Raw genomic sequence first — 72,089 nt, 5'->3', positions numbered from 1 at the left:
GGAGAAAAGAGAAGTTTGTTTTTTTTTTTTTAATGTGAAGATAGAATCCCATCACTTTTCTTGCATTGGCTTTATTAAAGGCCCCAATGCATGATACACTCTTCTTCAGAAGGTGCATGAGCAATTGAGAAAATTGTTTCTACTCTTTTTCAAATTAAAAAGGGGAAAACTACACTTAAGGACCCAGACAAAATTAATATCCAAATAATGCGCCTAATCCACCAATGATGGACAAACCCAATACCCAATATTGTATGTGAACAGTGGTGTTTGGTCAATTCTTTTAAGTGTTTAGTAAATAACTAAAGTTTTTAATTAACATTTTAAAATTTTGAGATCCTAAAAAGCCAATTTCTTTTGGATTGGACTATCTTGTAATCAAGACTTGCCTCACTTATGATTGGAAGAGTTAAACGACAATCAAACTAATTTAGATCAAATTGAAAAAGATTATAAAGCTAAGCAGGCAAATTTTTCTCATCAAATATTTAATGTGGTTGCATTTTCAAAACTTAAATTCAATACATTTAAGTAAATTAATACAACTCCTTACCTAGAAAGTTGTAAGTCCAATAAAGTTTCATAAGCTTAGGTAAACCAATGCAACATGGGTTGGTTAGAGTAAGGAAAGCAGGCAGGTCTCTGGTTCTTCACTTCAATCATAGGAAGCTAAAAGTGAGCGGACTAAATCTGGATACCATAAGCACATGCAACAAGATGAAGGCAAAAATTATTGGAAGCATTATATTTTGCAAATTATTAATTCATATTTTTTTTTTCAAACTTTTTTGAATTATAAAGTTTATCAAAGTTTAACAATAAAGTAGCCATAAACTTTCACTCTCAATAGATAATATAACTATTCATTTATTTTATCTTAGAACAATTAATTTTATATACAACAACAACAACAAGCCTTATCCCATTAGATGGGGTTGGCTATATGAATTATATGATATTATTGTGCTTTATTCTTTATTAAGTTTTTAGGAATATTATTAATTAAAAGATCTCACTCAACAACATCCAAGAGTATTCTCTTCGGTCTTCCTTTACCCTTCTTGACAAGATTCAAAGTCATTTGTTCCACTCTTCTCACATGTGCCTCCCGTGGTCTTCTTTGTACATGTCCGAACCACCTCAAATGATTTTTTACCATTTTTTTCAATAGGTGCCACATTCACTTTTTTTCATATTCACTCATTTTAAATTTTATCTTTATGTGTATATCCACACATCCATCTCAACATTCTCATCTTTACTCCTCTAACTTTATGCTCTTGCTGTCCTGTCAAAGCCCAACATTCATTACCATACAAAATTGCTGGTTTTATAGCAGTTTGATAAAACTTTCTTTTAAGCATATGAGGTACCTTACAATCACAAATAACTCCTTTAGTTTTTTTCCAATTAAACCACTCCACCTGTATCCTATATGTAATATCTCCATTAATGTCCCCATTTTGTTGAATAATCACTCCTAAATATATAAACTTTTCCACTTGAGGTATGGTCTAATCACCCAATTTCACTTTCAAGTTATTACCCACTAACCCTTTATCAAAATTACAATGTAAATATTCTATTTTACTTCTACTCAAGCGAAAACCTTTTGACTATAATGTCTTCCTCCATAACTCAAGTTTACAATTTATCTCTTCTTTTATCTCTGCGATAAGAACTATATCATCTGCAAAAAGCATGCGTTTAAAAATTTCCTCTTGAATATACTCAGTCAAAACATCTAAGACTAGATCAAACAAATAAGGACTTAAAAATGATCATTGATGCAATTCAATCTTTATAGGAAAATCTTGTTTCACCACCAAGCGTTCTTACACTAGTTGTTACCCCCTCATACATATCTTGTATAGCTCGAATATAAGCAACCCGGACACCTTTCTTTTTCAAAGCCTTCCAAAGTACTTCTCTTGATACACAATCATAAGCTTTTTCCAAATCAATAAAAATTATATGTAAATCTTTGCCTTTACCTCGATACTTTTCCAACCCCCTAGTATATAAATCACTTTTGCAGTTGCTCTCCCTAGCATAAAGCCAAAATTGATTCTCCAAAATCTCAATTTCTAATCTCAACCTATGATCAATCATCACTCTTTCTTATAATTTCATAATATGACTCATAAGTTTAATCCCTCTGTAGTTAACACAATTTTGAATATTTCCTTTATTTTTATAAATAGGAACTAAGATGCTTCTCCTTTAATCGTCCGACATTCTATTGAATTGTAAGATCTCATTAAATAACTTAGTTAACCACTGCACTCCTTTTTTACCCAAACATTTTCACATTTCAATAGGGATACAATTAGGTCCATTGGCTCTACCATTTGTTATTTTCTTAAGAGCTTCTCTCACTTTTCAAGCTTGTATTCTTCGACAAAATGATAACTTTTTGCTCTCTTTCAGAAGTTATTAAATCTTCCAAGCTAATTGACGAACCCACATCATTATTGAAAAGCTTAGAAAAGTATGTCTTCCATCTGTTTTTAATATCATTATGTATAACCAAAATATTTCCCTCTTCATCCTTTATATACCTTACTTATTCCAAATCTCTTGATTTTCTTTCCTTACTTTTAGCAATGTTATATTCCCCATCCTTTATCCCAAAACCATTATAAAAATCTTCAAATACTTTAAAACGAGTTTCACTCACGGCCCTCTTAGTTTCCCTCTTAGCTATACGATACTTTTCCCAATTTTCATTATTATTGCACAAATAGATAACTTTGAAACACTCCTTCTTATACTTGATTTTTTTCCTGTACGCTATTATTTTACCACTAAGACTCCTTATCTCTTGGACCAAAACCTCTTGATTCTCCTAAAACTTCTCTTGCAACCTTTCTTACCTTCACAGCCAAGTCTTCCCATAAAGTATTAACACTTCCTTAAACTCTCAAATTCCTTCGGCTAAGAGACTTCTCTTGAAAATATCTCTCTTTTCACCTTTTAATTGCCACTACCTAATCTTTGAAGTTATTACTTGTCGATGCTTTTGGTTTTTACTCATAATACATACATCAAGAATAAGAACCCTATGTTGTGTCATCACAGCATCCCCAAGCATCATTTTATAATTTTTACAAAATCTTCTATTTGTGTTCTTTACTAAAAAGAAATCAATATGTGACCTTGAAGCTTTGCTTTTATAAGTGATGAGATGCTCATTCTTCTTCTTGAAACATGTATTAGCAATCTTGACATCATACGCCAAAGAGAAATTAGGGATATGTTGTCTTTCATTATTTAGTTCCCCAAAACTCAAACTACCATGCACCCTCGTATAATGACTTGCCTCCCTCCTGACATGTCTATTAAAGTCTCCTCCAATAAAGATCTTTTCATTATGTGTGGTATGTTTTCGATCAACCCCTTTGAGTTTTCCTAAAATAATTTTTCAAAACCGACTTCTATTCCAACTTAAAGTGCATAAATGTTAACAATATTAATAGTCTCCTGTCCGATGATCATTTTTAAGAAAATAATTATGTCCCCAATTCTATTAACTTCTACCACGTTCTTCTTCCACTCCTTATCAACAATGATACCCACCCTATTGCGTGTGTTTACTTTCCCAGTACACCAAAGTTTGAAACTTTCAATATTCTTAGCTTGTTCACCAACCCATTTAGTCTCTTGCAGGCACAAGATATTAATTTTTCTCTAAATCATAACTCTAACCACCTCCATAGATTTACCAGTCACAATCCCAACATTCCAAGTACCAAGTCTACTCTTGCTCATATAGATTAACTTCTTTAATTGTGCTCGTCCATAATAACGCGATAGCCCTTGTTCATTTAACACTACATCCGAGCGTCGATGTAGCGGTCCTGACTCACTTATCACTGCACTCGAATTATGCAGTATGTTACTTATTGTTTTTTCTTTACTTCCTCGTTCAGTTATTTGTTTCAGTTTTGTATTTTTGAAAAATAAATACAACAATATAATGGGACTCATACAGTTGACCGATATAGTCTCCTATCTTTATTGTTTTTTCTTTACTTCCTCATTCAGTTATTTGTTTCAGTTTTGTATTTTTGAAAAATAAATACAATAATATAATGGGACTCATACAGTTGACCGATATAGTAAAATAACATTTATTGTTATGTTTAAGTTTAAAATAAATACTCATATTTTTCTCATACTATTATTTAACCACTTAAGTCGAATCTACAGTTAAAAAAACATCTTTTTGGTTTTCATTATTAGACCTAGAGGCTAGACTTTCTTTTCAGTATTAAAGCCAAAGGCCAAACTTTTTGTCAAGTGCAGACATTCAGCCGTGTTGAATGAAAACAGCGCCTAAAGAAAATGATTACCAATTGGCGATAGACATTATTGTCCCAATTGGCGATAGGCATTATTTTCCTCAAAAGAAAATTAGATACAGAGACAGATTTTGACAGAAAATGATAGCCCCAGCAACAAGCAAAAGCATTTGCTCTGTGTCGTCTCTGATTGATTACTTAGAAACTATATATATCATTATTGTCCATGGCAAATATTATAGCTTAGGACAAATCATTACTATTGTCTTCATAAATTAATTCCACCTCTATTATCTTCCACACGTGTCTCACAACTATATTCTATCATTAATATTAACACCATATTATAATTAAGGGAAAACTACAAGTGAAGTCTCAAAAGATGTAATTAATATATTACGAGTAGTTCTAAAGATGTACTTCATTAATATGTTAGACGTTACCTCAAAAATTTACTTTTAATATAGTTATATGTTTAATTATAAATACATTAATTATTAATTATAAATATATTTTTTGATGAGAGTATATATGGGTATATTTTGGCATTGAGTGAATGAGATCATGAAATAATTAAAAATACTGAAGGGGAATTTATATTTTGACCAATGAAAAGAAACTGGAAAATTAATGACGCTTTCTTGCTTTAATTATTTAACAATATTAAATAAAATATTTTAAAAACAAAAAAGGAGACTTTAAACCAATTTTGGAAAATTAATTAGAAATATTTTTTTTTTTCATCCTCACATTGTTCTATTTATAATTCCTAATCGACAAAAGTTTATAATGGGACCTTCCCATCCAAATATGCCCCAATTCTTCCAACTCTAATTATTTCCAGAGAATTTAGTCAACATTCAACAACTCAATACGGCTCTACTTCCAATAACTAGAAATCAACATATGCTTGAAACAAAATCTTCCATTAGGAAAAACTGTGTGAAGCAAATCAAACTTAAGTAGTTGTTCTTGATTGAGTATCTCAATCTGAAATAATACAGTTTTTTGACAAATTCTAAAGCAGTCTTACACCCAAATCCAACACAAGATGAGGCAATAATAGAACACATACAAGCACATTATCGGCCCCAGGTCTCCTGCCAGCTTTCTTCAGATACCAGTTTTTACATTTGGAATTGGATAATGAAAAGAATGGCAATTACATTTTTCATTTGAAACTCTAATCTTTTGCTCTCTTCATCAAAGCAACTTCAGAAAATCAAAACCCAAAAGGGGGGGGGGGAATCTAATGTTCAGAGTTTGGACATGGAGATGGAGAAGGCTCAATAATCACAGGTGAAGAAGGTTGAGGAAGGTCAGGTCTGGTTATTGCAGAGGAGGTAGAAGAAGCCAGGGAAGGTGATGGTGGAGAAGATGTTGAATTTGAAAGTGCCACCTTGTTGTTGTTATTTGTCTCACTTGTTGATGATGATCTCTGCATCTGTATGGTTATAATTTTATCGGATGTTTTTAGAGGGACACTGGTTGATGATGATGATGATGCTGCTTCTTGCTTCTCTTCACAGTGTTTGTCTTCAATTCTGTGATGCCTAACTCTGGTTGAGTTTATAGCCACTGGAAGAACACACTTGCACAAGAACCCTGAAACAAGCCTTACCAATCAATTCAGTCTGATTTCTTTTTTTTTTTTTTGATTTGATGACTTCTGAATATAATTTAAACAGCTCATCTTTGAAACAATGATTCTAATATTATCAAACCATTTTATATTAATTAATTGATCATGTAGAAAACTCATTTGCTGTAATGGATATTTTTTTTAAATTAGATTCAATCAGGTATAAAAAGCATACATATATGATAGATGTTTAAAATATTTATTGTTTATTTATAATTTAATTATTCTGTACATCTTTTTGCACTCGGCATATATCATAATAGAATCATTTCATATATATGTTTGATTGAAATTGGTTTGGTATAATGCTCTCTAGGAAAAAGAATAAAGTTGCTTGTCTTTTCCATCCTTTTCTCTAAGGATAGCAAAAGGGTTCACCTTTCTTAAACACCAATTATTGTCCAAAGAATCTTTTTGACGCTGCTATTTGCATGGAAAGGAAATTAAAAAAATAAAAAAAGAAAAAAGAAAAAAAAGAAAGAAAGTCCCATCTATTTTCAGGGAAAAACAAAATTTTTTTTGTTATTCCCATTGCTTAATTGTCTTCCATAATTTCTTTTATTCTCCCTCTGTTTTCTCTTTTTCTACTTTGCAACTTCCATGCAATCAGTGCAAACTTTCAAGATAAAATTATACTCTCTCATTTTAAATTATAAAATATTTTTAAATAAAATCTTATATATTAATAAATTTTATTAAAACACTTAATAATCTTATCTTTTCAAAATAAAAATATAAATTTTCAATTAATTTTAGATAAAAAAAGATAATATTAAAATTGATACATTTAATAAAATATTAATCTACCCAATATATTTTAGGAGGGAGAGATTCATTCAAAAGTACTTTATAATTTAAAATTAAGGAAGTATTATCCCGAATCAATTATTTATTTTTAGAAAAAAATTAATTAATTTCTATTTCCCTCAAATCTTTACTGAAAAAAATATCTACGAAATAAAACCCATCCTAGTAAAAAGTTTATTTTAACTGCATTTTGGAACAAGTAATATAAAAACTAGTCCCAACTTCTTAGCTAAATAATAATCATCCTTATTATGAAATAATTAAGCTTTAAACAAAAGCAATCATATTCTTCAACCCAAAAAAAAAAATTAAGCTAAAACTTGTGCAAGAATTCAGCAGCATAATATAATTTATTATTATTTTTTAAACGAATAATATAATTTGTAGATTCTAATTTTTTTTATTAAAAGGTTTGGTACTAACTATTTAAAGTTACATGGAATTGAATCAGCGACCTCATGCTTATATGAGAGTTTATTTGTCATTAAACTACGAGACAAGACCATAAGCAGTTTCTAATTTTTTTCCCTAATTATTAATTTAATCTCTAAATTTGATTGGTATAACTGATTCATTGAAATTTATTGAATTATAGTGTGTCACCCAAGTTTAAGACTGAATAGTAATTTTGAGTCCATTATTTTTGTAACCAGTAGTTTGTATTGAATTTTATGAATTTCAACTTTAGAAGCTCAAACTTAGATCTGTAATGGCGAAGAATCCAATGAAATCATTAGGTATAGAAGCGATTTATTAATATCTTAAGTTACCGATTTTGGCAAGTCGATTGATCCAACTGGGAATAGGTTTGCCGGTGAGTTTCAGGCAAGCATCGTTGCAGAAATGGTTGCAATTCTTGGTGATGAGATTGTACGCATTCCCTCTGTACTCTCCGGCGAGCTCTTCCATCACACTCCTTACCGCTTCCTCTCCCTTCTCCGTCTTTCCGATCAGTATCGTCGTCCGAAACGCGAAACCCTCGCACCGTCTTGGTTCTCCTTCGAATATCCCCGTCGACGAGTACTCGTGAGCTCCAAATGCGTACTCCACACCATGAACTGAACACCAAAATCCAGCACTTCGCTGAGATATTGATTCAAATTTCTTATATATAAAATGTTCATTTGCAATCTGATAGAATCTGAATTTTCTTTGGGCTATTCTCTCACAGAGTACCAATTATTAGAATAATTGAATTTCAGATTGTTATGAAGTGTCAAGATTTGTAATCTTGTGAACTGAGTTCTGCAGGTCCAAGAACCAGAGGAAGAGAGAATTTGGGGAGGAAGACGAACCTTGAACGCCGGAATGGTAGACTCCAAGGCCGAACCAGTAAGCGTAGCCGTTGATCGGCGTCAGATCGTACACATTGAGGTACACCGGCACCGATCCTGATTCGCAGTTCCGGAGACCCTTCCTGCACAGCATTCTGCAACGTCGTTTCTTCAGATAGCTACATCCACTTCATTGCAGAGCCAATTGCAATTAATGTACTAATCCTTAATCGGTAAATATTTTCGCCATAAGAGTCGGCGAAACATTTTCCTTTAGTCTCAGAAAGCAATAGAAGAAAATGAGAAGCTTCTGATACTAGATTCCGCCGGCGGCAAACAGACCGTCGCGCACCGACTCTGTTATGGGTGATGGTGGTGGTGGAGATTATATGATGAACAACAGAACAAGTCTCTGATTTAAAAAAAAAAAAAAAGGATTTTTTTTGCCTTGAAACAAAGAAAGCAACGTTGGCTAATAATTATGGGTGTAGGTGGGGCTTCGGATTGTATTATGAACTCTAATTAGTGAAGTTTTAGTTTTAAAGGGAAGGGAAGGCCATGAATGATGAATGATGATGATTCTGTGAGCTACAGGGTTGTGTGGTCCAGCCATGGCAATGGGATTAATCAACTTTTTTTAGATCACAGAATCAAATTAGGGTTTTTTATTAATCGGAGTATAAAATTCGGATAATAAAGTTTTATTCTGCTAATGATGTATGGGTCTAATATTTCTTTTTCAGATTTTGTGGGTGTACAATGTTGGTATTCTCTTAATAGTTTTTGCAATAATTACCATCAAGTCCTTCTTTAATTTTAAGATACACACACACATTATTTTTTTATGTCAAAATAATAACAAACAAGTTTTAATGGCCGATACAATGTATAGATGAGACCCCATAAACATCATAATTCAGAGTGGTTTCTAAAGGACAAAATAGTTCTTCAAAACATGTTGACATAGGGATAGTGAAACAGAACATGTAACAAAAAAATAAGCACTATGATTACCTTCTATAAGTATGTTTGACTTCAACACTCCAATGACGACCCAAAAGATTTCCAATCGAATTAACAAGATTAAGAGACAATTTGTTTCAAATTAAAGGGAAAAAATGATTTTGATCAAGTTTAACACTTGAGTTGTTGAATAACATTAAGCATGAACGTTTTGTTAGGTAAAAAAAAAAAATTCATTCTTACCTTTTTTTTTTCAAAATAATGGATTTACGATAATTAGATCTTCAACAAAAAAATTTTAAATAAATTGTGAATATTGATTCAAAACTTATAAATTTAGAATTTTTAATTATAAATAAAATATTAAAAAAATATAACTTTGGGTGTTTTCCCTAAAATATTTAAATTCTAACTATCACTCTTAATTTATAACTATAATTCTTACTTGCAATTATTTAAATTAATATTTATAATTTATTTTTAAAAAAATTGTTGAAACTTAATTGTCATAAATTCTTTAGTTTGGGACTTTATTATTATTATCCCTTTTTTTATAAGTTATTACAAATAGCTTTTTTTTCCTAACGTATCCCAAATATGTATAGTTTAAACTCTCTCTCAACAACTTATTCATGCCCTAAATATCTTACCATTTCAACTAGATCAAAGTTTTACTATTCCATTCAAGAATAATCTCTCTATATCCTCGTTTCCAAGCTTGTATAATGGTCTCAAAGCTCCAGATAATTCAACCAGTAAACTAGTTTCAACATTCATACATGCTCTATCTAGTTAATTGCCATTCATTACTAACTACTCGTCTGTTTTTTTTTATATATAAATCATTTCTATCAACCTCATTAATACTAATGCAAAAAAAAAAAAAAGTATATAAAATTTTAAACATGTTCTTATATAACAAATCTAAAAAGTGATATCATATTACTTTTTTTCTCTTATAAAAGATAATTATAAAAATATTTTTTAAATATTACTTAAAAAGACATATCATAATTTATAAATTAGACCAATAAAATCTTTTAAAACATGCCTAGACCGAAAGAAGTGTGTCGCAATTTCCAACTTGGTTTTCTTCAAGTTTTTGCTTGCTTTTGTATGTCAAAAAAAGTTAACCGCGATTCGAATCATGTAAGAGACCCACTTGTGACATTCCAACAATTTTAAAGCATGACTTGAAGATTAACTAATCACAGGTGAGGGATTTTTTTTTTTTTTGGGACAAAATCACCGGTGAGGTTTAATTGGGAGAACGTTGGATGTTTTAGAACCCACTTGAGTAAAATTTGGGACATTGGATAAGCTTAGGTCATGGCTCATTACCTAGGTGTAGAATATAATATTAAAAATTAATAAGAGAATAATGTTGGAAATTTAATATTTATTCAATATTCGTCTCTTATTAATTTTTAATATTCCCGTTTTAATTTGAGAAAACTGGGGATTGATGCTGGAAATGTGTAAGCGACACAACAAAATTTTGTAAAGGACACCACAAATAATAGAAAATGAAAAGAAAAAGAGGGGGCATACTTGAAAGGCTTGAAGTTCATATATATTGGAATTGGAATTAAAAATTACAGTGTAACCAAGTAAATTACTGGTCAAATAAAGTTTTTTAATCAATGAAGTTGAATTGGGAGTACTTCTCATAAAAATGTTGTTCATATTCATATACATTTAAATATAATATCTTGTGCATGAGAGTAAGACTAGTGCTAGTTGATAGAATAAAATATATTATGACTATTCTTTTCATCTTTTTCACCTTCTATCGATTGAAATTGGGATTTCAAACAAATTTAAGAAACTGTTGCCTTTTTTTTAAATATCCATAAAAGACTTTGGAAGAAGCATAATTTTTTTAAAAAAAATTGATAATAAGTAAACATTAACAAATTAATAAATGAAGTTATTATTTTAACAAATATTTGATCTTTTTATGATTACGATTTCAGCCTTAAATGCGGATCTAAAGTGAAGTCAGGCCATTCGAGCATTAAAAGAGGAAAAGAATTGAAGAAGGGTCTTCTGCCACATGCCGCAACATGAGGAGTGTTTGCCGCAGCGCACAAAGGCAACCAGCATAAGTTGGGTTTCTCTATACCATGCACCGTGGCGTATGGCCAAAATTATGGTTAAACTAGCTTGTATCTATGCGAAAAAACTAGAGGAGAGAAAAAGAAGAAAATAAAAGGCACGAGCTTTGCTTTGCTAGAGCACGGATTTGGGGACTATTGGAGACATCTTAGAGCTCTTAACTCACAAGATAGGTACATGATGTCTTCCTCTTCCCTTTCCTTTCATTTTCGTGAAGGTTAAAGTTAGGGTTTGAGTTGGGAGAGTAATTTTCAATCCATATGAACTATAAGTCTGAACCCGTTGACTAAAATAAATATAATAGGAGTTATTTAGAGTATTTAAATCTAACATTAATGATTTTGAGAGTTCATGATTATTGAGGACCATTAATACTCAAAAATAGCAATAAATAAAGTTGTTGAAAGTGTTTGATGATCATTAATAGTGGTTTAATGGTTCTTTAATGATAATGTAAGTTGTTGGAATCTAGTAAACCCAATGGGTATGTTTAAGAGTGGATTTGTGATTTTGATGAAGGGAGAATATGAAGTTAAAATGTTGGAAATTGCTCAAATATGGGGTAATAATGAATATCCTTGTGATTTCATTGTAAACTATTAGTATTGGGACTATTCAAGCTTGATAAGAAACTTTGGAAGTGGTTATTTTGAAAAATAAACTTTTGACTATCAAAGGTTTATGGTAACTAGAGAAAATCTAGTTTGTATAGTTGTATATTAATTAATTATTTATTGAAATTGTTGGTTTGAAATATGTTTGACATTTTGAATAGTCATTGATGCAAATTTGGCATTTTGAAGTTGTAATGAATTGTTGAAAGCAAAGTGCATGTTTATACATGTGTGAATAATGATGATGATCGAGATTATGTTATTATGTGTTTAATGGTATATGGAGTATGGTAGAGGAAGAATTTTATAAACATGATATGATGGGATTAATGTGTATTAAATGGCATCCAACTTGTTATTATGTGCATAGCATAATTATTGGATGGAGTTTGCCTAAGAAGAAGTAGATTGGTAAATCCATGTGGTATTGGTGGCTCATTGTTGGAATCAAAAGCTTGCCTTGGCACAGACCATTAGAATCAAGAGGTAGCCATTGTCCCATGATTGATTTGGAACTGTCTCACTTGTTTTTTAGAGGACTCGAACTTAACTAGTCTCTACTAGTTTATGAGGAGGCTAAATTAGGGATATGACATCATATGATTGTTAATATTGGGAAAAAGTGTGGTACACAAGTGAGTGAGTTAACCCTAACCCGGTAGCTCGTCACAAGTAAAAGGTTAGGTTAGTTCAATTTACAGACGTATTTATTGATAGCCATCGGTTTCATATTAAAGGTAACATGAGGGTATAAGGATGACATTGATTATGCATTTAATTCTGGTCATATGGTTGTTATTATTGTGGTACGATGTGTTTTAAGAACGTATGGTTGTTATTTTTGCAATCCCAAGATGTATATATTTGTGATAAATCAAATGATATGTGTTGCATGCCCGATCACCTGGTTGTTATTATTATGGCCAATAATATACTTGTTATATATACAAGCATTATGAGTTTATTGTCATTTACATCCATTTTTAATTTATATGTAACTGTATAGGTTAGATTGACTTTGGTTACTGAGTGATTATACTCATCCCTCATTCTTCAATATTGTCAAGTCTTAGCTCACCAGATTAAGACCAGGAAAAATGACGAGGCATAGGATTCTAAATAAATCCTATTTGTAGGCCTCTTAGTTTTATTTGTGTGTATTTTGATGGTTAATTTTTCATCTAGGACTCATACCATTGTTTTGAACTACTTATATTATCGTTGTGAAAATCTTGAGTATTCTGTACCCTAAGTTAGTGAAATGTGGTTGTAAAACTTGTATAGGACCAAAATACTAGTATAAGTAGAGAAACATATGTTTTGGATGAATATTGATTATTTATGCAAATTATCTCCCCTTTTTGTGTCTTTGTGAATTAAGGGATTGAGGGTTGAACTTATAATATATATGCTTTGGAATGGTTGTAGTGTGTTGCACAAGTTTTAAATGGTCCATTGAGTGTGGTTTGAAGGTTGGTATAGGCTTTTGTCACATATATCAGAGCTTTGGGCACCCTTATTGTGTGTATTTGTGAAAAGTAGTGAAATTGGTGTTAGGTGTCTAACTTTTGATAGAAAAATAATTTAGTTATGAAATATGTGTCATTAGTTAGATTTAGGAGAAAACTTTCTGTAGACACCTAGATCACCTCAATCGGGTGTTGGATGAAGATTTGGAATGCGTTGAAAGTTCATCCCCTGTGCTGTTAAACTCATGCAATGTATCGCAGAGCATGGCATAAAGACATGCATGCCACGGTGCAAGAGTGTCGAGCTGCATCATATGTGTAGTTTTTTGCACAGTTCACTGTTTTGAATTTTTATACAAGTGTTTTGATTTTTTCTTCAATTCCTAGACTTTCGCATCTATTTTAAACTTTGATTTGAATATATCAAAAGTGTATCAGAGTATTTTAAATATTAAAATATCGGGATCCCATTTGTAAATTGTTAAAATTTGTTTATCCCATTGTATACTTTGATAAATTTGTCATTCTTACTTTGTGAAAATCTTTTAATTACTTGAGATTTAGAGTTAATTGGGTAATAGTGAAAAAGACTTTACATTATATATTTTTAGCCTCTAAGTTGACACATTATAGAAGGCTTGAAACATTATATAAAATTTTCATTTTAATTTTATATGTAATCTTTTATGCATGTATACTGTAATTGTTTTAATAGCTTGAAGATATAATTATAATATGATTTACTTATTTTTCAGCAAGATGATGCTACACATACTCTTAAAATATTAATGTCATTTAATTTTTCTTTCATTTTACATTTGATTAGGAAATTATAAAAATTATTACTAACAAATTTTTTAAGTATTGCAACAAAAAGATATAATTGATATAAAGATTTCATGACAATTAAGCATAATTACCATATTGATATATTTATTCATCACAATTTTCAGTTAGCAAATAACAAAACTTCTTAAATTAAACAATAGAATTAGATCCCAATGATACATTTTCATCATTCAATGCTCATGGGAAGATTAAATAATTTTCACTAATTTAATAATAGTTTATATTGAAAAAAATTGCTAAAAAGTTTATTGTAAACATAATAATTAATAATTTTTATGTTATGAAAAATTGATGAACAAAACTTATAAAATATATATATATATATATATATTTATACATTTGTAAAATTCAACATAAATACATACGTTGAAATATTTATATTATATGAGATATATATATCTTATATAATATAAATATTTCAATTTTACAAATATATATATATATATATATTTTTATATATAATTATTCTTCCATTATTTTTTTTAATACAAGGCCACGGTAAAAGAAAATCGTGCAAAAGGACTAAATCAGGTCATGTCAAAAGACAAAAAACTTCTACAATCATTAGGAACGTCATTGAGAATCGTAGTGTCGAAATGGTCGCTAGAGGCCTTATGAGCTAGGAGATCAGCACAACGATTTGCTTCTCTATAGACGTGATCCAGAGTGACCTTCCAGTTCCTCATTATGAGATTTCTGATGCTTTTTATGATAGTTAAGAGCGATGACCCTGATCTAGATTGCCATTAATGAGGGATATGGCCTCCATTGAGTCGACGTGAACATTAAGTTTAGGAATTTTAGCATTCCAGCAGATGGTTAGGCCTTATAGAATCCCGATAAGCTCAACAGCTGTGATATGTTGGTAACCAAGGTTTTTAGTGAAGCCTTTGATCCAGTTACCCTTGTCATCTCTTATAAGCCCTCCACAGGCTGCTGCACCATTTTGTTTGACTGATCCATCAACATCAAGTCTCATCCATCTAGGCTTTGGAGGCTTCCAACTTGCTTCATGTCTGGTATCTAAGATGTGTGAATGAACATACTTGGACTGGAGCTGCATGTCAATTATAATTTGTTGGGTGCTAGAAAAGGCAATGTCTTTGTCCACAATATCATTTTCAGCAAAAATTTCCTTGCATCTTGCTTTCCAAATGTTCCAACAGGCTTGAGCAAAGAGTTTCTTCCAAGACAACCCTCTAGTATAACTGCTTCCTGCTTCGCTGTTAGCATTCCTAAATTATCCAGTCCTGCACAGGAAGAGAAAAAAAGTTATTATATTTGGAAGGGCTAACTAATTTTTTCCAAACCTTTTTAGCTTCTTTACAATCTCGTAAGATATGAATAGAAGATTCAGGAGAGTTACAACCCCATCGGCAGGTGCTATGCTGTAAAGTATTTCCATTAGCGAGCATAACATTTATTTGTAAGCGATCCCATGCTGCTTTCCAAAGGAAATACTTAATCTTTTCATAAGTAGGACAATTCCAGATTTTAGACCAAATATCATTGGAATCCTGAGCCTGATGGTTTTCTATAGTTTTTAAGCGGATTTTATAGAAAAGTTTCCATCTGAGGAGGGTCTCCAAATAAGAATGTCATCGTCACCCTGAGTCTTAGGAGGTTGAACAAGAGCGATATGTTTAATAATATTTGGGCGGAGGTATCTTTTTAAAAGATCTAAATTCCACCCTCCATTGGGCTTGTAGAAATCTGAAACTCTTGTATGAAGAATAGAGTCGGCGTTTTGAGAGGCATGATAGACAAGAGGATCAGGCAGGGAAGTCCATCTATCATACCAAAAGGATATTTTGTTACCTTTACCAATCTTCTAACCAACTAGAGACATAAATTTGCCCCAAATTTTACAAATGCTACTCCAGGTGTAGGAGCAGGAATTAGGTCTGACAACCATAGGGACAGTCAGTAGGTTGCATTTATATTTATCCCTTAGAACTCGAACCCAAAGACAGTTTGTTTTAGTAAGGATGCCCCAGCAAAGCTTCATTATAGTATATGTTTTGTCATCTCAATCCCCTGATAAAAATTTATGGCTCTTCCCCTGGATGACAGAGCACAACGATGCCAATTGCGGATATCTTCAAGGCCCAATGTTGCTGCAGAAGGTGGTGAACGGAGTCTTCGATGTCATTGTCGAAGGAGGAGAGTGGGTAGTGAAGATGGAGGAAGGGTTGACATATTGGTTTGGCATTTTAAGGGCAAAAATGTATTTTCATAGCAATTGCAAGAGGTCTACATCCTCATTCACAGGATCTGATCATGTAATTAGGATACTAACAACTATCATGTATTTTCTTTTCCATCACGGAGGTGCAACCAAACGCCAACAATCATTAAAATGCATTAGAATTACAAATCATCCTCACTCAACCAATTGAACCAAACGGCCCCATAATGTTTGATGACCATTGCCCAATCATGTTTAATGAAGAAGAAAACACAAGATCAGCCATGCATGATTTTTGCTCCTCTCTTCTTCGTTCTTCATTTTTTGCTTCACCATTCTACAAGCTTTTGCCTGCTTTGCACTTTTGTTGAAACTTCAAATTTTGCTGCTTGCTCTGCACTTTCATTGACAGCTCTCGGATTGTTGAAGTTTCGTTGCTTTGCAATTCTTTGCAAGCTTGCTTTACGCTTTACTGAATTTTTTCTCATCTTAGGGTTAACATGTGTGAGTTAGGATAAATTTAAACACTTATATTTTCATGATTGTAGTTTGGATTAAATAAAATATCAACATTTCTTGTATTCATGGCCAACATTTACTAATGTACACCTTTGTTATCCCAGGAGATTTTCACAGTGTTTTAAGATTGACAGACAAAACCGTATTTAATGAAAATTTTTGCTCCTAACTATTTGCATGTGGTATAACATGTAAAACCCATAACTTTTACTTATTGGATTTCTGGTCTCCATTATGGATTGAGAACTTTTATACCATTTTTTAAGGATTGATTGGTAAAATTGCACTATACTTAAATTACAAATGCTAATAACTCTTCACATAATACTTTATGAATATTTTGTACTTTAATTCTTTAAAGTATAACATGGGAAAAACATTTATAATTTGATTGAAAATTGTGCTATTTCTAATTTTGTCATTCAGGCTATCAGATGAAGTTTTTTAGAGGTGCTAATATGGGTCAGATTATATTAGAGCCTAAAATTAGAGCACACTTGGTGGGTTGGAAAAATTGCTGACCTATCAATCCACTTTATTCTTTCTTTTAAACATTTTCAAATGATTTTTTTTGCTTTTCAAATTTAATTAAAAGTTTTATAGACTAAATTTAAGTTGTTTTATATTTCCATGAAGTTACATGATTAAATAACCTCAACTTGTAAATATAAGCATATAATCCATTTTACATAATTATTCTATTAACATACAAAATGATAATCAATAAAAAATGAGAAATAAAACATGAAATCATGTTTCCAACACAAAACAAAAGCCATACGAAAAATAAAAATAAAATAGTAACATTTTTTCATTAAAATTAAAAAAAATTGAAAAACAAAGGCCAACCTAGAGGCGAGGGGCTAATCCGCCGCGAGCCACAAGTTAAAGTTTAACTTTTAAACCCGACCTGCCACTGGCGGAGCCTGTTTCCCGCTCTAGATTTCATTTCACTATCTCGAAATGTTATTACCGTATCATCAACCATTAATCATCACTAGATTTCTTAAACGCATCCTGAGCCTTCATTGATGAATGAATTTTGGCCGTTGATCTCAACTCTACCTGTTACCTTTCACGGATCCCCTTCCTTCACCTGAGTGCGGCGTTCTTCTCCGTTGTTCGCCATTTGAGTCCTCCACCGTCCGACGGAACGTTTAAACGTCCGAAGAAGCGCGAAGTTGCGGCACAACGTGTTCTTGCATTTGGGATTGATAAGACCGGGTTCAGCAGCTTCTACACTTTGACGGGCAGAATCTTCAATATTGTGAAGTGGAAAGTATGAGGGCTGATTTGTCGAGCTTTGATACAGGGATTGCATGATACAGGGATTAACATTGTCGATGTTGAGGAAGGAAGTAGGAGCTATGTTTCGTGTTCGAGGAAGCTGGGCCCCATTGTCAGGGCCGTTCAAGCTTCTTCGAACTGCATCATTTTCTGAAAACGCTAAAAACTCTTCCGGCAATTCCACGAAGAACGACAAGATCATCCGCGATGAAAGGTATCGGCAGCTGGAGAATCTTGACTTCATGACTGCGGCAAAGATCCTTTTTACCGACCCTCCAAAGAAAAAGAAATTTGGGTATTGTCTTTGTTTCCAAGTTCCTTTTTTTTTTTACGTCATTTGATTACTTTGATTTCATTTATGACTCTCATGGCAAGTTTGTGGGTCACTCAGTTGTGATTATTTTTGGATTTTCTTTTGGCTTTGCTTTCTCTGGCATTTTGCCGAGCAGCTTCATTTCAATGTTGGTTCATATGCTTCCTAGGAAATTTTTTCCTTGTGTATTTTTATATGTGAGTATCATGGCTATTTTCTGTCTCTGGATTCGGCTTCTTTGTTCTCTTAACTCTGCTCTCTTTGGCATTTCATCGAACAGCTTCATGTAGGTGTTGCTTCGTACCTTTTTTGGAAATAGGAACTGAAATTTACTTACAATTCCTCACTACCTCCGTTGTAATAGCTCTATATGCATCTATATCTTTATTAGCACGTACAAGTCTCAGTACACTGAAAAGTCTGTTTAGTGTTTGAATGGGAAATTTTCTATTTGCCACTGATAATGATTATTGGTCTGATCTCATTGTATCTGTTACAAAGGCATCTACATTGTGTGCAAGGGTTTATTCTTTAGAATGCTTGGGTTTTTTTCTTATTCGTTAAATGATATGGAAATAAAACGAATAAAAAAAACTATTTATGATTCTTTACTTCCATTGCTTGAGTTGAAACTTTGCTTGGCATGTATCAAATTCCTTGTCATCAACAAGTAAGAGATCAATCCTTGACAACTTTCATTCTTCTAATCAAAATAAAGTTGATGAGCTTTTGAGTGACTAATATATTTGATATTATAATCGTATGGGGTTTCAATCATTAGTTTGAGCTCTCAAGATAAAAGTTCATCGACAATCGTAAATTGTTGGAAATTATATGGTATGCTGCTGCTTGCATCCCCATCAACATCTGCCTGTTAATAATATATGAATTTATTCTCACATTATTGATCTCTTTCATGGTCAGGCTTGATTTCCATCTTGTGCAACTTTTCTTTGCCTGCTTGCCTTCTTTAGGTCTGAAGCTGACACGTTCAACTTATATTCACTTTCATGACATTTTTCTAACTTCTAGTTCTACTGTCTGAAACAAGTACTTTCTTGCAACAGCTGTATATTTGGTGGCTCAATATGCTCGTTATGATATGAAAATAATGGAGGCGGTATGTATTCTTTCCTTTGCATTAATGATATCTAATTGACATGAAGTTCTGAACATCATATAATTACTGGGGATATCCGTTGGTAACATAATGATAGGATATCTATCATCTTAATGTGCTTTGCACTTGCCATTCCAGGGATTTCAATTTGGAAACCTTTGAGATGAAAATTGCCATATGATCTGATAACAAGGCTTAAGATAGAATTGTGATGCAGTTTTAACTCCCCTGCTAGATATTGGTCTCATAGAGATAATGTCATAGATTTGTCATGCATCATGCAACTGTTAGTGCTTTCACTGTATAAGCAATGCGGATTCAGCATGTTGCATATTTAACGTGAGTCTTGAAAATCATCTTGTGCTAGTTATTATTTGTTTGGTCCATTCCTTGATAGTAATCAGCACTAATAAGATCTAGTAGTGGAGCATGATCCAATTTTTTTGTCAATTTGACCTTGTATATACCTGGAAACAATCAGAGGCATAACAATTCATGCATGTCATTTTGTTGGACTTCCCTTTTAACAATGCATTATCCTCCAAATCATTTCTTAGGAAGTGGAGCAGAAAAGGAAGCTAAGGGATGAACAGGAAGCAAAAGAAAGAGAAGAGTTAGAGAAGTTAGAACCCCCTGATCCACGGTTTCTGGAGGTGAAAGTGAGACTTGACAAACTTGAGGAGGCAGTGAAGGAGATTGTGGCTGAAACAAAGAAACAACCAAGCAGTGGCCTCCCTGTAGATCATTTGAAAGAAGATGAGATAAAACATAAGAAGTCTTCTTCTTCTACAACAAGCGACAATAATATTGCTTTACCACCAGATAAAGCTGTTGAGAAAGACAATGCTGGTAAGCCAAACCCAGAATTTGGCCAAGAGAGTCCAAAGAATGAAATGGCAGCTCCAAAATCTTCTCTTGATGACCAGAAAAGCCAAGGTAAAGGTGGAGGTAATAGTGGCATGTGAAGAAAAACACTCAAGTCGTCGTACATAATTGATACAATATACAGTTTTGTTGTTTTTTTTTTCTCCTGAAAATCTGATGGTTATTTATTTGACTATGTTCTGTGAACAAGAACATGCAAAGGTGCTGGAGGATGAGATCGAATGAGAATACTCTTATGTTCATGAGCTCGTCCTTTTTTCGTTTTGATGTTGCTAGTTTGTTCTACAGGGACACAGAGTAGCTTAGACTCTTATTGTTAGCTCTTTTTTTTTGGGTTTTTTATCCAAAAAAAAAAAAAGAAAATGCTGTTAAGAGAATGCATCTTGTATGAATAGTAATAGAGATTTTAAATAACTGGTGTATAATGTTAGGAACGTTACTTTGATGGAAGGGGTAAGAGTGATAATATATTTGTACAAGGGAATGACAGGAGCATTTTTTTATCTCTTTATCAAGAAAGCTGATTGACCTAATGTCAAATGGTATGTGATGTAATCTCTTTTGTAAAGACACTTTTTTTTTTCCTTTAAGTTTTCTATATCTAAAGTTCTTTTTAATCATTTTGTGTTTTATTGCCAGATATATTTTCATAATTTATTTAGCCAACGAATGAGAGCATTTCTTTCTTTACATTTAAAGTTCTTTCGTTTTAACTTATATTCATAATTCATTAGTAAAGTTGCTTGGCTTTGTGTGAGATACTTCATGTCAAGTAATCTCTTCATTTGGAATAATACTTTTCTTTAGTTCTCTCCCTTTATTTAGATCTAGAGAAATTTTTTCTAATTATTTTGTTTTCTTTGTACTAACATATTTTCATATTTCATTTAGTTAACATATGAGAAGCATTTCTCTCTTTATATATATAGAGAGAGAAAGAATTTTTCCTATTTATTTTGCTCCCACTATAGAATATATTTTCACGATTGTAATGAACAGTGGTAAATAAAACAACTTCTGCACTCGATATCTAACTATAATCTATCTATCTATTCTATTTCTTCAAGTCTTGTTAACTTCTGATATCCCCATACAGGTGAGTAATTTTGGGTTTGAATCAATAATTCATGTTAATAATCAATTTATTTAAATTCGTTTGAATTGGTGAACTAATAATTGGAACTGGTCTTTTTATTGTTTATTAAAAAATGGTATATGTGAATCATCTTTTTTTAAAAAATATACATATATAAATTATGTATTTTATTTTATAAATTATATATTTTATTAATATATTTATAATTATAACTTCAAAAGGAAAATAATTAAAAAATGAATACATATATACATATATGTCATTTTATGCTCACCTTGTCCCTTATCACTGTAGAAACAAGCGATAGTTTTCATGTCTCTTTTTAAGACCTTTATGCTTTACAATTTTTAAATTGAACACTTAATTTTTTTTTTTACGGTAAATAGCTTTACATAGAATCTTAGGATTAATTAATTATGAGGAATTATTCCTCGAATAATAGCAAAACACGAATGAAATAAAAAATTGGATGAGATAGTAAAACTAATTCAAATGAGATTTTTGATCAGATGCTCGAAATGCTCCTGTCAACTGATTGGTCATTACCTTATGGTGATCTCGGCACTTGCTTGATGAGAAATTCTCAGATGTATTATATGTACATCCAATAAAACTATTCAAAATATATCAAATAACATTTTATGTATTATTATTTTTATAATAAAATACTTATTTAATTTTTTGTTTTCTTTCCCTTTCTATTATTATTAATGTTAAAATTAATTTATATTTAACGCCTTATATTTTTATTCATAGATTATAAATAATGTGAAGTATTGGGTCTATTTAAGAATTCAAAGTAGCTGCACCGCTGTGAACTGACTTGGACTCCTGAATGACATGTCTGATGACATGGATGCTGACAAGTCAATAACTAGGGATGGGAGGTGACGTGGCGCGTGGTAGACCAATGGATCCATCTGATGGTTCCTGTTGAGAGACGGGATTGATTCAGACGAGTTTGGCGCTCAGACTTTCCACAAAAAGACAAAGGTTTGAAAACTATGTGGCGTTTTCTCGGTTGATGCTGCTCAATAGTTACCGTTAGTTCCACCGAAATCAAATACAAGGTGCAAAATTCCACCACCACCGTCCCATACAAGTTCGCTTCCCAAAGCTTTTCCAAATTTAAACTCTTCATTTCACAGTGTCACAATCACTCACTCACACCTTCGTCCTTCATATTCAAATTTCAGAGGGTCCCACCTACCGATCGTCTGCATAAGTCTACATATAATATATATGCGCAGCCGTTATTAAATCATTCCCCCATTCGCATATTCTTTTGTCAGGTGAAAAGCAAATCTCCCGGCAACGTTTAAGCCTTCATTGAATCTACCCAGACTCTGCTTCAGAAGTTTGAATACCTGCAATGTCAACTCTTCTCAGATACTGAATCCCATAAAGCTTGATCATTTGAATCATTTCTTTGGCAACCTGATTATGGATGGTTGCAAAAAATCCTCCATATCGGGCCAGTCATACAGTTCTCTCTATGTCAATCCTCTCACTGAGCTCAGACTCAGCCGTAGTTGCAGCTGCGATCATGGCCGTTTAGCTGCTAAAGGTGACGACTTCGAAGATTTCGATCACAGAGGCACCAAAATCTTGACAGATAACAAAGAGAATACGATGCCTAACAAGAAAGAAATTGTAGTTTCTTCTGGTGATGACAAGGAGAACGCAGAGCCCAAAACGTACTCCAATTCTAAGTCTTTGTCCGCTGATAGGATCTTGAAGCCTACTTCGCTTCAGTTCTGCATGCAAGTAAGTGATTCTGAAAAGGCTTTTGGGTCTAAGATATGGGATCGTTTTGATTCGGAGAATTCGAGGTCTCTGAATGTTTGGGACTTCTCTGATTCTGAGGCGGCTCCAGCTTCATCGTGGTCCACTCTGCCAAACAAGTGAGTAAAAACTCTCTTGGGGGGAAAAAAATCCAACTTTGGCCTCAGATTCGTTGATTTTCTCAACTTTCATTCTCAGTTTTGATGAATTTCTAATCCTTCGAGAATTTTAACATTACTTACAAGTTGATCCCTCTTTGACGAATTTATGTTCAGGTCTTTGATATGCAGACCTTTGCCTGTTGATATAGGAAGATGTACCTGTGTTATTGTAAAGGAAGCATCACCAGAAGGACTATCTGGGGGCATACTGTTTTCTCTTTATACCTATGTAAGATTTCCGTAATTTATCAGACAGTTAAGAATCATGATGGGCTGTCATTCATATAATCTAAAATGCATGGCCAAATGTGAAAGTCATAGAAAAACTTATCAGATGAGAATGTTGGTACTTGGTACAGTGGCTGATCTTAGGATCCCTTGACTTGGTACATGTCAAATCATGATTATTTCCTACATTTGAGTCAGCAATGGCAAGACTATTATGAGTGTTCCAAGGCTATACATGGAATTTTTTGTTGTTACATTCAGTGCCTTGTATATATATACCTTCAACCTTGACTTCAGGGCATGTTAACATTCTAGGAAGGTAAGGGACGACAGAATAGGAAACTGGCTGTGGCTTACCACAAGAGGCGAAATGGGAGGTCTCAGTTCACCATAGCTCAGAATGTGAAAGGACTTTTGTCCAATTCAGATGATAGTTTTCTTGGAACAGTGATGGCAAACTTCATGGGTTCAAAATACCACATATGGGATCAGGTTCAGCCTTATGCTCTTTCTCTTTGAAAAATTCAGTACAGGATAAAATACATTTAGAAGCCATCTGGTTTTATCTTTGATTCCCTAATATATTTGGCATATGAGATATCATTATTATGACTTCTCAAAGTTGCATTCCAAGTTTTGGTGATATCAATTACTATCTTAAAGTATTTTAGATGACACTGTCTTAAAAATTCTTCCCTGAAAACTTATATAATCTTACTTGATCTTGTTGATCATAGGGATATCGTCAAAATTGCGGAGTTAAACAACCAAAACCACCACTTTCTGTTGTGGCGTAAGTTCATATCTTCATCCACAGCAACAACCTGAGATGTAATTCTTCTTGCTAATTTCAGACTTTGACTCTTCTTCGCAGATTCATGCCTACCATAGCAACATGTGCAGGAAGTTACAGAAGCATGAGGGTATATGTACCCAAACATCAATCTATGTCACTGAAGAACACAAGTCAGGTTAGCATAAATAAAAGTTTCTGTATTAGCATGAGGTCCTTACTATCATCACATATGATTTACTAATAATTTTCTACTGAAACCGAAAGAACCTTAAAAACAGTATCGCTTAAAATTCTATCTCAGCTTGATGGATTTGTTACAAGTACTTGATGTTCTATTTTCCAGTTCAATACAATGGAATTCTTCAAGTCCAATTTGGTTGTATTCCAGGTACAACATATCAAAGGACTGCCAAAAGATTGGGAGGAAAATCTGGACAAAGTCCATCAGCTATTCTCAAGAATGCCAATTTACAACAAGGTATGAGCCTAAAAGAACATGTTACTTTGTCATGTAACGGTCAGACATTTGAACTTGACTGTATTACCTGTTGGTTTACTTCAGATTTCAAAGCAGTTTGAACTGGACTTCAGAGATAAAGGAAGATCAGGACTTCAGATCCAAGCATCAGTAAAAAATTTCCAGCTGACATTGGAGGTATAGTAGAAGCCTAAACTAGTGGAATCTGTAGTTGTATTGAGAGTTCAAAATGATTGAACTTGATTTATTGACCTGCCCATCTACCTATCTATCTATATGAGGTGCAGGTGTTAGAATTTGATTAGTAAGATTTTCTGTAAAAATAAAAAGAAATTGATAGAATGTGAATAGGCACAGTAGGGCATATTCACATTTTTTTCACCCCAAGGTTGACAAACGACAATCTTTGCATAACCTTATAGGAGTGAAGAACATGACTTAGCATTAACTGTGTCATTTCACGTTCCACCATTTTTCTATACAAAATAGTCTTATCAAGTTAATTTTGACACCTCCACAGAAATAATAGATAGATAGATAGGTACTTAAAGTTATTGAATTTTCTAATCCTTTCATGTATTTTGAGTTACTCTCTTTTGAAAATTTTTTATACACAATGAATTACTGAGATGTATTTGAGGATGAAAACCTCAAATGCTTAAAGATGGGAGCTCTTCATAATATATAACTGAGTTGCTGCTTCTTTTAGAGCTGACTGTAACTGAGACTTTAAGAAGTTTTAGTTAACTTGTCCATGATATGTCCAGGAGAATGGGAGGCAAACAATTCTGCAACTAGGCAGGGTGGAAAAATCCAAGTTTGTTTTGGATTACAGGTATAAACTAATCATTTTGAATTTGATTTGCCATTCAGGACATTTTGGTTTGAACATTAGACTTCAATTTGGGGATTTGAATTACGCCTTTGGGCTTAAAGTTTCTTCAAGTATGTTGGGCCTTGAGCTATGAGATGAAAGACTGCTATAAGCTCTAATACCATTTGTAGTAAAATAATGTCAAAATAAATTGGGACAATTACCTTAAAGCATATGGTGATCCATAGAAGCTCCACATTTGAATTCAGTGAAGAGAGAATGTATTGGTAGAAGAGAGAAAGCAACTCACGGATAGCACATACTGATGACAAGAGAGTAGTATTGTCTTGTTGGAGCAAAGCAATTTATAATGTTGCTGGTCATAAAATCATAATGACCAAAATGTCTCTATCATCTTGAAATAGGATCACTAATAGTAGACATTTTGGTCATCATGATTTTATAAGCAAAAACATTATAAGTTGCTTTACTCCAGCAAGAGAGTATTCCTAGTGAGTTGCTTTCTCTCTTCTAGTAATGCATTCTCTTTTCACCAAATTTAGATCTAGCAATGCTTTGCTCCATGAATCATGATATGCTTCAAGGTAATTATCCTCATTTATTTTGGCATTATTTTACTACAAATGGTATCAAAGTTTATAGTAGTCTTTCATCATGTGTCTAGCCCCCTTGCAATACTGGAATTTTCCTTTAAAGACCTGCTTGTTGGGCTTCAACTTCCTTCCTTATTTATCATGCTTCTTTATCTCATCTTTCTTCTTATCAAATGGTGCTTTGAAATTTGTACCCTTTTACTGACTAGAGCTTGGCTTGCTACTGCTAGTCATATGATGAGTCATGTTCATTGAAGGAGCTATAATGTTTCTTCTTTTCAAAGACTCCTCTTGCTGAGTGACAATAGCAATTAATTGATCGAGAGTCCATTCTTTTCGTCGAGTTTTGTAAGAAGTCCTTGAGAGACTCAAGAATACGCCCCAAAAGAAAACTCTCACCCAAATCAACCTTGAGAGATTTCAACTTGTTGCAATAATTCGTTAGCTTCATCACATGCTCATGAACATTGGAGACACCATCATATGGGTGTTGTTCAGCAGCATTTATAAATACTGGTCCTTTTAGGTGCTGTCAATGGTCATAATTTTTTCATCAACAGCTTTCATAGTTGTTGCCTCACTGGAATACCATCTCTAATATTCTAATCCGTGGTGTATTTCATTGCCGTCAGACAAATCCTCTTGGATTTGTGCCATTGCTCATAGTGGAGTCTTTGAGTAACAGTGGATCTACTATCCAACTCAGTAGGAATATTAAATGTGAGAGCCGAATCAATCAGATAATAATTGCCTAGTAATAGAAGCTGGTGTAAAACAAGACAAGGCAATGTTAATTATGTGCGTATCATAATTATGATAAAAGTTTCCTTAAATCCAGCTTTGGTTCCTATGCAATTATCATCTTCTTAAACTTTGAATGACACAAATTTTGAAAACTAGGGAGGATCTTTGTGTATGCATTTAATTAGTCCGCTATCAGATTGATTGGTTCTCACATATGATATTCTTGCTGAGTTAACCATTGTGTCTACCTCTCTCTAGTTGCACTTATAATACAGCTGGAAAGAAGTTAGTTTTTTTTTTTTTTTTTTTGGTTTTGAAATTTGGTGTTATGCTTTGGTTTTGCACCAAACACTGAATTCATATTTCTCCATCAATTTTGCAGATATCCTTTGACAGGTTACCAAGCATTCTGCATATGCTTGGCTTCCATTGATACAAAGCTTTGCTGCACAGTGTAGCCACTACCACACCATCGCTTTGTTCAACCTCTGAACATGACATTTGCTTTTTTCGCTTTCAAGTTGATTCCATTCAGAGAATATTGGAAATCACAATCTAGAAAGTGGCTTATGGTCTTTATTGAGTTCAAATCATTGCTCATCCCTAGAAAAGGCCATCAATTTCTACTCCAAGAACTTGGAAATCAAGTATCTTTATGCACAAAATCTTTGTGCTCAGTGATCAAACCTAGTTCTTTCAGAATTGTGTAAAGTTAATTTAAATATTCCTCTCAGACTTTTAAGATAGTATTTGGATTAATATATGTGGATTTAGATTTTACATTTAGAACTTCATTATTTAAAATTCATGTATTTAAAATTATTTGTTTAGATGATATAAAAAATTTGAAAGGAAAAAAAATAAGTAAGCAAAAAATAGGAGAGTGATGAGCTTATATCTATTATTTAATTGGTGAGAGATGATAATGTGAAGTTGAGAGAATAGATGAGAGTGATAAAGGGCAACAGTGAAAACACAGAGAATGAGAGAGTTAGTCTGATTATAATTTCAAATGACAAGGCTATATAATTTAATCCAAATTTATATATTCTCACGTATTTAATTGGAGTATTTGATTTAAATTCAAATCTAAATTCAAATTCTCAAAATTCAGATGTACTATCAAATATTCTTTTTGAGAAGATAAAGATATGATGTGGTCCTCTTTTTGTATAAGTGGAACTGTGACTTGAAAGGCATGCGTAAGGGCACTAAATTTGAAAGCCAAAAGCTATACATTAAAGTAAAAAGACTGAGCTTTGAATGGGAATATTCATGGCACATAATGCATGCATATGTGTAGAGATTCCAACTTTTCCAGTTCCTTTTATTTTCTTCTGCATAAAGCTCACTCCCACTCAGCTTTGACGTACCTTTTAAAGCACTCATTTTAAATATTAGCCGCTTGAAATGGGTTGGCCATTTTCGTCTTTGAAGAAAAGTTTAGCAATTATTTTCTCTCTCTCTCTCTCAATCCAAAAAGAAAAAAATTAGCCATTTGATATTTAAATAGATGATGATTTGGCCCTTGTGAATTCTATTCATGCTACTTTTCATTTGTTATTAGATATTAGATGGTTAAAATAGTGTAGAGAACAAAGGTTATGTTCTTTTTTTTTTTTTTTTGGACGGAGAACAAAGGTTATGTTCTAGCAGACCACTTTCAAAGGCTGACAAATACACTCTGAAATTTATGAGTAAAATAATAGAGGCATGAATGAATCCATCAATCAAGGGTCACTATACATTTAAGAGAGAACATAGCACATAACATAGTAGGCAGGGAGTAACAGCTATCTCACCAGTTGAGCTATTTTTGTATTAAAAAAAGGAAAAAATTTAATTATTTGATCTTTATAGTTTTGATCTAGTTATAACTCAATCTCTAAATCTTGATCCATTATAACTAAATTCCTATAGTTTTAATTCAGCTGTAATTCATTTTCTAAAATTTATTTTTTGTAATTCAGTCCCGATAGTTTTAACCACTTAAATATTAGTTTGTAAAACCACTTAAATATTAGTTTGTATGTTTTAAAAAATAAAATTATAAAAATTAAAAATATCTTCAACTTTTAATATTTATAATATTTAAAGATTAAAAGATTAAAATTATAATTCTGAAATTTTAATATTTATGATATTAGCAATAAAATTATAAAAATTAAAATTATGTTAAATTTTATTATTAATATTTTAAATTATTAAACCCTTTTAATCTTTAAAAATATTATAAATATTAAAATTTTAAAAATATTTTTAATCCTTATAATTTTATTTTTTAAAGTATAAAGATTACTATTTAAGTGATTGAAATTATAAGGATTAAATTGTAAAAGTTAAAGTTCATGTATTAACTATTAAATTATAACTAAATTAAAATTATAAGAGTTGAGTTACAACAAATCATTAGCCAAAAACAAAAGAAAAAGAGCTACAACAAGTCAAAATTTAAGAATTGAATTACAATTGAATTAAAATTATGTGGGTGAAATAATTAATTTTTTCAAAAAAAGGGAAGAAAGAAAGGAGAGTAACAGACGATATTCTCATATATTTGTCATTTTCTAAGACAATTTAACAGTTTTATATATTAATCATTTTGCGTGAAAATATGAAGCATTAATTATTATTATTTTTTCAAAATCACCTCTATTTACAACTTCCTAAATTTTTTTACATTCATGCTTTAAATAGGGATATATTTGGAAAGTCATTTCATTCTGGGACTATTTTAATAATTTAAATATATCTTTTTAATTTTGACAAGGTAGTTAAATGCGCTCTTTATTTAAGACCAAATGGTGTACAATGGTGTATGGGCACTAGAGCTATGAGGACTTATCTCACGAGGAAGCACCACATGTTATAAACTTACTTTTTTTTTTAAGAAAAATATAAATTTTAAAAAAAATACTCTTTATTTAATATAATTTTAAATTTATAATTATTTTAATTATTTTTTATTTAAAAAAAATATTAAAAAAATTATTAATTAAATTTTATTTTTATCAAATTATCTTATATTTTGAAATAAAGAAATATTTCTAATGTTATCTTATAATTTGGAATGGGATGAGATGAGTACTAACGAGCTTCTTTCATCAACTTAAATTACACATCTAATCTTATTTATAAATCACTTTTAATATATTTAATCAAAACTAAAAAAATAAAAAATCATTAACTTTGTTTAAAATTTTAATAATTTTTCAAATTTACTTTTATTAAATATACATAATTTAAAAACATATTTTTTATTTAACAGTTAATAGAAGGTGAAACAGAAAATTTGAATTGAAAATTTAATTATGTAATTTATAAATAGTGCTCAAAAATCTTATTTTTTTCTCCTATAAATATGAATAGGATGGATGGGGTATTTTTTAATGACATCATATTTTTCAAATTATCGCATACTACAATTATGATTATAATTTCAAAAATTTAGAGTAATAAATTTAAATGGAATTATTATTAAGTGAAATAAAATTTACTAATATTTTTTTTAAAATACTTTATTACTATATGAGACTGTTAGGCAAATTTACTGCTATCTCGGTTTGTGGGTGACAATGGATCTCTGAAGGGTACATCAGCAGTCAAAACAACAACTTATCAATTATCAGTCAATTATAAAGCCCCGTGGATGATTAAAAACGAAATAATAATTTTACATCCTTTTGTTTTGTGTGCCAACGACACTCTTGCCTTTGACATTTGCATGGGAACGGCATTATGATACGCTCACACCTGACTACTCTCGACTTCCAAGTCCGAAGTTTAATACTTTTCTCCTTCGAAAGAAAACCCACCTGGCAGTTCTTCCTGCAAGCCAAGCTCTTCAATCAATGGACGAGTTTTTAGCACTAATTTGCCCTAATTCTCCAACGGTATGCATTTCTCGTCTCTTTCACTTCATCTTCGTACAATATAATTCTCTTAGGCTTTTCTTCTACATAAGTTTTTTTTTTTCTTTCGCCTAACTCTCTGGCGGCTAAGAATGATCAAAATAAGTTCCTCAGCAAAGAAGATAGGAAAAAATGAAGCTTTTAGAACATATCTGGTCATGTTTAATTGTTTAGTTGGTTTAAAGCCAACATTTCTGACAGTTAAAGTGACGAATAATTTTTTTGTGTCTTTGTTATCAGTTTAAGTGACTTAAGCTGTTTGACATTTCAAAAGTTCTACATTGAAATGTTTATCTGTAAGGCTATATCGTATTCTACGTGTACTCATTTTCCACCCAATTCACAAATTGGGATCAACTGATATTAAGAAGACTCACTATCTACGTTTACCGTATAATATACATTGAGTGATGGAAGAAACAGATCCTTTTAACTCTGTTTTTGTTTTTCCTTTGAGCTGAAGTTGATCTTCGCTTTGATGACAGAATGACTAGGGTAGTAATTTTTACAGGGTTTTTGAGAAAAATCTTAGAGTAAATATATATTAAATTGTTCGTTAAAGATTTGAAGTTTCAAACATATCTAGTCATGAATGGGTTTTCACACATTTTCTGGTTTACAGGTATGGGATGGAAAGGGATTCTCAGAGTGTTTCGAAGATATATATCCTCATTTTCAGATTTTGGTTTCAGCTTCTGAATGGATACAAAACTTTTTTTTTTTTTGAATTTCTTTTTCCTTAATAACACCCACGGCTTTAGGTTTTGGACTGAATGCAGTGACTATTGTTATAACTGTTGTGATTGGGTTCACAAACAAAAGCAGTCGAGGAATTCAAAGATCAGACAGCCAGGTAGGGGCAGATCTTTGTTGGTTTCTAAGAAGGCTTAGCTGTAGAAAAGACTACCAATTGAACCTTAGTTATATTATGTTCTTTCGAATCTTTGGACTTTCACATGTATGACATACAATTCCACCTTATTTTCAATATAGTCAATATAGCTGCTGACAACATTTTTACTTTCTCTCTTTCTCAATCATTTAATAGTCTATGTAAATCTGCTATTCCTATAACCTGTATCCTTTATATTGTTATGCCAAAATATTTTCTTTGGATGCATCTCATATTGGTTCTTTTCCCATAAACTTTGCTGGTTACATGCTTGGTGATGGTTCAATGCTATGGTTTATGTCTATTTGTTCCTGAATGCATGGAGTGGCTTATTTTCAATTTTTCAGCAATATATGTGCTTCAACTGCTACCCTCTCATGTTGTCTCAATACAATACAACAACAACAACAACAAACCTTATCTCACTAGATAGGGTCGGCTACACGGATTGTACGACGCCGTTGTTATCTATCACATACCAAGCTTTTAGAAATGTTGTTAGTTAAGAGATCTTGATCAACAATTTCCAAAAGTATTCTCTTTCACCTTCCTCTACCCTTCTTAATAAGGCTCTAAGTTATTCGTTCCACTCTCCTCATTGGGCTCTAAGTTGTCTCAATACAATGTTCTCAGCAATTCACACTTTGTCCATTAATTATCAAAGTTTTTGAAAATCAGACTGCTGCAGAAAAGAATTATTTACTTTCCCACATTTATTATAGTTAATTTGAGCCTATAAGTGTGAGGATATCATCTTTGCATTTTAGATCTTTACGTGAAGAAATATCTCCATATGCTTATGCTTATGCTATGGGTGAACAGATGGCCCTTTCAAAGAAGCTTTTCTTTCATCTTGTACCAGCTGTTGGAGCATGTGGTTCATTGTTGGACATGATATTTCTATGGAGGAGAGAAATTAACAGGCACTTTGTTGGTTATCATAAGTGGTTTTATAGCTGTTCTGAGTTGATGGTGTGGGTAAGCTTTAGTACTTTCATTTTGTTTGCTACAATATTTTGAAATTTTTAAGACGTCCAAACTGTAAATTTGTGGAACTGTCTTTGCTTATTCTATATGTAGACAAATATCATTCTCTTCTCAAGGTGTGTCAGCAGTCATTATATGCTTTGCAACTATGTTTTGTGTTACTGGTGGATTCTGAAGCCACTATTCTGGATCTTCCATTTGCTTACAAAGTTCCCATTGCTGGAGGTGCTATTGTTTGTTTCCAGGTTACAATTATTTTCTCTGGGCATGTCACTTTATCTTTTTGATTCATAGAATTGTTGGTTTCTATTGCAGACTCCAATATGTGTTGTGGAAAGCTCTATTCTTCTCTTGAATATCACATTTGGCATAGCCATCAATGTCATAAGAGTAAAAACATTATCTTCCAAAAACAGGTACATGCTGGTCAATCATTTTTACATCGTCACTTTCTTATTGAGATTTTGGTAAATGTTTTGCAAAAAGCATTAGTGAAGTTTAGAGAGTGGAGAATCTATTGTTTCTTCTCTTACTTTAATATCATGCTGATTGGATGTTTTTATTAAATACTACCTCCTTTCCTACATGTAAGTTATTTTACTACTTTACACTGGCCAAGGAAGTTTGTTAAAATTAGTTGAAATTCTTGAACTTTTCAACAAGTACCATAACTTTCCAAAATTACCCTCATTGAATTATAACCCCCTCTTAATTATATCTCTCTTAATCTCTCCCTCCGCCATAACTCTTGATTATTTAATCAAGAATTTGGGAAAGAATACTTGATGCTGCCTAGGTTTTGTGAAGTGACTTATATTTCGAATATTCAAAACCTTATAAAATGTGACTTACGTAACAAGTTGAAGAGTGGCATAAAAGGGAGTATTGAAAAAGGATTACTAGAGTGGTATAAAAATTTGAAGGTAAGATGTTGAAGAGTTATGTTTCCTTCACTCTTCATCCCTTGGCTTTCCAAATAAAACTAAACCAACTCTTTACTTTTAGCCTGCTCTCTTGTTTAAAGTGATTTTTTTTTTTTAATGGCCAGCTAAAGTGATGTTATGTTACTGCTATAGGAAGCATAATATACTCACTTAGTTGTCTGTTTCATTTAATATATTCATGTGGAGATTATATTTTCTTAGAGCATTAAAGAAGAGCTGACTGAATCTGTCGTGCCAATTGTAGTTCATTTGAAGATCCACTTCTTTCCAATGATATGGACCTTGAGGAAGGTAGCCATTGCGACCCTGTGAGTATATGTTGTAAATTTTTACTTTTTAATCAAAAAATTACCCTCTCAAGTTAATTATTCTGTTATATATATAGGCTGAGCACAGCCATATTCTGTAAATTTGAATACAATATAACTCTTAAATACAATACAGCCGTATTTCAAATGCATATTCTGTTATATATATAAATCAAACAACGTTGATGATTATGAGTATTTTTATCCTGAATGTTTGAATAGTTATAGCTTTTCATTCCTTTACCCTTGTAACCTCCCAAATACTTGTGAAATCATAAATGTGGCATGTATCTTTGTTCTTCACAGTCTGCATTAAGATGTAATAGGAAAATTAAGTGGGCTTCTTGAGCATTGCATAGATGTTAAAGAATAAGTTGCACTATTCATGACATATGACAGTTCAAATTGTCTTAAATTTTATATTTGATTGATTACTATGGTTTGAAACTTATAATTGAGAGAAAATGGCTTAACTTTTCCTTCTTCTTCTTCTTCTTTTTTTTTAACAAAAAGGAAGACAAAACAACTAAGACCTAAAAATGAACTTGGCTTTACTTGTTCTTCTATATGAGTAGAATCTATATGCTAATTTTTTTCTTAGTTCATAACAGAACAGAGTTTGGAAAAGAAAATTTTTTCTCTTCTAATGCTGTCTCATGATTGACTCTGTTATTTTTTATTTAAATTTTGTGATAAGGTCTTACTAGTTTTTATTTTTCAACCTTTTTTCTTGAAGGAAGAAAAAACTAGGAACTTTTGTGATTTGATGACTTTCAAATTCATAAATCCTGTAATGAACCATGGTGTGGTTAAACAACTGGACTTCGATGATCTTTTGCAACTTCCTCGAGACTTGGATCCTTCTTCCTGTCATGATATAATTTTGACCTGTTGGCAAGCACAACTGAGAAATAATGGTTCAAACCCATCTTTACTTAGAGCAGTCTGCTGTGCATATGGATGGCCTTATCTCCGCCTGGGTTTATTGAAGGTAAATTTATGTGCCCTGTTCTGGTTTCCTCCCCTGTGCTATCCATATGAATGTAATTAAAAATGGAAGATTGCGTGCCCTATTTATAGGTCGTATTTACTCTAAGGATAAGCAGCAATGGAATGCTGGGATGTTATTCTAGGTTCTGATTCATGGTAATCTTTTAGACATTGGAACTGACACACTGCAATAATTCCCTAACAATCTGTAAGGAGATTCAATTTGTGGATTTATTCTGGAAATAGAAGGATTTTTTTTTTAATCCAGTCAAGTATGTCAAGGTTTCTAGGAAGTTTTCTTTGTAACTATTTTACTTCAAATGTTCTTCAATAAGAGAGCTAGGGCTGGAGATCAACTATATTGGTTGCCAGTAGTTCAGGCTCAGGATTCATTGATTAAAAGAATGAGCTTGAGCAGTGCATCAGTTTCATTTAGTTATGCAAGCTGAGTTTCAGAGTTTCATGCTTGCCCTATCATTGGTTATATTGATTTTGTCAACTTAACAAGCACATATTTGTCCAAGAAACCAATTTTTTTAGTGGAACCCAATTTTTTTTTTTTTTTTTTAGTATTTATGCTCTAAAGATATAAAATATATGAACCTCTTGCAGGTGGTTAATGATTGTCTTGGTTTTGCTGGACCATTGCTTCTCAATAAACTGATCCGGTTTCTTCAACAAGGTCTTCAATGATTCATAGTTTGCATTCCTGCATTGTGTTCATTAACCTGTTGGGTAGAATTTACATTTCTATTCAATCTCTATTTCATTATAAAATCCCTCTAGCTGTCTAAAATTATCCTTTTAAGTTCGAATTTCTACTGAATCTGAGATTTGGAAATTGAAACTTGTAACTTTCTGTCTTTCTTTTCAATCTCTACTTCATCATTCCTTCACTTTATTTATTTTTTTAAATCTTTCAGGCACAGAGAGTTTTGATGGATATTTATTTGCCATGTCCTTGGGCCTCACATCTGTAATTAAGTAAGTTTGGCTTGTATTTAAATAATGTAGCTATTCTTGTGCTTTTTATTGTTACTGCCAATGTTTTATGTTTCTTGGTGTAGCTGTGCTCAGGTAGTTTTTTATGCTATTTTGTGATCTAGAATTTCTTATCATTCTTCCTAAGTAATTTTGTGAGAGTCCTACTTGCATAGACAATATTAAATGAGAGAAGGAAAATCCTATGATAAAATGATAAAAAATATAAGACGGCTTAATTTCATGCACCTATGAAATGGATTTTCTTGAATTTTGTTTGCTCACTAGTGGACCGTCTTTGTTTCCTTGAGGTACAAGTAGTCTTGTTACTGCACCAACAGTAAATCTTTTATGGTGTGCTTGGATTAATGGATATTTGGATTAGAATCAAATCCTTAATTTAGATACACAAAAATTTATGACTTATCAATTGAAAAATAGAGGTAAACTCATCACTTCCAATTTTTTATTTTCGTTTCAAGTCTCAATTCATCTCTCTTCTTCATTTGAAATTTTTTAAATACCTAAACAAATGATTTTAAATGCATGAATTTTTAATGCTAGATTTGAAATATAAAATTCAAAGCTAAATCCATCAATCCAAATGCCACCTTATTGTATTTGGGTTGTAGTATAGATCAGTAGTTTTCTAAATTACATCTCCTTTGAATGAGATTATATATTTAATCTTTATGACTTTATTCATGTTCTTGTATCCTTCTTATCCAGATCCTTTTTAGATACACAATATAGTTTTCATCTTTCCAAACTGAAGCTAAAGCTACGGTCTAGTATCATGACTCTAATCTATCACAAGGTATGCTATTTTTTTTTTTTTTGTATTTTAACAAAAGGTTTGAAAAAAAAAAAATAAAACAAGAGTAAATTACAAAAGACTTACCTTTATTTTAAAAATATATACTTTGGTCCAGTTTTAATTTTGGATTATAATGCCGTCCATATTTTAATGTTTTCTATTACTGTGGATATTCTATCATTCATGATTATGCCTGTGATTTTGTTTCCATGCTAAGTCATGCATATTGTTATGTGTGTTTGAAGTGTCTACGTGTGAACCTAGCAGAGCGTTCAAAATTCTCTAATGGAGAAATTCAGACATTTATGTCTGTTGATGCTGACCGAACTGTCAACATGTGTAATAGTTTCCATGATATGTGGAGGTATTCTCTTTATTATGAATTTCTTAATGTTAGGGTATACCAAACTCGCTTTGATCTTTATCCTAATTGTCTTGGAAAGTACTCTTCTTTTACTTCATGTGCTGAAGGTTAAGATAATTGCCTTGATTTTCCTGGATTCATATATTTTAGAGTTAAGGATATGTGTAGTTGATAAAGTTGAATGCAAAGGACTGGTATAATACTAGTACTTTGCATTCAATTTCACCAACTTCAACTTCAGAGAATACTTTCTTGATTTTTCTTTCATTAAGGATTATATATGTAATCTATTCTGTAACTTCCTCTGTTTAATTGCATCCATGGAGATTTCTTCTGCACAACATAAGATTAAATTTTGCATAGATGTATTTAATATAGAATTTATTAACTGAAAGGCAACGTGTTTTACATAAATCATGAGGACTGTGATTTAATTGGTTTTCAGCTTGCCTTTACAAATTGGAGTGGCGCTATATCTTTTGTATACTCAAGTCAAATTTGCGTTTCTATCTGGATTAGCAATTACCATTTTGTTGATACCAGGTAGAATGGTTCTCTTAAAGAAGTTGTAGTGGTTGAAAATTGAACTTGCTCTATCATTCATTTTTGTTTCCTTTATATATATATATATATATTTGTTTGTGCATGGGTATCAAATTCCAACATTAATAGCTTTGATGAATTTGCAGAAATCTGGCTACTAGTTTGCAATAGTAATAACTTAAATTTATGTTTTTGACTTGAAATGTCTTGATGCAATAACAGGGGCTTTGATCAACTGTTTTTATTCTTTATTTCGCTTAATCTTGCGGGAGCCATTTCTGCTGGCTTTAATTTATGTTGGATACTGTTCATTTGGCGATAAATACACTAATAGTGATTCCTATACTGTAAAGAGGTAGTATTGGAATCTTCTTGGTTGCAGTTAACTTGACAGTTGAAGAACTGCACAGTTTTTTAGGGTTTAGAAAATGCTTGTTTTATTTGAAGAATCTATGCTTGCATGCTCCTGGCATTTGATTGCAAACATTTTTTTTTCCACATAGAATTATGTTTTCTTTACATTCATGCTGACACAAATGGGGGCTGGACCTGATATTTTCCAAGTGTAATAATAGAAATGAATTTCTCATCTGATCACAATGGTCTCGCAGTGGTCTTCTGTATATTTCACATGTATGCACCAAATAGGAAATGAAGTCATAACATGATTTCCATCCATACAATGTTATAATACTTGAATTCAGATTTCCAAATTGTAAAGTTGTCCAAGAATCCATATCAATATAATTAAAATTATAGAAAACAACAGTATTTATAAGTCATAAACAGCATGACTCACTTTAGATTCCATGTGCTGTATGATAATTTAGCCTCACTTCAAGACAAAAAGCCTGGTATTTCTTTTGATGTAGTGTTTATATCTGAGGAGTTGATTTTTTTTTTGGGAGTTTATTTCAAGAAAAATACACTTGTGCTTGTTTGAACTGTTCCATTTTTTTTAACTGATGCAGTCAATAAATGGATATCAAAATTGATTGCAGATGCAACTGAGAAAATGATGAAGCAGAAGGATGAACGGTATTTATATGTTCAGTACTCTATTTATGGCTTGGGTGTGAGAAATCAAATATTTGCAGAGGACATGCAAAATTTGCATTTTATTTGGTGTTAACTTACTGAAGATATGTCATGCTAATTGTTCCAATTTCCATTGCATTATAGTTGGTTAGCTCCCCATCTTGTAGTTTCTCTGCAATGGTTCCTTTCTCAGCTTATTACTACTTCTAGTTTTGCTGTGAATAATTGTATATTTGAAGAGGAAAACTTAGAGAGAACATTGGTTGGTGATTTGTAAAGTTTTGTTACCTTGTTAAATAGTGGCAGTATCATAGATAAGCAATCAATTTTACTGTCTATCATTGAATTTTCAATAAATGTTGTTGGTTGTTTGCAATTTGCACACACACTGCTTTCAAATATACATTAACTTTGTAGGAATTTACTGTGTCACAGTGGATTTTTGGAGTTCTGTGAGCATGTTTTGGAGAGTGAATAGTTTTGTATTGCTTAAGAATTAGATGCAGTCTTGTCCTATGGCTGCTATCTATTATTTAGACATTTTTTCATGCTTCTGATATGAGGTCAACCATCTAATTTTTCTTTCCAATTGTAGCAGTTACTTTATCCTGTAATGTTGCAATGTAGTAGATATGGATCAATACTTCTACTTCTATTTAATTTCTTAAATTTACATTTTGTATAGGATACGGAGGACAGGGGAACTTTTGACTTATATTCGCACTTTGAAGATGCATGGATGGGAACTTCTTTTTTCTGATTGGCTGATGGAGACAAGATCTTCTGAACTGAAACACTTGGCTGTAAGACTCGTACTTCAATTTTTATCTGTTTTGAGATGGAAAGTGTCGACAAGTAGTAGCACCAAGGATTAGGTAGTGGCAATTAAAAGGTGAGAAGCAAGATATTTTCAAGCGAAATCTTTTGGACAAAGGAATTTGGGAATCTCAGGGAAGTGCTAACATCATATGGGAGGATATGGCTAAAAAGATACGGGAGGTTGCAAAAGTAGTTTTGGGAGAATCAAAAGGTTCTGGTCCGAGAGATAAGGAGTCTTGGTGGTGGAATAATAGTGTATAGGACAAAATTAAGTATAAAAAGAACTGTTTTAAAGCCATACATTTGTGTAACAATGAGGAAAATTGGGAGAAGTACCGTATGGCTAAGAAGGAAACTAAGAGAGCTGTGGGTGAAGCTCATTCTAAAGCTTTTGAAGAATTTTATAAGAGCCTTGAGACGAAGGAAGGAGAACGAAACATTTATAAGATTGTCAAGAGTAGGGAAAGAAAATCAAGGGATCTAGAACAGGTAAGGTGTATTAAGGATGAAGAGGGAAGAATTTTAGTTACAAATGATGAAATTAAAAATAGATGGGAGACTTACTTTTCCAAACTTTTCAATGATGGAGAGGGTTCATCTAGTAACTTGGAGGACTTAGTAACTGGTGAAAGAGAACAAAATTTGTCATTCTATCGAATAATTCATGATAAGGAGGTAAAGGAAGCTCTTAAGAAAATGACAAATGGTAGAGCCAACGGACTTGATTGTATATCTATCGAAGCGTGGAAATGTTTAGGTGAAGAAGGGGTGAGATGGTTAACTAAGTTATTTAATGTGATCTTACAGTCCAAGAAAATGCCTGATGAGTGGAGGAGAAGTACATTAATTCCTATTTATAAAAATAAAGGAGATATTCAGAATTGTACTAACTATAGAGGGATTAAACTCATGAGCCACACAATGAAATTGTGGGAGAAAGTAATTGAGCACAGGTTGAGATTGGAGACAAGTATTTCTGAGAATCAGTTTGGTTTTATGCCAGGTAGATCAACTACAGAGGCGATTTATCCACTAAGGGGTTTAATGGAAAAGTATCGTTGTAAAAATAAAGATTTACACATGATTTTTATTGATTTGGAAAAAGCTTATGACCGTATACCAAGAGAAGTGCTTTGGAAAGTTTTGGAAAAAAAGGGAGTACGGATTGCTTATATTAAAGCCATACAAGATATGTATGAGGGGGTAAAAACTAGTATAAGAATGCCTAGTGGTCAAACAAAGGATTTTCCTATAAAGATTGGACTACATCAGGGATCATCTCTGAGTCCTTATTTGTTCAACTTGATCTTAAATGTTTTGATGGAACATATTCAAGGGGAAATTCCCAAATGTATGCTCTTCGCAGATGATATAGTTCTTACAGCAGAGACAAGAGAAGAGGTTAATTGCAAACTTGAGTTATGGAGGAGGACATTGGAGTCAAAAGGTTTCCGTCTGAGTAGGAGTAAGACGGAATATTTATATTGTAAATTTGGTAAGAGACTATTCAACAATAATTTGGAAGTGAAATTGGGAGATCAAATTATACCTCAAGTGGAAAAGTTTAGATATTTGGGAGCCATTATTCAAAATGATGGCGAAATCAGTGGAGATATTTCACATAGGATTCAAGCGGGATGGTTTAATTGGAGAAAAGCTAAAGGAGTTATTTGCGACCGTAAGGTGCCTAATAAACTTAAAGGAAAGTTTTATCGCACTGCTATCAGACCGGCAATGTTATATAGTAGTGAATGCTGGGCTCTAACGGGACAGCAAGAGCATAAAGTTGGAGTACCAGAGATGAGAATGTTACGATGGATGTGCGGACATACACGTAAAGATAAAATTTGAAATGAGCACGTACGTGAAAAAGTGAGGGTAGCACCTATTGAGGAAAAAATGGTAGAAAATCGGTTGAGATGATTTGGGCATGTACAAAGAAGACCAAGGGAGGCACCAGTGAGAAGAGTGGAACATATAACTTTGAGTCCGATTAAGAGGGGTAGAGGAAGGCCTAAGAGAACACTCTTGAAAGTTGTTGAACGCGATCTCTTAATTAATAATATTCCTAAAAGCTTGATAAATGATAGAGTACAATGGCGTCTTGCAATCCATGTAGCCGACCCCACCTAGTGAGATAAAGGCTTGTTGTTGTTGTTGTTGAGATGGAAAGTGTAATTATGTTCTCTTAGGTGCAACCTAGTGGCTCATTGAAGTACTGGACACTAAAAACTTACATAGAACTTAGAAGATGCTTCAGGAGCTAAAAAGAAAAGAAAAACAGGAGGGCATTCTACATGTTGACATTTTGAGTTTCAAGTATAGTACATCGGAGAACTACTATCTTTTTCCTCATTTGTTAAATTTAATTTAATCAATTTGTTCTATTGTTGTTTCATAGACTCGGAAGTACTTGGATGCATGGTGTGTCTTCTTTTGGGCTACGACGCCAACTCTCTTTTCTCTTTTTACATTTGGACTCTATGCATTGATGGGGTACCAACTTGATGCTGCAATGGTATTTTAACATATTTGAGCCAATCTTATTGACAATTTTTTTTTTCTTTACTTGTCAACAAATTATTTTCTTTGACATAGTGGTCATTGTTAGGATATTTTACTCTGTTAATTTTTTGAATCGCAGGTTTTTACTTGTCTGGCTTTGTTTAACACGTTAATTTCACCACTGAATTCATTCCCTTGGGTGATTAATGGATTGATTGATGTGAGTCTCCAATATCCTATGAATTTTACAGATAATACTGGCTGAACTTGTTCTTGACTAGATTGTATGCACTTGTGCGTTATAGGCTGTTGTATCCTCCAGGCGGTTGAGCAGGTTTCTTTCTTGTCCTGAAAATAAATCTAAGGTGAAAGAGATCAATTCATGTTCCTTGCCATTCCACAATGAACAACCTGACTCTTTACAAGGCTTAGCAGTCTTTGTCCATGATGCATGTTTTACGTGGTCTAGTAGTGATGAAGAAACATTAAATTTGGTGTTGAACCATGTCAGTCTAAGCTTGTCAAGGGGTTCCTTTGTTGCAGTGATAGGAGAGGTAAGAAACCTTGATGCTTAGGATTTATTTAGTCAATAACTTGAACATAGCATTTTTATTATAATGTAGAAAGGAAATTTCAATGGTCATACAACCTTTTAAATCTTGACATTGTAATTCAGTTTATCAAAAAGGCTGTCAGAAGATTTCAGCTTTTATAATGAATGCAGATATGGGGGATTCATGGTTCTGATTTCAGAATGTAATGAATTTGACATTGCTTCCCTAACTTATTGATATATATATGTATATATATTTTAATCAACAGCAAGATGTATATTTATTATGTGCGTGTGTGCATACACTTTGTTATATTCAGGTTGGTTCTGGGAAATCATCGCTGTTATATTCAATTCTTGGAGAAACACGGCTTGCTCATGGATCAATTAACTCTGATAGATCAGTGGCATATGTACCACAGGTTTGTACATGAAGGTGTCATATGCTTAATTCCTATAATGAAAGTTCTTATTTATTTAGTTATTTTTTGCTGACGCTGCAGGTCCCGTGGATTTTATCTGGAACAATACGTGACAACATAATATTTGGGAAAAATTATGATCCCCAAAGGTGTAATACCTTAAAATAGGATTGATTTTTGTTTGGTTGAAGCTCTGACCTGTTTTTCTGGCTTGATGTTGAAATATATTACTACAAACATTTAAGTCAAGAAAATCTTGCTGCTATATACAGGTATGCAGAAACTGTGAGAGCATGTGCTCTAGATGTCGATATCTCATTAATGGTTGGAGGAGACATGGCTTACATTGGGGAAAAGGGAGTTAACTTATCTGGTGGACAAAGAACTCGTCTTGCTTTAGCCAGGTGATGGCTTATTATGCTTCATGTGGCCCAGATACTTTATGTGGAACTTTTAATGCCTGGCTTTTTAGCAAGAATTTTTTTTAATAATTTGTAATTAACAGGGCATTGTATCATGGCTGTGATGTGATTATGCTTGATGATGTCCTGAGTACAGTTGATGCACAAGTTGCTCGATGGATCTTGCACAATGCCATTCTCGGTCCTCTTGTGCAGGGAAAAACTCGATTGCTTTGTACTCATAATATTCAGGTTATTAATATCTTAAATTGCACTGGATTTTTCACATCATTCAGCAGAAATATAGATCAACATAAAGCAAAGCTTAGCATTAATATTTTTTGCTATTAATTTAGAAAAGTATCCTCCATAAGATGTTCACTATTCAATGTGTACATGCATGCAATAAGTTGTTATATATGGGTTAGCATTGTCATGTATCTAAGATTTATATGCAGGCAATATCCTCTGCTGATATGGTTGTTATAATGGACAAAGGAAACATAAAGTGGGTGGGAAGTCCAAATGACCTCCAGGTCTCTTCATATATAACATTTTCCCCATTGAATGAACTTGATTCAGATGTACGGAATCAAGGAAAATCTTGCTGCACAAATTCTTCTTCCAAATTAAAAGAACTCTCAGATAGAGAAATTAAACATGTTGTGGAGGGTACTGAGGAGAACATCGAAGCTGAGTTGAGGAAAGAGGGAAAAGTGGAACTTGGAGTGTATAAGTGAGTCTAGACATTCCATATTGGTATCAGTCAGTTTTTACAGGGCCTATGTTGACTACAATGGATGATGATTTAAATTACTATTTAATAAATTGCTACTCTTTTGCAGGAACTACGCTATGTTCACTGGCTGGTTCATTACAGTTGTCATATGCCTGTCAGCTGTTCTAATGCAAGCTTCTCGTAATGGAAATGATTTATGGTTGTCATTTTGGGTTGATACAACAGAAAGCAGACAAACAAGATATTCTCTTTCCTTTTACCTGGTATGAGCTTCTCCTTATCCACAGAAGTTCTGAATTAGTAGTTTACATAGTACATTTCTCTCGATGGACATACTGATTGGAGTATACTTAAATAACTTTTTTGTCACTGAATGTCTAGTTAAAGAAGTTCAACAAAATAGTTCCAACTTACCTCTAATTTTAATTAATTAGTTTTTCACACACTGTTTATAGTTTCCTTTTTCTTAATTTTTGTTCACAAAATTTATATTGAGAAATCATTTGAAATTTTTGTTTAAAACTAGTAGCAATTCAAAATTTACAATCGCACATATCTAAGGTTCATGGGCCATTCTTTGTTTAGAATATGAAACGTGTACATTTTTAACTTAGAGAATTAAATATTGTCTAAACATGTAAGGTAGTTTAAATTAGTACCAAACTTAACTTTTCATTTTGGTTGGCTTGTTACTTGACTCTGCAGGCTATACTGGGTCTCTTTTGCATCATAAATTCTTTGCTCACATTGGTGAGGGCGTTCTCTTTTGCATTTGGTGGCTTACAAGCAGCAACTAAAGTGCACAACAGAATGCTTGGTGATCTTATCAATGCACCTGTGCAATTCTTTGATCAGACCCCAGGTGGAAGAATACTGAACAGGTTTAAGATAAGATTTCTTCAGGCCATAGTAGATTATAATATTGTGCAAGTTAGATTTCATGATTTATGTTGTCTCACACAGGTTTTCCTCAGATCTTTATACAATTGATGACTCTCTTCCGTTCATTATGAACATTCTCCTAGCTAATTTTGTTGGCCTCTTGGGCATTGCAGTAGTTGTGTCATATGTTCAGGTACCCCTAATTGTTCCCATTTTACCTATAAGATTTAAAACTTTCAAATTTGCAATATCTGTCTCCCGGCAGAAATATTGATTTAATGGTTTTCTGTAGGTTTTTTTCTTAATCCTGCTATTGCCATTTTGGTATATCTACAGTAGACTCCAGGTACCTCTTAACTGTTGATTATTTAAGTGGAGTAATTTTCTGTTTTCTCTCTTCCTCATCCTCGTTTTGCCTGATTTCTCCTCTACCTCTTTATCTTAACGATGGCCAAATCTCTTTGAATTGCTGTTACTGATTCAGAGGGCAAGTCATTGACAGCTGTAATTGCTTATGTTTTGTCTTTAATTATGCGTATTTTGTGGTTATATATAATGTCAATGATTATTCAAAATTGTAATTAATTTATTTACCTATCTATGTATTGTAACATTGAACCAATCCGTACATTTTGTTTAAGTTCTTCTACAGGTCAACATCAAGAGAACTACGACGACTAGACAGTGTTTCTCGTTCTCCAATTTATACATCTTTCACTGAAACGCTCGATGGTTCATCAACTATTAGGGCATTCAAATCTGAGGTAAATATATGTTTGTGTGATTTCAAAACAATAATACCACTTGTCATCATAGGTGGGGGTTCTAGAATGAATTAGAAGTCTCATCACAATCATGTGTTTGAATCTAGTTTAGTGACAATTACAGAGCTGTAATTATTGGACTCTCATGTGATCAAATGGGCTATTAGTGACAATTAGAAGCAGATAGAAATTAGATTGATCAGTAGGTTTTTAAAGAAAAATCCAACACTATATGGACCCACCCTCCTAAGTGCTTTGGAGGTCATTTTCTTAAATACGTGCTAAAGATCCTCAATTACTTTAAGGTGAAACCTGAGCCATAACATATGTCTGTTTAAAATTTTCAATAGTCATATCATGTTCATTTCATGAGTATATAACTGCATACCCTGTGTGTGTGTGATATCTCTTCTGTTTTGTTTCTCTTGTCCACTTCATGAAATGGTTGCTTGCATGTTCCCTTAGTTTTTATGTTTTTGCTGAATTAGCCTTGTCAATAGATATATATGTCCTCGACAATGATATAAATTTTGTGTGTTCATGCTGTTAATAAACTTTACTCAATGGTGGCCATGGACAGGACCTATTTTTTGCCAAGTTCACTGAACACGTGACATTGTATCAGAAGACTTCTTACACGGAGACAGCAGCCAGTTTATGGCTTTCCTTACGTCTTCAAGTATGTTTCTGAGACAACTATACTAACAATGGACGCTAAGAAAGGATAACATACACATTGGACATTTAATTTTCAAGATTTATTTATGCAGTTCTTATAACAAGCCCAGCATGACATTTTTCACTATTGATAACTTTATTTCAGTTATTAGCTGCATTTATCATCTCATTTATTGCACTGATGGCTGTGGTTGGAGCTCATGGCAGTCTGCCAATCAACTTTGGCACTCCTGGGCTGGTTTGTCTGCTAGCTTCTATAATTCTTCGATTTTTATCATTTAATTAATAAGTGTTTAAAATTTTAGAGCTTGTGAGAAGTAACCTAGAAACTAAGTACGGCCCTTTTATCTTTTTTTTTTTCCTTCCTCCTTTCAGGTAGGATTGGCACTCTCATATGCAGCTCCGATAGTGTCCTTGTTGGGAAGCTTTTTAACAAGTGTCACTGAAACAGAAAAGGAAATGGTTTCAGTTGAAAGAGTCCTTGAAGTATGCATCAAGCCATATTTTACCTAAGGGTTAAAGGGTAAAAATATCCAAAAAAATTTTCACCAAGAGCATCCAGTATTCTTAAGTTAATAATGATGTATGCATGAACTTTTTTTCGTAAGGGTATCCTTCCCCATCCCGTTAAATTTGCCTAATTTCTATTAACATTGACCGTTTTAAAAAAAAGAAAGCAAACATAAGGCACGAAAGTACCCAGAAACTTTTTCTCTAGGTGCAAAAATTTCCAAAAACTCTTTTTCTAGTTGCAAAAGTACCGTGCGTCATTGTTGATATAAAGATACCAGAAGTTCTTGGAGAAAAAGTTTTTGGATATTTTTCCTCCTTGACCTAACATCTTAGGTCCATGTTAACAGACGTTAAGCCATTTTAATAGTTTGGGAAAGAATGGCCTCATTAAAAGGAGTTAATAGGCACTCTTGCATTTTTGTTTACTTAAAAATATTGGACGCTCCTGGCCCAAAAAAAAAAAAAAATTTAGGCATTTTTGCCATTTTGGCCCTTCACTTAAACATGGATAGAAATTTATATCCTGGCATCTAACAGACATTGTACTTTTTTTTTTTTTCCCCTTAGTATATGGACATTCCTCAAGAAGAAATTGCTGGACGCCTAACCTTGAACCCTGATTGGCCAAATCAAGGAGTAATTGAGTTCCAAAATGTTACTTTAAAATACAAGCCATCTTTGCCACCTGCACTATCCAATCTTAGTTTTACAATTGGTGGAGGGACACAGGTCAGTGCATGATATTTGATGCGGTGCTCAAGATCTTTTAGATTTATTAAACCTATTATGTTTAATACTTTTAACATGGCATGTTTTCAGATTGGAATTATTGGAAGAACAGGTGCTGGAAAGTCTAGTGTGTTGAATGCTCTTTTCCGCCTTACCCCAATATGTACAGGCTCTATTTTCATTGATGGCATAAACATTAACGATATTCCTGTCAGAGAACTACGTGCTCGTTTAGCTGTTGTTCCTCAGAGTCCATTTCTGTTTGAAGGATCATTAAGGTGTTGTAAATTATTTATGGTTAATATTTTTTATACTACATCTGCTTTTTGTTTCATGTAGTTAACTCCACCTAATGGGATAAGGTTTGTTATTGTTGTTGTATTATCTATACGATTCTCACTCTTTTCACAATTTCATTTACTCAATGACAACACGTTGGGCTCACACTATAACACTATCCAAGTGAGCATCAAAGTCATATTCATAACCTCTCTTCACTTCAATTCTCAATCTTATAATGCAATTCAATTACTCATTTAGTCACGCATATCATATTCTCATATTAATATAACCACATTATCATCATATCACACATCGCACATTTCACATCTTAGCACATAGTTATAACTTTGAAAATCGCATGGAATTTAATTCCACTTCTCAATTCGAATATAGATTTATTTGAAAAAGAAAAATTCTTAGAACTTAAATGAAATATGAAATACACTTTTAGGACCAAAATGGGGTTTTGACTAATGAAAATATTGACACTTCTTAACTCAGATTTTAGCAGTGGTGATTATTTATTGCAGCTGCCTGTCATGAGCACCTAACAACGATTCCTTATTCCTTTTTTCAAGGGATAATCTAGATCCATTCCGAATGCATGGTGACTTGAAAATTTGGAATGCCTTGGAGAAATGCCATGTGAAAGAGGAAGTAGAAGCAGCTGGAGGGTTGCATATTGTCACGGGGCTAGTCTTTCGACCCGTGCGGCACTTAGACAACCTTCACTGGAAGTTGCTAAGTAAGCCTAACTCGTATGAAAGGAGGATGCTTGGCTAAGAAGAGGAAAGGGAAAGCTTGAAGGCAAAGGAGAGTAGAGAGAGAATGTGAGAGTTCTATAGCTTTGAGAACTCAAGGATGATTTACAAATGAGGAGGGGTGAGGTATTTATAGGCCTCCCCTTGGATCTAGAATGTTCCCACCTCCTTAATGGACGGTGGAGATTAAATCTATCCTACGGTTACAATTGATTCTCTAGAATTCTCTTAACAAATATCTAGATATTTTAATGGAAGAATCTAGAGACAATATTAAAATATTGAGGCTAGAGTTGTGTAGGCTTCTCTAGAATGTTCTTGCACTATCTAGCACTCTTAAGGTTAGCTGGGAGCCTTCTGGAGGGTTCTGGAGCATTCCGGACCTCTTTAACCTTGTGAAAAATGACGAAACGTGACATTCTCCCCCACTTGATTTCGCGACGCCCTCGTCGCGCCTTCCTCCTTGTAGCGTTGGATTTGGTCAGTGAACTGCCACAGGAGGTCTTCACGTTCCCAACTAGCTTCAAAGTCTGGTTGACCCTTCCACTTGATTAAGTACTCGGTGTAGTTGGGAACTCCTCTCTTCCTGATCACCCTGTCGGCGAGGATCTCTTCTATCTCCTTGTCGTACTCGGTGATGACCGCTGTCGGTGCTCTCTTAGAGATACCTCGAGATGGATCTTCTTCGTCTCCATAGTATTTCTTCAAGAGACTAACATGGACGACAGGATGAATCTTAAGCTTGGGAGGGAGTTGTACCTGGTACGCAACCTTTCCCACACGTTTAATGATAGGGAAAGGGCCTTCATATCTCCTGACCAAGCCTTTGTGGACTTTGCGTAGTGACTTGAATTGATTCGGTAATAACTTAACCATGACCAAGTCACCTACTTGAAATTCAATGGGGCGCCGCTTCTTGTCTGCCCACTTCTTCATTTTTTGAGAAGCTTTATCCAGGCATGCACGAGTAATGTCGGCTTCTTCTTGCCATTCCTTAGTAAACTTATAGGCAGCTGGATTGTCTCCCTTGTATGGAGTGGCAAGTGCGTTGGGGGTTAGAGGTTGTTGTCCGGTAACTATCTCAAAAGGGCTCTTACCTGTCGACTCACTTCGCTGCAAGTTGTAAGAGAATTGGGCCACATCGAGCAACTTAGCCCAATCTCGTTGATGAGCGCTCACATAGTGGCGAAGGTAGAGCTCTAACAAAGCGTTGATTCGCTCCGTTTGTCCATCGCTCTGAGGGTGAAAGCTTGTTGAGAAGTTCAAGTCTGTCCCCAAGAGCTTGAAAAGTTCTCTCCAGAATTTCCCGGTGAATCGGGGATCTCGATCACTGACGATGTTGCGAGGGATCCCCCATAGCTTCACGACATGCTTGAAAAACAAGCGTGCTGCTTCATCAACCTTGCAATCTGCTGGGGCTGGTATAAAGGTGGCATATTTGCTGAATCTATCAACCACCACTATGATACTCCCACATCCTTCAGACTTAGGGAGAGCAACTATGAAGTCCATGGAGACACTCTCCCATGGTCTCTCAGCCACCGGCAAAGGTTCGAGTAGACCAGCAGGATGTTGTTGTTCAACCTTATCTTGCTGGCACACTAAGCAAGTTCTCACATATGCTTCGACATCGTCTTGCATATGTGGCCAATAGAAATGATTTTGTACGAGAGCAAGTGTTCGTGCCATACCTGGATGTCCGGCCCACATGGAATCATGGCACTCTTTTAGGACATCCCTTCGAAGGTTGCCCCATTTCGGCACATAGACTCGGTTCCCAATGGTGTAGAGTATTCCATCATTCACCCAAAATCTTCGAGTCTTGCCTTCAGTAGCAAGCTTTACTAAGTTGCTTGCAGATGAGTCCTGAGACATACCTTCCTTGATTCGTTCAAGGAAGTCATTCTGGGGCATGCTTGCTGAGAGAGTGGCTAACTCGGCTTTCCGGCTTAAGGCATCCGCCACTACGTTTGCTTTGCCTGGCTTGTACTCCAACCGATAATCAAACTCAGCAAGAAAATCTTGCCAGCGAGCTTGCTTCGGGCTGAGCTTCTTTTGTGTTTGGAAGTAGCTCGTAGCAACATTATCCGTCATAATAGTGAACTTACTCCCAAGTAAGTAATGACGCCAGGTTCGTAGACAATGGATAATGGCAGACATTTCTTTCTCTTGCACCGTGTAGCGCCTCTCTGTGTCATTGAGCTTGCGGCTCTCGTATGCAATAGGGTGTCTTTCTTGCATTAACACGCCTCCTATTGCAAAGTCTGAGGCATCGGTGTGTACCTCAAATGGCTTGGAGTAGTCGGGCAAGGACATAACAGGCTCTTGCGCGACCATCTGCTTCAGCTTGTTGAAGGCATCCTGGCAATCTTGTGACCAATGCCAAGATTTGTTCTTCTTGAGCAAATCTGTTAATGGAGCAGTGATAGTTGAATACCCCTTGATGAACCGCCGATAGTAGTTCACCAAACCAAGGAATGATCTTAACTCTGGGACTTTGGTAGGAGGCTGCCATTCTTGGATGGCTCGAACCTTAGTTGGGTCCATTATGAGCTTTCCATCCTTGATCTTGTGCCCCAAGAAGTCCACCTCTTGTTTACCAAAAGAACATTTTTCCAGCTTAATGTAAAGTTCATGATCAGAGAGTACCTGGAAGACTTTCTTCAAGTGTTGAGCATGCTCTTCAAGAGTGTTGCTATATACTACGATGTCATCCAAGTATACCACCACGAACTGGTCCAAGTAAGGGTGGAACAACTTGTTCATGAGCGTGCAGAACGTTGCCGGGGCATTTGTCAGTCCAAAAGGCATGACAAGGAACTCAAATGCTCCATATCTCGTCACGCAAGTTGTCTTCGGTTCATCACCTGCGGCGATGCGTACTTGATAGTACCCGGATCGGAGATCAAGCTTAGAGAAGTACCTGGCTTTTCCAAGCTGATCGAACAAGTCGGCGATCAAAGGTATCGGGTACTTATTCTTGATGGTAATCTTGTTCAAGGCCCTGTAGTCGATGCACATTCGCAACGATCCATCCTTCTTTTTCTGGAAAAGGACTGGAGCACCATATGGGGCCTTAGATGGTTGAATGTATCCTGAATCAAGGAGATCTTGCAGTTGTCTCCTTAACTCTTCAAGTTCTGGAGGTGACATGCGGTAAGGTGCCAAGGCAGGTGGTTTGGCACCAGGCTCCAACTCGATCTGATGGTCTACCTCTCTTCTGGGAGGTAGTTTCTTAGGCAACTCATCGGGCATGACGTGCTTGTATTCCTGTAGCACCTCTTGGATGCAAGGTGGCAAGGTTTCCCGTGGTTTGGTTGGGTCATCCCCTTCCTCGGCCAATGAACGTATAGTGGCAATATACCCCTCTGAGTTCTTGAGACCCCTCTTGAATTGCAAGGCAGAAATCATAGGGTTAGATTTCTCCAAGCGTTTCAAGGGGATTACCCGGATCATGTTAGAGTCAATGACCACCATAGACTTGGCTTCAGGAATCGGGAAGGCATGTGCTTTGCAGAAGAAAGCAAGTCCCAATACAACTTTGAAATCATCCATAGGGACAACAGTAAAGTCTAACGTACCTTGCCAGTCCCCGATCTTCACCTTCACATCCTTGGCAATCCCAAGGACTTGTTTGGCTGGGGAATTCACCGCCTTGATGGTGCCTTCTCCTTTGTTGAGTTGGATACCCAATCTCTTAGCTTCTTCAGCCTCGATGAAATTGTGAGATGCTCCTGTGTCGAGCATGGCAGAGGCGGACTTGCCTTGAATGGCAAGATCAACATAAAGTAGACCCTTCTCTTCCTTCTTAGATGGGGAAAAGAGTCCAGTTAAGGAATTCAAGTGTTGGAGGGAACCAAGGTCAATCTGTTGCTCCTTGTCCCGGGTTTCTTTCATCTCAGCGACCAAGGCATTCATAGCCTTGCGGTTGGGGCAGTCCCGAGTCCAGTGTGGACCATCGCACACGAAGCATGGCCTCGGTGGCTTTGAGGCATCACGCCTGATTGAGGGTGGTTTATCCTGTCTAGAACTCCCACCAAAGAATCTACCACCATCCTTACGATCGAAATTCTTCTTTTGTCCTCCTTTGTCTCCTCCACTGCTACCAGGATTAGGCTTTTTGGACTTGGTGGAGTAGTCGATTATAGACTCAGCAGCAGCAATTGCCTCATCTAGAGTTTGCACTTTACGTCTATCGAGTTCTACTCTCGCCCAGTCTTTAAGTCCGTCCATGAAGTAGAAAAGAGCCTCCTTGTCGGACAGGTCCTCAATCTCGAGCATAATGGTAGTAAACTCTTTAATGTAGTCAGGAATACTACTAGTTTGTCTCAATCTACGAAGCTTACCTCGAGCCTCTGTCTCAGCATTGTGGGGAACAAAGTGCTTGCGGAGTTCTGACTTGAACAACTCCCATGTGTTGAGAGTGCAAAGGCCCTTTTCTCGTTCGGCATGCTTTCTGCGCCACCATAGTTGGGCTGCATCCCGGAGAAAAGTTGAAGCATTGTTGATTCTGATCGAGTCGTTAGAGACTCCCATGGCCTCGAAGTACTGTTCTAGGCCAAAGAGAAAGTTCTCCACAATTGTAGCACTACGAGTCCCATTGTACATGGCCGGCTTGGGCACTTTCAGACCCTGAGAAGTGGCGTTTGAAGTACTACCACTAATAGGGCTACTCACACAGTGATGAGAATCCCATTCATGACGAATCTCATCCATTTGAGAGCGTAGACCTCGTACCTCATCTCTTACATATTTGCGGAGATCGGCGAGATCACGTCTGAGGGAACGAATGTCTTCCCCTAAATCATCGTTAAGGTCTGCAATCATCAACTTGGCAGCCCGCGTTATCTCAGCATTCTCTTGGAGGAGATTGTTGAGTTGATCGTTGAGTCCCCCTATAGTAGTTCTCACTTCCTCCATGTTAGATTCCAAGCTACCAACACGAGGTTCAAGGGACTCACCTGCGGTTGCCCTGCTCCGGCCTCGCTCTCGCTTGGACCTGGGGTGAGCTTGCTCCTGTTGTGCATGAGCTTGCTCCTGTGCTTCCGTGCCAACGACGTTTCCTTCCTCAGTTGCCATCGTACAATACCTTCCTTCAAGCACAACGGTAGAACCGAGCTCTGATACCAACTGTCACGGGGCTAGTCTTTCGACCCGTGCGGCACTTAGACAACCTTCACTGGAAGTTGCTAAGTAAGCCTAACTCGTATGAAAGGAGGATGCTTGGCTAAGAAGAGGAAAGGGAAAGCTTGAAGGCAAAGGAGAGTAGAGAGAGAATGTGAGAGTTCTATAGCTTTGAGAACTCAAGGATGATTTACAAATGAGGAGGGGTGAGGTATTTATAGGCCTCCCCTTGGATCTAGAATGTTCCCACCTCCTTAATGGACGGTGGAGATTAAATCTATCCTACGGTTACAATTGATTCTCTAGAATTCTCTTAACAAATATCTAGATATTTTAATGGAAGAATCTAGAGACAATATTAAAATATTGAGGCTAGAGTTGTGTAGGCTTCTCTAGAATGTTCTTGCACTATCTAGCACTCTTAAGGTTAGCTGGGAGCCTTCTGGAGGGTTCTGGAGCATTCCGGACCTCTTTAACCTTGTGAAAAATGACGAAACGTGACAATATGCTCGTAAAGGAATCTGGGTCATCGTTTTCTGTTGGCCAAAGGCAACTTCTTTGCCTTGCACGTGCTCTTCTCAAATCTTCAAAGGTAAGGATCTTATTCACAACAAACAGTAGTCATCATAATATTGTTGTGTTTACCTTAATACGGGAAGTTGGAAATAATGTGAAGAAACAAATCACTTTCTCTTGATATTACATCAACCACATTGCCAATGGCAGAGCCAGGACCTTAAAGGCTTGCGACTACAGCATATATTTGGGTTTAGTTAATTTAAAATTGGAAAAATATAACTTTTGATCCTTAATTTTTTTTCCTCAATTACTGATTCAGTCCCTTGTAATTTCTTGGCTCAATACAGCTCAGTTTTTATAATTCCTTGACTCAATAAACTACAAGGACTGAGTTATATCGAGTCAAAGTTCAGGGGCTAAAATCATATTATATTTTTTAATTTTAATGAATATGGAAGCATAATATCAAAATTGAATACTAGGTAAAAATTAGCACACCTATGTCTGTATAGGAATCTGATTATGCAATCAAGATGTTCTCTTACGCTATATATTTGGGTTTAAATTTCACTTAAATGTCTAAGAAGGTGTTTCAACTGAAATGTTTCCAATTTATGTTTATTTCTGTTTTTATCTGCAAATGATAAATGAAAAAGGAAAAGAAAAAAGAAAAGAAACAGTTCAGTGAAAGTGACTTGGTAAAATGAATAGTGGCTTTTGGATGAGATTTACAAACTGGAAAATAGTGTGACTTCATGTCCCTATTTTGCACATACAACCCTTGAGAACATACATGATTGACAGTAAAATTTTCAGGTTCTCTGTTTGGATGAGTGTACAGCCAATGTGGACACACAAACTGCTTCACTGCTGCAAAGTACCATATGTGATGAATGCAAGGGCATGACAGTAATTACAATTGCTCACCGGATCTCGACAGTTTTAAATATGGACAACATTTTAATCCTTGACCATGGGGACCTGGTACGTTTAAGTCAACTCTTCTCTTGTCATATGTTAACCTTTCAGTATATCAAACCATGTGTGGAATTCTCATAGGGTGTGGGCTAAGATATGCATTTTTGGGGAATCATGTCATTGTTACTTGTTTATCAAGGTTGTTTTGTAGTTAGTATCAATAATAAATCAATCAATCAATCAATCAGATATCAAGATACATAAAAAAAAAAAATGCTATCTTGTTACTTCACTGTATTTTGTACAAGGAGTTTCAATAGTTTATATGGTAGTAGGTGTTTGCTATCCTATCAAATTTTCTAATAAAAACACAAAACATGAATGTTTCTGAATTTTGAGCATTCAGACCACGTTACATTTATATTGAAAACCTTGATGGCAAGAGTCTAAGGAATTTTACCAAGGAGCATGTAGCTCAGCTGATTAAGGATTGTGCTAGCTTAACCAAAAGTCTCGAATTCAAACTTTAGGCAGGCAACTGTATTAAATACTTGTTGGGACTTGGGATAGCTTGCCACCCTTATGGTTCAACCCGGCTTGCAGTGGCGGATGAAAGGGGGACCATCAAGGGCCGCGGCCCCCCCAATTTTTTAAAATTTTATTTATATTATGAGTGTTACATACTTCTGGCTCCTAAAATTTATGAAAACTTTGTAGTATATATGTTTTTTTAATTTTGGCCCCCCTTATTCTTAAATCCTGGCTCTGCCCCTGCCGGCTTGATCCAAATTAGTCAGGTTTTGAAGGAACTTGGATACTGGGTGGGCATGCAAAAAAAAAAAAAAAAACAGAATTTTGCCTGAAGTTCATCCATTCTAATCCAAAGGCATCATTTTACCAAGTATGGAGGTTTTCAAACTTGCAATTCTTTGCTAGTTTTCATGATGTGCTTCTTCATCAGAAAACGCAACTTTTTCTATATTCCAAGAACAATCCCATCCAATGTCTTATTAATTTGTGTTCTCGTAGGCTGAACAAGGAAATCCACAGGTTCTTATCAAACATGAATCCTTATTCTCCAGTTTTGCCAAAGCTTCATCAATGTGATATGCTAAAAGCTGCTTCTGCTTGCTTGATGATGATACCTGACAAACTTGAAGCTCGATTTTTCACATAAATCCGGAACCAACGGGTCCATGTTTGGCACTAATCACCTACAGAAATGATATTTAAGTATTTTATATCTTTACTTATTTGGTCGGCTTCTTGTAAAATATCTAACCTAGAACTAGTCAGTATCTTGTCTGATTCAACATCTAACATTAAGACTTCATGTTTTGACAGGATTTCTGTTTAACACAAAGATAGACAGTTTCAAAACTTGCATGAGGACTAATTTTACAAATTACCCCCTCCTTGTTTGTGGAATAATGTAGATATTCAAAGCCGAGTTATGTCACAAAACGTTGTCCTTGAGGATTATTCCATCTGCACGGATATCTTTCAGGATAAAACATACTCTTTTTAAGTTAAATTCAAGGATAATAGAACTGCAGGAAAATAGAGCTTTTGCAACCCAAAATTATGAGAATGAAAACAGACTATCCTGATGATCATTTTCATCATTCTTCTCCTTCTCTTTCTCATCGTAGTAAAAAAAGTTGGTTGACCAAAAAGTAGATGTCTTCAACCATTGAAGCTCAAAGTTACTTTCCCAGTTTTATGTGAATCGATGTTGGAATAACTTGGTCATAGTTCAAAGATAAGTTTACTTTTTGACTCTGTCCAAATCCATAAAGAGTAATGGGAAACATAAATTATGTTTGAACATGTTAAATTAGTTACATTTGAAAAGAGAACCAAATTAGTTATATTCCAACATCCTCAACTTATGTTCCAAGTCCGTGGAGAGCTCTATATCCAATGTTATTCAAAGATGTTCGAACAACTTGTTCTTAAGAATAAGCCTAAAAATATGGAAGAACACATATTGAAGGTGTTCGATTATAAAAAATGGCCGAAGAGAAATTTTTGATTATTTAAAATGGAAGAACACAGATTAAATGAAAAGTTTTTTTTGAAGATACAATTACAAAAAAGAATAATAATTTATGATTATTTATAATTTTGTGTTATACAAATGCAATATATTAGAAATTTTAAAAAAATATGTGATATAAAATTTGAATAACATAAAATTTAATTTGTTAAATACTAAGAATAAAAAATATGAAGGTTGATATATTGGACAAAAGTATACAATTCTATAGAGTTTCTCCGTGTTTGCACGAAAGAGGGAGAGAGAAGATGAGGGCACTATGGTCAAATAAAAATTAAATAAACATTTATTCCCTTCGTTAAATACCTGTGGCTTTTAGTTTAAAAAGCTTTGGATATGTACGTTGGCCAAATCTACGGACTCATTTGAATTTGCTTTCACAAAGTCATTTTGGGTAAAAATTTGTACCTAAACAACATTGGGTTTCTGAAAGTGCAAATCAACTTTTTGAACGTCAAATGCTGGGTTACCAAATCCAAATTTGGGTTATAAATTGTTTTAGGATAATAAAATTTTTGATCTTTTAAATTTATCTCAATTTTTGATTTATTCTTTCAAGTTTAATTTTTATTAGTCCCTTAATTTTAGAGTTCAATCGAACTAGCCTAAATAAATTTCAAAAATCTTAGAGCTAGGGTTGTAAGGTTAAAAAATTTTCTTTGCCTCAACTTATTTAGGCCATCTAAATAAATTTGAGCCAAACTTGAACTCAAATACCTAAATTCTCTTTTTATTATTAAAAATAAAATTAAAATGTTAGTTTTTTAAGATAAAAATTGAAATTGGTTAAAAAAAATTAAAATAAAATAACATTTAACAATTCAGATATTCAAACGTATAAAGTGTTACTATATTGACCTTTTTATATGTTTGGGTATTTTAAACTTGGCTCACCTAAATTACTAACTCTACTTAAATTTTTCTCGGTTATCAATTCAGTTCTTATTGTTTATAAATGATGCAGGACTATTAAACTTTGTTAACATGGATAATAAAATATTGATGACAATTATGTAGATTGAAAAAAAAAACAAGTGTAATTATTTAGGGAGGGAAATTAAACTCATAGACTTCAAAAATAAAAGAACAAAATTTAGCTTAAGGAATAGATTGATAAAAAGTAAATATTTAAGGAATAATTTGTTCACATTTAGATGTATATCCATATCAAGTTATCAATATACTTTGTATATTATACTAATTTGAAAATTTATTTGCGTTTTAAAATTTAAAAACTAACATAATAATTTAAGAAAATGTAAGACCAATAACGGCCTCATGGTTGTATCTCTGACATTTTTATTTAATATGGTTGCGTTTTGGGAGACTTGAACCCAAAACTCAAAAATAGACTCATTTAACTCCCTGAAACTGGTCAAACCAAGCGTCACTTAGTAATATGAGTTATATATTGATTGTGATGTGATTATGCTCAACTAAAGTAAATATCATGGAGATATTGTTTACAATTTGTACATATATAGTACATCTCTTATACCTTTTTATATTTTAATTATGACTTAAACATGATAACGTAAATTCTCACATTAATGCGTAGTTACACTTTTAGTTAGCATTTAAAAGATAGGTACTATTTTACCAACTAAAATGAATATGAATGATAAAGACTCTCATTATTTAAATAAGTGATTAGAGGTACAAATTATAACTCTTGTATATATCCCAATTTAGTTGAAAAATGTCTACTCATTGCTCTTGGTACTTTGGAGGAGATACTTCCTACAATTAGCAACTTGGTAGAGCCTGCTCCTTATACTTAAAAAAGGGTTAAATATTGTTTTCACTGAAAAACACAAAGAATAGATAATATGATTTCATATATTTATAAATTCAAATAAAAGGATACATTCTAAGAGGGAGGATGCCAAATAAATTCATTGTTTAAGGTGTACTATATACGGCACATGACTATTTATTTACTCTCTTTTTAGGGAAAATTGCTTGAAAAGAATTGACAAACAAATTTATTGCTAAAAAGACTCTAGGACACTAGGTCCTTTGCTGTTAATATTTCAGTGGATAAATGACTTAAATGCCCTTAATGGTAAAAAAAAAGGAGAGAGAAAGGTGGGCAAGGCCATTTACTATCAATATGTCATACAAGGTTCTTCGGTGATAATATATTGAGAACAAAAGCATAAGGTCCTTCAGTGTTAATATATTAAATAAGATCCTTTAGTGTCAATATGTATGCACCTAATGTGTACCTTCAAAAGTTTCTTGCATATAATAGAAGAATCTTACATATGACAAAAGAAATGTTAATTATCATTGAAGAAATATGCATTTATGGAAGAGTATTGCGTTTGACAAGAGAGTGTTGCATACTGTAGAAGAAATCTACATTTGCAAGAGAATATTGCATATGTGAGAGAATATTGCATATAATGGAAGACATATTGTATATCATGAAAGAAATTTGCATTTGCGGGAGAGTGTTGTATATTCTGGAGCAGTTGCATATAATAGAAAAAATGTTGTATATCGTAAAAAAAATTTACATATACGAGAAAGAGTTACATATATGAAAGAGTGTTGCATTTGTGAGTGAGTGGTTACATATCATGGAAAAATTTTTCATCTACGAGAGAGTGTTGCATATGATGGGAGAAATCTTGCATAGCATGAAAGCTTATTGCATATGAACAATAAAGAATCATAGTCTTTGTTTTTTTAACTTTCATGAAAGGGCAAATTGTGTGTTAATTGATTGGGATTTCCAAATTATTATGCATTTAAATTGAATGATGGAAGTTTACTATGTTTCCATGAAACAACTTCTACAAGGAACAAATAGAACCGTGGTAATTGTTAATTTTTGAAAGAAATGATCAAATATTCATGATTATATATATTGATATAATGATGTGAAATATAGGATTGTGCATTGATCAAAATAGTCAATAGTGTGTGGACATGATAAAATGAGAAATGAGTGTATGATGCATGGAATGTTGTGATGATATATGTGTGTGATGAAATGATGATGTGTGGAGGTATGTATTGATCACTGTGATAAAATTATGTATATTTGTATACAATGCTCACATGTTATAGCTTGTTAAATATCTATAAATAAGCTTACTATTGTGATTTGTAAACATCTAAATATGTGAGCATGAGTCAATTGCATGCTCATATTGGCGGGAGTTCACTTAAGGAGATAAGTAATTATAAAATCTATGTAGTATTAGTTGCTTATCATTGAAATTGAAGGCTAGCCTAACTACTATCCTTTAGAATCAAGAAACAGTCATTATTCCACTATTTGTTAAGGGCTGTTTCATTGTTTGTCGAGGGAGTCAAACCTAGCTATCTTCACTTGTTCCCCAAAGAAACTAGCTTAGGGTTTATGACATCCCAAGGATTCAAGAATGGGGAAAGCCATAGTTTGAAAATGAGAGTAGTGACCTTGGCCGAGTTGCTTCTCATAATTAGTGAATTTAGGTAGTCCATTCACACGGAGGGAGCCATATTTTATTTATAGACCATGGTTTTAGTTGGAAGGTATAATAAGGATATAAAGTTAGTTTGATCATGCATATCATTTGACGTGTCATGTGGTTGATAAGTCTATGACAAGTCGTGGTATTTGATTATATCATTGTCACATGATTATTATTATTATTGTGGCAATGTGCATTGTTATATTTGATTAGGCCATTGTCATATGGTTGTCAATATTATGGCAATGTGTCTTATGATATGAATTATGAAAAATGAGGATATCATGATAATATGAATTTATACAAATATAACATGATATGTGAAACTGTATAATAGGTGATTGTATGACTTATGCAGGTTTCATTTTTTAAAATATGTCAATCAATTTGTAATTGCATAGGATAGAAGAACCTTAGTTACTTAGTAGTTATACTCACATCTCTCTCTTATCATTTTATAGGCTCTAGCTTGAGTGTTAAGAAGGAAAAAGCTTTGGAGGTTTAAGAATCTTGCTCATATTATAAATCCTCCTACTTTACATTATAAGGTGTAATTTATGATATATTGCCAACTAGAATTGTGATTTTAAAAGTCTGCATTTAATTGCACTATATAGTTGTTATTTCAATGTGTATTTTAAGCCCTAGATATTGTGGAGAGTAAATTGAGAAAAGCCTTGACAGGGCCAAAATGTTAGTGCAAATAGAGTATGTTAATGCATGTAAATGATTTTATAGTTATGAAATGTTATGCGAGATCTCCTCCTTCTATTTTGATGTTGATGAGGATTGGGAGTTGAAAATGATATCCATGTGATACTATATGCGTGTGATGTATTGCACAAGTTATCCTAGGTCCATTGAGTGTGATTCAGGTGTTAGTGGTAGCTTTTGGCTCATATGTTGAGTTTTGGACATCATTGTGATGTAAAAAGTGTGAGAAGTAGAGAAAATGTATTTAAGTGTCTAACTCTCTTGTGTGAAATTATTTTGGAGTAAAACCTATGCCATTTTCTAGGTTCTGAATTGAGCTTTCTGTAGACAGCTATTTTATCCTAATCGGACGTCAAATGAAGAAATGAGGCATATTGGAAGTTGGCCTTTTGATGGCAATATTACTATCAGTTCTGTGCACACACAAAGGAGCACGTCGCGACACGTGCATGCCATGCCACGGCTCTTGCCTCTGTTTCTTGCTATCTTTTTTTTTCTCTATTTCCTTGTAATGCTTTTGGTATAAAATGGTATCCTATGCTTCCACAATTATTTTAAACAGTTGACTAGTTTTATAAATGTCCCTTTAATGATTTGAAAATTTGGGATCCCAATTTGTGAAAATATAACTCAATTTCAAAAGTGTTTTAAAAATGGTTAACCATTGTTGAAAAATTCGTCCAGGTTAATTCCATAATTACCTAAGAGATAAATATGTAAATTAGTAAGGGTGACTTTACAAAAAGCCCCATTTCTCCACATTAAGCCTTAATCTTCCCCTTTCGACTGTAAAGGGTGCCTAAATGGTACCAATCTTGACCTAACCCTAGTCGAAGGGCTTAAGGTAGCTCAAGTATAACTCAAAGCCTCCTAGTGCATGCCACATAAGGACGAGTGTGTGATCACAATACAACCTTATTTCATCAATTTAACCTATTACCTATAGCCACCTCACGATAGTTTATTTCTAGTATATACACGTATGAAAGAGTAGTTATGTATGAGTCAAGATAAACAAAATCTAATGTCACAATTAAGAGTTAGCACATGCCAACCAATCATCAGCCAGCTTATGTCACGAATAGTATCATCTATCCATCCTAAATTTCATATAATTCAAGTTAAACAGCACTCCTAAAAGGTTATACTAAGCATCATATTATTCAACGTTCCAAGTTCTTTTTGTCATCATTAGACCAAGTTTTCACAAATATATTATAATAGACATGCTCATATTAGATTCAGTTCATTATAAGTATTATAAAAATAACTACCTACCAAATCATGCATACAGAGTAATTTAGACAAAGTTACCTGGACTTCAGTTTACTTAAAGAACTTGAAGTTTCTCTATAAGAGACCCTTCAGCTAACTCAACGTCAAAGCAAAATTTAGGAGTCCCTTGGAAAACTTGTAACACCTCTATGAATAATAATTTAAAGAATTATATCATATAAAATTTATATTTAATTATTTATTTCTGTCTAGTTATCACAAAATACTCATGGAAGTTATATTTAATTCTAAAATTACTCTCGTTAAACTCTGCTCATTTTATTTTATTTATTTTTGATCTTAGAGCTTCTCAAAGATTCCTCCAAGCAACTCTAAATTATATTAGTTATTACTTTTTAACTTTATAATTAGAAGTTAAGATCTTATTTATTCAGTTTTACTCAGCCTTATAAATCTCTTCCTCAAAAACATGTATTGAAATTAAATACTAAAAACTTATTCCATCCTAAGTAAATTCTCCCATACTCAAATAATTGCATGGTAAATTTAAATTACCATAGCATAAATTCTTCATGATATTAATTAAGTTCTAAAAATTAAGATGTTATTGCATGCAGGAACAGATGCAATAACACTGGGCTGATTGGAGGGAGTTGGAGCGGTCAATGCTTTCAGTGATACTTAGTCCTCTCTAGTTTAGCCTTGTGTTTGATTTCTAGATGTCCGGCCACTCCGTCCCTAATTTTGGTTATGGCTTTGGGTCTGATTTTCCAATGGTGGTCTCCTCTGAATATCAAATGTAATTCTTAAACTGAAACAGAAATTTCTATTTATAATTATTTAAATTAATATTTATAATTTATTTTTATAAAAAAATGTATTGGAACTTAACTGTCACTATCCCAAGAAGCAATCAGTAGCCTCTTTTTAATCCCATTAAAGTTCTTGCCAAAACAACAATTTCTTAGTTTGCCTTAAAACTGGTTTCTGATTTTTTTTAATATGAGGTTTCATTTTTTTTTGGCAAAAAAATTATTAATAATAGGAAAAATTAATCATTTCGTCCATGTATTTTTAATTCAATTATTACTTAGTTTTTGAATTTTGATTCATTGTAACTTGATTATTATAATTTTGACTCAATTATAATTTAATTCCTAAACTTTGACTCCTCGCAACTCAGTCATTATATTTTCACTATTTAAAGTTATATCTTAAAATAAAATTTTAAAAATTTAAAATTATGTTAACATTCAAGGACTAATATTTTAAAGGATAAATTTGCTCATTGGCCTAAAAAAATCTTGTATTTAGAAAATTTGGGAGTGTGGTCAATTTACATTAATATACAAGGGGTTTATTATCGATATACAAATGATTTATCATTAGAAATTTACAAGAGGTTTATTATTAATATACAACGGTATATCATTGATGAATATAATAACCTGACCATAATATAAAATATAACACATTTTAGGTTGTTTGTTTGATTTGATCCTATAACATAGGCTATGTCTACAAAAATCCTTATTTTAAATTACTAAAAATTGTAATTTAATAAAAATTATAAAGATTAAGATTTTAAAATAATTTTAATCTTTCTGATTTTATTTTTTAAAATATATATGAAATGGTTAAAACTATAGAAAATGAATTTCAATGAGCCAAAATTCAATAACTAAATTATAATCGAGTCAAAATATTAAAAATTAAATTATAATAAATAAAAATTCAGGGATTGAGATACAATTGTTCTAAAACTATAGAGATTAAATTATTAATTTTTTTATAATAATAATATAAAAATTTTAAATATATGAAAGTAAAATGTACTTCATTTTGGTTTGATAATTGGTCAGGGTTGAATCCTCCACTTATTGATTTGATTACTGGCCATCAAGGTTTTATTGATAGAGATGACAAGTTTCTTTGACGTTGCAAAGGGAAATGGTGAGTGTGATGGAGAGACACTGAGTTTGAACCTCGTGCTAGGAAATAATGCGACCAAGTCCTCTCTCTTTTTTTTTTCGTCACTCAAAATTTGAGTTTTGCTCCCAAAGGATATATAAATTATAAATTTTAAAGCATAAAGAAAAATATTATGTTAAAACATAGTATTTGCCGAAAAAAAAATGTTAAAAACGATTTGCATCCCAACAAATAGAATTAACATGTACTCATGTCCTAATATGATTAATTCTTTTAAGCTTAAAATAAGAAATATTACATCGGGAAGTTCTCCTTTAGGGCCTCTAAAATACAAAAATTTGTACTGCAGGCTCAATAAAATTTAAAAATGCACTATAAGCCTAGGGGTCTTTACAAATTTTATTGTGAATGAAAAGACACAATTGCCTTTGTCTCAAAGACATGTCTATGCATGCACACCACAATATCTATAAATTTTTGATATAATATTCATAAATGCACAATACATTTGGTGGACACGGTTTAATTTAAAGTGAAATATACATGCAAGCAAATGATGAATCACACAACATTCATAAATATACAATACAATGGCTATCAATTTTCAACACAATGAATATATGTAAACCTGCAATATTTGTACAACATAAAGCTCATAATGAATAACATACTTTCATTGAAACAATATACTTTAAGTTAATATCCATCAAATGTGTTGTGCATTCATGAATATTGTGTTGAGAATTCGTGAATATCATGTTGTGTATACATAAATATTCTATTAAGATAAGGGCAAATGCATCTTTTCATCCACAATAAAATTTACAAAAAGGGTTTTTAAACTTGTAGTGCATTATCAGATTATATTTTCAAAATATTTATATTTTGAGAGCCTCCCTAAATGAAATTCTCCCTTGAATAAATTTCATTTTTAAGATTTATTTTATTAATAAAATATTTAAAATGTTTTAGGATTTTGTAATAGGGCTTGTTCATTATATATAACAGAATAAAATAGAAATTAATTCATATCAGATAATGATATGAATTTAATGAAAAATATATATCTTGTATATATATATATATATATATGTAAACACTAAATTAGGTCATCCTCAAATTCACTCCTAATCACATAACTTGTATGCTTTAGATCATCATAAGATTATAAATAAAGTAATTTATTCTTGATTTACAGATCCATTTTTATTTATGTATAATTTGCATGAGCTCCTTTGCTTAGTTCTAATTTGGGTACTGACCTTTTTGTTTTTGCTGAGTATTGTCTTGGTTTCATGGCAGGTAACTCTATAATAATTATCTTCCTATATTTAAATCGTTTAATATTACATAATTATGTATTTAAATTTTAGAGAGTGAAAAATTATATAATTATTTCATTCATCTAATTTTTTTAAAAAATATATAATGAAAAATAATCTAAAACAGAATTTTTTCATAAAAAATGACTATTCTTTAAAATCAATTTTAATATTTTTTGCATTATTTGTTGAAAAAAATGTTAATTATTTTAGAAGGTTACTTTAAGTACCTTATGATACAGTGAATGTTCATAAAAATAGAGAGATACAAAAGAAATCATTAAATTTGAAAAAAATTAAATAATAAATTATTTTTATAAATAGAAATATATGAAAATATCACAAAATCTAAAAATAATTTATTTTTAAAATTTTAAAAAATGGCCCAAGGGTTCAAAACTAAAGAGAAAATGTGAGGACAATATCTAGAAGGAAAAGAAATTTAGAGCCTATTTAACAATTTATTTTAAAAATAGTTTTTTTGTTCTTCAGGAGAAAAAATTCATTTGATAACGTATTTTTAAAAAATATTTTAAAAAATAAAAAATAAAAAATATTTTTTAAATGTTTTGAGATTATTATTTTAAAAAAGAAGAGAAAATAAAAAATATTTATTTTTATTATTTTTTTATTCTCAGAACATATTTTATAAAATATCAATTTTTAAAATAATAAAATAAAAATAATTTTAAATGAGCCCACAATGCTTGTATTTATTGCACAAGGTGACCTAATTGAATCCATCAACAATTATTGTAACGAGCTATTGTGATAAATATTTTTTTTTTTTGGGGCCAAAGGTAAGAACTATTGCATAAATCAGAATCCAGTAGCGATACAAAAGGCAAAAACCAAAGTAGCAAGACAGCAACAAGAGGGAAAAACAAACGGCAGCAAACGCAAGACAAAAACGAAAATAGCAGAGAGAAAAAAACCAGACAGAAACAACAACAGAGAAAGACACTTAGCCAACATAATCTTGATCACGGCCAGCTACACCTTGGGCAGAATCCAGAACAGAACTCTTGACATCCTCATCCTCAGCTAGTAAGAGAGATAAAGGAGGTGATAGTGCTTGTACCCATCCAACAGGGCCCACTTCCTTGTTTTTAAAGTCCTGCTAAAAACATTCTTGTTTTTTATTATCAGTTCTAATAATGTCTTGTTAAAGAAAATTATGAAATTTTTATTTTTAAATTAATCCTATTAAACAAGCTAGTTTTTATGAATAGATTTTTTTTTTATAATGAGCAATACATCTCCTAATTGTTTAATATGAACTTAATAGTTAGAAAGTGGAATTTAATTGTTGTGTTATCATTATGGGGATGTTTTAGGGTGAAATGTTTAAATAAAATTATTTTAATTGATTTATGCACTTCTATTATTGTAAATGACTATTTTTGTTAAATTCATGCTTATTCCATTTATATTTCTTCTTTTTTCCTTTAGTTTTAAATATAGAACGTTATTAACTGGAAACAATAATTTGACCTTAGATGGTATAACTAAACCTGTATCTTGAGTTGATCATTGAGAAGCTTTATACTAAATTGAAGTAGGAAAATTATTTCAAACAAATCTCAAATTGATATAAATTTAAACTTTGTATTATTTTCATTATTTGGGCCCTAGGTGCTCTACTTAAGCCGAAGGCAGAATCCTCATTTTTCTTTTAAAATTGTATATCTATTGGTAAGGAGCAGACCTCCTTTTGTTGAATTGATATTATTACTTGTTGTAAAACTTTAAGAAATTTTATTTATAGAGGAGTTTTTTTAGAAAGTATTTTACAAGAAATTTATTATTGTGTTTATATGAAATGTAATCAAGATGATATATTTTATATTGTAAATATGTCTATAGCTTTGTAGGAAAAAAAATGTGTCCAAGACATAAGAGATATAAGTTTTATATATATATTCTATATCAGTCACGTCTTATTTTAGAAATGTGACAATTACATAGGAAATATGATTCAATTTTTCAAAAAAGAAAAGACAGTTCACCACGCTAAATTCAAAGATTAGGATGCAAGAAATGTGATTTTTTTTTTTTAACAACAACGAGTGTTACAACTTACAAGAATTGAACAGCACTTTGGAATGAATGATAATATTATTTCAAATGGACCATCAATTAGAGAGAAAATTTTAGTAAACTAGCATAACTAAATATTCAAACATGAGAAGAAAATGTGAGTCACGTACCTTCAAGGTATCATGCAACCTTGGCTTTTACACCGTCACGTAACGAAAGAACCGTACGAGTTATATCATCTGGTGAAATACCATTTGCCCTCATTTTGCCTTATCTTCATATCCATGTTTAAGGCACCAACAAATGAGAAAAGAGCAAGTGACAACACCAAGAGTAACTTCTTTTGTGTTCATCTCATCAATCAGGCGAGAGACCATATCATATATCAAACATGTTTTGGTAAATACATCAGGCGAAAGGTTTTTAGTCAACACTTCTTTGTATACTTTCCAGGCCCTTCTCATTCACCAGTACGAAAAAAAACATCTATTAAAGATGTAAATGAAATATGATCTGGGGATTCAAACCATCTTCTTTCATTTTATTGTGAAAAACAAATGATGCTTCACGCATTTTGCCCACATGAGAAAAGATGTTAAAAAGAACTGTATAAGTGACGGTGTTGAGAGTGACTACTTTTAGCATGCTTTCGTATAACCGAAAGGCCTTCTTTAGATTTGATTGTTTGGCAAAAGTATGTATGAGAGTATTATAAATAACAACTCCTTGGAAGTACATTCCTTTTCATCATTCTTGGAAGGAGCTCCCATGCCCTTTTTAAATGTCCTCCCTTGCACAGCCAGCAGATCACAGCATTATATGAACGTGAGTTTAGCTCAATTCCTTGGTCTTGGAAATCTTCCAATACCTCCATGTAATGGCCTTCTCTGCAGAGTCCTTCAATAATAAAATTGTAAGTGATGGTATTTGGCAAGACACCACATTGTGACATGGAATTGATGTTGGCACTAGTAGGTTAAAATCACAGTCTGAGTTGTGCTCAAAGATACTATCCTTAAAAGCTATTCCACTATATTAGGTTGATCATGGGGGAGTTCTTCAAGATTAAACAGATTCTTCCTACTAAAAGTAGAGACACAGAACAACAGAAATTCATAGAATATACTTAGGTAACTACACAGTAAATCAATATGATAGAAGATGAGAAAAAGATAGAGAGCACCAAGCCCTTTCTTGAACTTGTGGCAAGCGCTACCTTTTATAGGCAGATCTCATAGTGCTAGGCAATAAAACCACCTTAATCACAATTAATAAAATAGTTTCAAATAATAATATTGTTTAAATTATATGTTACAAAATAATAAATAGGCTTAAATAATAATTAATATTATTAATTTATAATAATTTCTTTTAAAATATTCAAAAATATTTATAATATCCAACAATTGAAAGCTTCTAGTGCCTTGTTTAAGAGCCCCTGTTTGTGGAATCCTCCAATTATACTCTGGAAACCAAAAGAAGTAGGAGCCAGATCATTTGTAGTCATCTCCTCCATAAGGTTTTTGGCTGAATCCATATCACCTCCATGGCAAAATCCTTTGATTAAAGTTTCATTAGCGGCCTGATCATATTTGCATCCAAAATCGCCAACATTTTGAAACGAAGACATTGAATATTCCATTAGGTTACTCTTGGATAGACCGTGGCAAAGGGAGGTGTAACTAATTATGGATGGTTTTAAATTCTAAAGTTCCATTTCCTCAATCAAGTCAAGACCTTTCTCTATATCCCCTTTTCTGCAAAATGCACGGATTAAAATACTGTAGCTACAAACGTTTAAATTGCACAGCATCAGCAACAGGACCAAGCTTGCAAAGTCCACAAATATAATTTCTATATGTGAAAGTAGTTGGGTTTTCCCCGCTCCTGGATATTTCTTTTAAAATCCCATTAGCTTGGTTGATATCGACGTCCTGCCCACAATCTAGCTCCTTTACAATAGAAGCCCATCATAATTGTATAGGTGTGAATATTTGGTGACGGACCTGAGATTTTTAGCTCTTCATATAATTTTCCAACCAACTCCGCCCTGTTTGTTTCTCCCAAGCATTTCAACAAAAACTTGCACGAAAATATCTCAGGTTCAAACCCCTTTGCTTAATTCTCATGAACACATCAAATGAAACGCATCAAGCATGGAATTGGATGCAAGTACTTTTATAAGCATGTCATACACTACAATTGATCGTTCCGCATGCTGACGTGCATCTAACAGAGTTTCAAACAATTTGAATGTGTTGAACTTGGCTTTCCCATAGAATCCAACGATATCTTTAAGCAATGCAGATACTTCCGTTCGCATTCCTGCCGATGTATATAGGTGAATAATAATTTTGAAGGCAGTGATTGAATGATGATATCCATACAGCCTAACAGCTTTCCTGATCATTTTATGTTTCGCAAGTTCGGCCACACAATTTGAGGTTTTAATCATTGAGTCCACTATAGGAAATAAACCACGCTTTCTTTTAAGAGTTGAAAGGCTCGTGCTATTTCTTCCAAAATTGACCATTACCTTTGCATAATCTACTATAGGACTTTCATCAAACTCATGGTCTTCCAACATCACTGCCAAAGAAGCAGCATGATACAATCTAAGTAACCATTGTTTGAAAGGGAGAGCTTTGTCATGGAGCAAAGCGGACTCAACTCCATATCTTGTCGACACGGATATACATCCATCAATAACAAAACGTGATACCATGGAAACTCTCCAAAACCAATCTTAACAAGCAAAGACCCGCATTAACAAGGCTGTGAGGTGGAAACAACCATAAAGGGCTCGTAGCCAACCGTTGGAATAGCAATTCCGGCAAGCAATCCTCCCCAGCATCCTAGTTTAACTCTCAAGTTCCTGTCTTTCAGAAATAGCCCAGGATCAATAGGTTGACATATGTAAGCAGTAAAACTTGAAAGAATGTAGCTTGCCTCGAAAACTCACCTTGACAGACATAAGCTTCTAGTCAGTAGGGGTAATTACAGTCACTTAGGGCTACACAAAGGACAGACCAGATAAGACTTCAACCTAACTCAAAGTCTGCTCTTTTTTATGGAAAGGACTGTGTCAGGCAACCTGTGGTCTGATCTGACCCTAGTATAAACCGAAGTTGAACAAGACCAAATTGGTCTAGTACAACTGGGAGACTAGTCTTAATTTTGTCGAATACCTCACTTTTCTCCACTTTCTCCTCTATGGGAAGTAACAATTTATTTCAACCTAATAAACTCAATTAAAATAATAAAATTACTTATAATCATATAAAATTTATCACAAGTATATATCCATAACAATCTCCAACAACAATAAAAAGTATTTCAGTTACAAGACAAATGATTTAAATTCAACAACTTTCAGCATGTCTTAAGTCCATTACATGAAGTTAAAAAACAAATTTCACCTAAAAAAAACAAGAAGATTGAGGTTGGTCAATGTTAGAATTTTGCTCAATATTCATGACCTCACAAAAGAAGACACAAAATTGCTAATGAGATTGAGAATATGTAAATGAAAACATGCACAACAGGCCTGCTAGAAATAGTGAGTTCATGACAGCTAAATTTTAGGATGCAAAAGAGCTAAGCTAAATTTTACATTGAATAATCATATATCATCAATTACAGTTAAATTTCAATAAACTACGGGGTTTAGAATGTCTATCTCTGCTTTCCAGAATGAATTAATTGCAAGAACAATTTTTTAACTCCCAATTAATTAATAGCTTTTACTTAGTTCTAAATAAAAATGATTTGATGAGTTACACATAAAGCTATCAACTTTGGATTTTGAGTCATCTGAAGGGAAAAAAAACTTTGTATTGGAGTTAAATGTTGTATTGTCTAAAAATG

At 33.2% G+C, this 72,089-nt stretch overlaps 4 protein-coding genes and 1 long non-coding RNA gene across 6 annotated transcripts in view; 3 read left to right on the top strand and 2 right to left on the bottom strand.

Annotated features, from left to right (window-relative positions):
• Positions 1-5,227: 5,227 nt before the first annotated feature.
• On the bottom strand, positions 5,228-8,601 carry LOC129287895 (deSI-like protein At4g17486). Its single transcript, XM_054924161.1, has 3 exons — positions 8,049-8,601; positions 7,524-7,811; positions 5,228-5,909 (listed from the first exon to the last, which is right to left on the bottom strand). The coding sequence occupies exons 1-3, from the start codon at positions 8,179-8,181 to the stop codon at positions 5,554-5,556; spliced, it is 777 nt and encodes a 258-aa protein (XP_054780136.1). The 5' UTR covers positions 8,182-8,601; the 3' UTR covers positions 5,228-5,553.
• Positions 8,602-17,747: 9,146 nt separating this feature from the next.
• Positions 17,748-20,831, top strand: LOC129288648 (uncharacterized). Its single transcript, XM_054925327.1, has 4 exons — positions 17,748-18,329; positions 19,272-19,321; positions 19,415-19,467; positions 20,025-20,831. The coding sequence occupies exons 1-4, from the start codon at positions 18,067-18,069 to the stop codon at positions 20,430-20,432; spliced, it is 774 nt and encodes a 257-aa protein (XP_054781302.1). The 5' UTR covers positions 17,748-18,066; the 3' UTR covers positions 20,433-20,831.
• Positions 20,832-22,723: 1,892 nt separating this feature from the next.
• On the top strand, positions 22,724-27,848 carry LOC129288501 (tubby-like protein 8). Its single transcript, XM_054925116.1, has 9 exons — positions 22,724-23,352; positions 23,509-23,623; positions 23,938-24,114; positions 24,360-24,415; positions 24,497-24,593; positions 24,807-24,896; positions 24,981-25,073; positions 25,664-25,731; positions 27,451-27,848. Exons 1-9 carry the CDS (start codon positions 22,892-22,894, stop codon positions 27,524-27,526), a joined length of 1,233 nt encoding a protein of 410 aa, XP_054781091.1. The 5' UTR covers positions 22,724-22,891; the 3' UTR covers positions 27,527-27,848.
• A 2,925-nt stretch (positions 27,849-30,773) lies between these two features.
• Positions 30,774-56,834, top strand: LOC129288502 (ABC transporter C family member 13-like). Its single transcript, XM_054925117.1, has 37 exons — positions 30,774-30,961; positions 31,602-31,642; positions 31,733-31,832; positions 32,694-32,849; positions 32,952-33,083; positions 33,174-33,274; positions 34,047-34,110; positions 34,847-35,101; positions 35,713-35,782; positions 36,024-36,084; positions 36,811-36,898; positions 37,144-37,262; positions 37,708-37,805; positions 38,777-38,843; positions 39,529-39,646; positions 42,064-42,180; positions 42,307-42,387; positions 42,473-42,721; positions 43,041-43,142; positions 43,224-43,291; positions 43,415-43,546; positions 43,648-43,795; positions 44,002-44,279; positions 44,389-44,545; positions 44,988-45,163; positions 45,246-45,357; positions 45,457-45,510; positions 45,806-45,928; positions 46,509-46,607; positions 46,752-46,844; positions 46,982-47,092; positions 47,687-47,848; positions 47,939-48,126; positions 48,709-48,808; positions 54,518-54,607; positions 55,351-55,518; positions 56,482-56,834. The coding sequence occupies exons 1-37, from the start codon at positions 30,920-30,922 to the stop codon at positions 56,557-56,559; spliced, it is 4,398 nt and encodes a 1,465-aa protein (XP_054781092.1). The 5' UTR covers positions 30,774-30,919; the 3' UTR covers positions 56,560-56,834.
• Positions 56,835-66,981: 10,147 nt separating this feature from the next.
• LOC129288372 (uncharacterized) overlaps positions 66,982-72,089 on the bottom strand; it is a 10,769-nt gene continuing 5,661 nt past the window's right edge. For both annotated transcript variants that reach the window (XR_008587989.1, XR_008587990.1), the window contains 2 exons: positions 68,393-71,460; positions 66,982-67,299 (listed from right to left, as the gene is read on the bottom strand). This is a non-coding gene — a long non-coding RNA (uncharacterized LOC129288372). The remainder of the gene's footprint in view (positions 67,300-68,392; positions 71,461-72,089) is intronic.

This window comes from Prosopis cineraria, unplaced genomic scaffold (genome assembly GCF_029017545.1).
Source record: "Prosopis cineraria cultivar Desert tree isolate PC_DT_omini unplaced genomic scaffold, ASM2901754v1 PC12, whole genome shotgun sequence".
NCBI lineage: Eukaryota > Viridiplantae > Streptophyta > Magnoliopsida > Fabales > Fabaceae > Prosopis > Prosopis cineraria.
The sequence above is the reverse complement of the archived record's forward strand: the minus strand, read 5'-3'. Positions and strand labels throughout refer to the sequence as shown.

Bases quoted from the DNA above. Each gene is read 5' to 3' on its own strand.
- LOC129287895 (XM_054924161.1), bottom strand. From the start codon at position 8,181: ATGCTGTGCAGGAAGGGTCTCCGGAACTGCGAATCAGGATCGGTGCCG. The intron at 7,812-8,048 runs GTTCGTCTTCCT...TTTGGTGTTCAG, and splicing joins CTACCATTCCGGCGTTCAAG to TTCATGGTGTGGAGTACGCA. The intron at 5,910-7,523 runs GTAACTTAAGAT...GGCTTGTTTCAG, and splicing joins CAATCGACTTGCCAAAATCG to GGTTCTTGTGCAAGTGTGTT.
- LOC129288648 (XM_054925327.1), top strand. From the start codon at position 18,067: ATGATACAGGGATTAACATTGTCGATGTTGAGGAAGGAAGTAGGAGCT. The intron at 19,322-19,414 runs GTCTGAAGCTGA...TTCTTGCAACAG, and splicing joins TGCCTGCTTGCCTTCTTTAG to CTGTATATTTGGTGGCTCAA. The intron at 19,468-20,024 runs GTATGTATTCTT...ATCATTTCTTAG, and splicing joins ATATGAAAATAATGGAGGCG to GAAGTGGAGCAGAAAAGGAA.
- LOC129288501 (XM_054925116.1), top strand. From the start codon at position 22,892: ATGGATGGTTGCAAAAAATCCTCCATATCGGGCCAGTCATACAGTTCT. The intron at 24,416-24,496 runs GTAAGTTCATAT...TCTTCTTCGCAG, and splicing joins CCACCACTTTCTGTTGTGGC to ATTCATGCCTACCATAGCAA. The intron at 25,732-27,450 runs GTATAAACTAAT...TCAATTTTGCAG, and splicing joins AAGTTTGTTTTGGATTACAG to ATATCCTTTGACAGGTTACC.
- LOC129288502 (XM_054925117.1), top strand. From the start codon at position 30,920: ATGGACGAGTTTTTAGCACTAATTTGCCCTAATTCTCCAACG. The intron at 30,962-31,601 runs GTATGCATTTCT...TCTGGTTTACAG, and splicing joins TTTGCCCTAATTCTCCAACG to GTATGGGATGGAAAGGGATT. The intron at 35,102-35,712 runs GTAAATTTATGT...AACCTCTTGCAG, and splicing joins TCCGCCTGGGTTTATTGAAG to GTGGTTAATGATTGTCTTGG.